The sequence below is a fragment of the Monodon monoceros genome, unplaced genomic scaffold, assembly GCF_005190385.1.
Source record: "Monodon monoceros isolate NGI ecotype Baffin Bay Population unplaced genomic scaffold, NGI_Narwhal_1 Super_Scaffold_17, whole genome shotgun sequence".
Taxonomy (NCBI): domain Eukaryota; kingdom Metazoa; phylum Chordata; class Mammalia; order Artiodactyla; family Monodontidae; genus Monodon; species Monodon monoceros.
In genome coordinates, this window is record NW_021703773.1 from 8,458,118 (window position 1) to 8,530,206 (window position 72,089).

Here is a 72,089-nt window from a genome sequence, read left to right on the forward strand (position 1 = left end):
AAGCTCAGAGAAGGAAATTAATGTCTTTGGAAATCAGAATATATCTGAAGAATTTTAATAAGGATAAATGATAGCTGCTGAAACTTAAAGGGTATATTTATAAGGGAAATTAAAAATATGATTGATAGAGATTTTGAGGCATGGGAAAAAATAACATGAACTGGGCAGAGTAGCAGAAGAGTTTAAAGCATGAATCCATCACAATTTGGTAGGAATAGAGACTTTGTAAAACATAGTAGTGGGAGATAAAAGTCACAGGGAAGCTTAGGGTGAGATAGTATTTAGATCCTACTTAAGGATTTGAGGTTTTCTCCTACAGGTAACACAGAACAATGACTGGAAGGGAGAAATAGAAATGTAGTATTTTAAAGTCCTCATATCATGGATGTAATAGTGTAACAATATTTGAAGGTAGATTGCAATAAATTAAAGCTATATACCATAGTCATTCAAGCAATCACTAAAAAACAAAAAATGAAAAAATAATAGAGCTAATAAACCTACAATAGAGGTTAAAAAATGGAAAACTAAGATTTTGGTCTAAAAAAGATAAAAAGTTAAAAAAAGAAAGAGCACATGAGACTAATAGAAAACAAATAACAATATGAAAGTTTTAAATGCAATTGTGCCAATAAACACACTAAAATAAATTGAATACACATACCTATTAAAAGACACAAATAATCATATTGGATGTAAAACATCCATTTATATACTGTCAACAAGAAGTCAACTTAATTACAAAGTTACAGATAGAGTTAAAGGAAAAGTATAGATAAAAGGAAGGCTATACCATGCTTACAATTATCAAAGAAAACTGGAGTGGCTATATTAATATCAGAAAAAGTAGATTTCATAACAAAGAAGTTTACAAGGAATAAAGAGAATCATTTCATAGTAATAAGGAATTGATTCATAAAGAGAATATAATGATCTTAAATATTTATGCAGCTAATCATATCATTTCAATATATATAATACAAAATCTGATAGAACATCAAGGAGAAATAGATGAAGATTCTACACTTCTTTGTCAGTAGTTAATAGAACACTACTGACCACCTTGACCTAATCAACATTTATGGAACTCTTCACCTCAAAACAGCAGAATATATATTTTCTTTAAGTGTACATGGCACATTTACCAAAATAGATCATATATTTGAAGATATAATACATGTCCTTACACATTTAAAAGGGTTGAAATCATATAAAATGTATTTTCTGAGTACAAAAAATTAAATTAAAAATGAAAAACACAAAAGTATCTGGAAAATCTTTAGATTTTTGGGAATTATAAACACATCTTGAAATAATTTATGCATCAAAGATAAATCATAAAGAAAATTGGAAGGTTTTGAACTGATGGGAAATTAAAACATGGCATATCAAATATATATATACACATACATATGATAGCTACAAAGTGTCAAGATGATTCAATGGTGGAGTAGTAATCTTTTTTTTTTTTTTTTTTTTTGCGGTAGGCGGGCCTCTCACTGTTGTGGCCTCTCCCGTTGCGGAGCACAGGCTCCGGACGCGCAGGCTCAGCGGCCATGGCTCACGGGCCCAGCCGCTCCGCGGCATGTGGGATCTTCCCGGAGCGGGGCACGACCCCGTGTCCCCTGCACTGGCAGGTGGACTCCCGACCACTGCGCCACCAGGGAAGCCCGCAAAGTTTTCTTAAATAGGAAATAAGAACCAGGAGCTATAGAAGGAAAATTTATAAACTGAACTTCAACAAAATTTAAAACTCACTATTCCAAAGACAATGTGAAGAAACTGAAAGCGCACACCAAAGATGCAGAGAACATATTTGCAAGAATGCTGAAGTTGGACTTGTGTCTTGAATGTAAACTCTATCAACTCAATCTTAAAACTGGACCGTAGATTTTAAATGACACTTAACCAAGAAGATGGAAGCATCACAAACTCGCACATGAAAAATTGTTCAAAATTATTAGCCATGGGGGAAATGCAAATCAAAACCACAGTGATACTATCATACATTTTTTTTTGATTGGCTAAAATTAAAAAGATTGGCCATAGTCGTTATTGTTAAGGGTGCAGAGATACCAGAGCTCTTATGTACTGCTGTTGGGAATTTAAACTGGTGTACAACCATTTTGGAAAACGGTCTGGCAAATTCTCAATAAATAACACCAATTATATGACCCAGCCATTCCATTCCTAGGTATTTATCCAAGATAAATAAAAATACATTTCCACACAAAGATGTGTACACCAGTGTTTATAGTAGCTTTATTTCTAATTGTCCCAAACTGGAAATAGTACAGATATAACGCACTGGCAAATGGATAAATCGTGTTACTTTCTTACAGTGGAATACTACTCAGAAATAAAAGAATAAGATATTGATATACACAACGAAATGAATGATTCAAAATTATTATTCCGGGTGATAGAACTAGCTTTCTTGTACAAAGAAAAAAGGGTAAAACATAATGTATAATTAATTTTAGAAAATGCAAACTGCAGTGGTTCCTTAGAAATGAAGGTGGAGAGGAGAGATTACAAAGGGCATGAGAAGCTCTTAGTGGTGATAGAAATGTCTGTTATCTTGATTATACTAGTGGTTTTATAAATAGACATATTTCAAACTGCATCAAATTATATGCATGAAATATGTGCAGTTTATTGTATATCAAGTGGATCTCCATAAACAGTTAACATAAAATAAAAATTCAAGTCAATGTTTTTTTTTTTTTTTTGCGGTACGTGGGCCTCTCACTGCCATGGCTTCTCCCACTGCGGAGCACAGGCTCAGCGGCCGTGGCTCACGGGCCCAGCCGCTCCGCGGTATGTGGGATCCTCCCGGACCAGGGCACGAACCTGCGTCCCCTGCATCGGCAGGTGGACTCTCAACCACTGCACCACCAGGGAAGCCCCAAGTCAATGTTTTTTATCCTCTCTACAGCAAAGAAGAGGAATAGTTGAGATACACAAAAACTCTTAGGGCAATGACAGTGCCAGATTTTTGGAGATAGTAGTGCAAACTCTCTGGATATTCAGATACATGAGAAGAAATTCCTCACCACTATGGTGCCCTTGGACAGGGGACATGCATAATACAGCATCATGATACTCAACAAAGACACCACTCCGAATCCCTCCAGTTCACACTGTGAGCCAAAAGGAGAAATTTCTTTCGCTACGTTTTATTAAAAGATACATGTTGGGTTTCCCTGGGGGCGCAGTGGTTGAGAGTCCGCCTGCCGATGCAGGGAACACGGGTTTGTGTCCCGGTCCGGGAAGATCCCACATGCCGCGGAGCGGCTGGGCCCGTGAGCCATGGCCGCTGAGCCTGCGCGTCCGGAGCCTGTGCTCCGCAACGGGAGAGGCCACAACAGTGAGAGGCCCGCATACTGCAAAAAAAAAAAAAGTTAGAGTTAGATACTTAAGTTTGAATCCAAATTCCATAAATTACCATGTAAACTTGGCAAAACGTTAAACTCTATGTTATATATGCTAGATATATTTATAGGTACCTAATATAAACATTGTATATATTTTATAAATACAATATATAGTATATATGTTATATAGACCCATAGTAAGTTTTATATTATATATACAATATATGTTACACAATCTACAATATATAAAATATATACAATGTATATCTTATATAATATATTATAAATATATTATAGATATTATATAAAGCATATCATAGGTATAAGTATTATATGTTATATAATATATGCATTGTACAAATATATTAAAGTATTAGTTAATATATGATACATTATACATGTATAGTATCTTTGTCATGAATGCAATCATTAGATTGCATTAGATGATCTTGTGAAAGTTCTTTTAAAGCATAGGTTTTCATATAAATTTAAAGTGATAGTAGTCAAACTCTTCTTTTTACATTCTTCAAAGGTATGTTAATTAGTGGTATTTTCTAAGAGGAATGTAGCTGAATATTTGGAGGTAGTTGTCAAATGTTATCATTTTTTTATTTTTCATTTTTTTTTTTTGCGGTAAGCGGGCCTCTCACTGCTGTGGCCTCTCCCGTTGCGGAGCACAGACTCCGGACGCACAGGCTCAGCGGCCATGGCTCACGGGCTCAGCCGCTCCACGGCATGTGGGATCTTCCCGGACCGGGGCACGAACCCGTGTCCCCTGCATCGGCAGGCGGACTCTCAACCACTGCCCCACCAGGGAAGCCCAAATGTTATCATTTTTGATTATCTTTTTTTTAATGGTCTTGTTGCCTGAATCTTATTTATTCTGTTCCACTACAATGAGAAAAACCCTTGCCCTTCCACTGATATAGCTGAAGTAATTCATATTTAGGTTGGTATATTTCAATTGACTTTCCTCCCTGATGGACCATTCTGATAGTCCGTTTCTATCTGTTTTATCTGTTCTGGTAATACTGCCCTCTTTATTACTTTGCTTGGACTACAACTCTAGTACTGTTGCAAGGGATTTCTAACACTTTCTTTCCCTCCCTGCCATCCAGCCCCTATCTGTCCTCTATTCCCAGTGTTGTTTCTTGTCTTTTGGTCTACTAAAATCCTTTATTTTTCTATTATACTTAAAGAAAGAGATATATAATCTTTATTATTCAATTAGACATTTACTTTTAATGAAGATATTAAACACTCATTTTTATGATTAGAAGGCCACAAAGCAACTCCCATGACTCCTGGGACAATCAAATTTACACTCATCATTCAGCATACCCTCCAAGAATAGAGAAGTGACAAATCCCTGCATTTGATGACACATTGCCAGCTGTCTTCATTCAATAAGACCTGCTGTCCCCACTTAAGCCTCTTGCTGTCCTTAGCATCAGGGAGCTTTTTTTTTTTTTTTCCATTTGGAGGTTTACATTTGTCAATTGTAGGGGTTCATGACCCGACTCTACTCTCCTCTGATTATTATTGGCAGGCTACTTGTCTCTAGTGGTTGCTCTGACAACGGATGAAAAACAATGGATTAACTGCTTTCTAGGAATATTTCTCTGACATAATTAATGCCTGACTTTGGTTTTTACACCTCATGTATCAATGCCATTTCTTCCTGCTAAATTTCTATTCTAACAGACTTGGAAAGAACCCTCAGTTCACCTTTCTATTTCAGTACAACTAAATTACATACTTCTTTGCAACCAGAAAAGTGTTTTCCTGTTACTCTTTTCTTCAAATGGATTTTTTGAATAATAAAAAAAAAATCAAACTATAGACACTATTTGGATCTCAATGTATTAGGATATGGAGTTCATTAACTCATTGTCTATCTCAGGAAAGGCATTTCAATAAATCAAGAATAACAGTATCCCCATGAATAAGGGAGAAAACTAGAATTCTCTCCTGTGAGAGTAAATCATAGATATAATTACTTTTGGTTCGATATCTGTATTAGCCAGGAGTTTGCTAACTTCTGTAATAAACAACCCTAAAATCTCAGCAGTTTAATAAAAAACAAGTTGACTCACTTACAGTGCAGTGGAGATGCCTGTGTTTGAGGGGATCTCCTAGGAGATTCTGTTCTAAATGTGGGGGGATCTAGAATCCAGCCTGCCACCCATCTCATGCAATCCCATCCCTTCAAGGACTTGAGAACCTCTTCCTTATTCTCCGCATTTGATCAGCTGATGAGCAAAGAAAAGTGGAGCATCTGAAGGGTGAAATTTCGTGTAGCCCTCCAGTGGCATTCAAACCTTTCTCCACATTCCATTGGCACTAACTAGTTCTTGGCTCCAAATGATGCAAGTGGGCTAGGAAATCTGTCTTCCTGCATGCCCATGGTGTTCATGGACATTGTCTCTGCCACAATCACGTATCATTTTTCACCACTATACACATGCCATTATAGCTTTGTGGGCCGAGGCCTGGCTTCTCATTTCCCTGCTCCACTGACTAGATCGGAGAATTTTAAGTTCTAGAACTATGTGAGTCCCAATTTTCTTTAAGGAAGTGGAGGTAGAAATAACAGTCCTAAAGAGGGGCTGTGAGGATCAAACACAGCAATGATTAGGGAAGTTCTTCAGATGCAAGAGCTAAGGATATAGTGGACTGCTAGTAAGGTGTGTTGCCAGTTCATCAATTTTTGTGGCGGAAGGAAAGTGGAGATCAAATAATGCTCAAGACTCATAAAGAAGCCAATCTCCTTCTGATCAAAATATTAGAGATGTTGCTTAGATTCCCCCGATCTTTGCCATACAACGACTCTTAATGTCACTTATTATAAACATCTAATTTATACCCCAAAGTAAGAAGGCAGCAGGAAGTCACTAGACGAATTTGGGACAAGGAAATTATCTTCCATACCTTTCCTCTCATAACTCTATTATACTTAGGATTGAATACCCTCAGCAGAACAACGTACAAACATGAACTATTTCTGTTTTTTAAAAAATAATTGTCATCATCTCAGTTTTGTCAGTTCCCCACCCTTCTATGCTGTAGGGCAAAAGATATGGAGTAGAGGGAGAAAATAATAGAAAAGAGTATTAGAGCTGCCTGTGATGAGTGTTTGCTCCCTCTAAGGTTTTTTTAGTCCAGTCCAGTGATTTGTGGTCCAATCCATTTTAATGCTGCATTATTGGAGGGTAAATATTCCATCCCATTTGTATCTTATTTGCCTTCACCATAATTCTGGGAACTCAGAATGAACAGTCACACACCAGTAGTGAGACCGCAGCTGGCACATCCTACCCACGTCTTACAAAACCTAAAACCCAAGTAGGAGGTGGCAACACGATCTTACAAGACTGATCATCCTTGGTGATACTGAGTTAGTAAGCCCACCGCCTCTTGTGTAACATATTACTCCTCATCTAGCTCTTCAGATTCTGCATGCGCAGTTGGAGGACCTAAACATCACCTGGAGCAGATGACCCCATGCATCCCTCTAGGCCCTCAGAATCCCCATGAAAATTTTGAGCAGCCCACTGCCGAACACTGAGCTGCAAGCATCCTGCCTGCTTTCCTTAGACATGCTCATCTCTTTGTCTCAAAGTCAGCAGTCCCTGATCAGTATGCATACCCCTTTGTCATTTATCTCTGAAACTCTAATTCAGGCCCCGTGCAAACTCATTAACACACTTCTTTTTTAAAAATAATTTTTATCGGATTATAGTTGATTCACAATGTTGTGTTAGTTTCAGGTGTACAGCAAAATGAATCAGTTATGCGTATGCATATATCCACTCTTTTTTAGATTCTTTCCCCATATAGGGGAGTATTGAGGAGAGTTCCCTGTGCTATACAGTAGGTTCTTATTAGTTATCTATTTTATATATAGTAGTGTGTATATATTCATTAATACACTTCTCAACCATGTTGGTGCTGAGGGAAATGAAGAGGTAGATTTTGCTGGTTCTCTTCTAGCAGCACAGCTTTCCTCCCCCTACATCCCAGTGTTGCTGATGTTAATGGGACGATGATGCTGAACTAGCCAACCAGAGGGTTTATTCAAGTCTGCATGCGTTACTCAAGTCAAAGAACATATAGACCTTAATTACACAGCTATCCCAGCCCTGAAGGAGAAAATAGAGAAACAACTGCCTTCAGAACAGAAAGATGATTATGGAGATGTTAGTCAAACTCATTAAATCTAGGACTAAGAAGGATATCTTAGAACTGGCTGCCCCCCACTCCCAACTAGTAAAAAAAAAAAATAATAATATTTTAAACAAATGCCCAACCTAATATATCAGGAGTAACTGAGACTTCTTCATTTTGGGAGTAGAGAGAAATTGTGGGAGTTATTCAGACACAGCTATGTATTTAAAACTCATGCTTTCCTGGTATTTGTTTGTCAAAACATTGAACTAGCACTTGCTGCAAATCCAGGGTTTGCAAAGACATGTTATTCATTCAAACAGCCTGAGATTTGTCCTGTAGTAGGTACAGTTTGTTTAAAGTACATGCCCATGCAGTAATGATTAAAATGTAAGCAATTCTATGGATAAACATGCTTAAAATAAACAGGAAAAAAGCCGGCCGTTGCTGACAATAAAGGCAATACATATGTAAATTATTGCATAATTCTGCCCTAGTTACGACAGTGTACAACAATGATGAACAAGGCTGCTTTTTACAAACAAATGTATTACTCCTGGTTGCTCTTCTATTGCTTTCAATAAGAAATGCCAAAATAGCTGTGATTTAAAAATGCTATCAGCTGATTTGAATGCTCAATAGATTCAGTGCCTTATAATAAAACTTGCCTCTAAGTGTTGTACTTTGGAGAAAACACTGTATGGACTTAAATCCTCTGCTTTGGCTGCGCATTTCTGCTGATGTATTTTCTGCGGACCCCTGGTAGTCAGTTTTGGGTTTCTCATCTGCATATTCATAAGGCTGTCAAACGGCTCGGAGAGAGTTTTTACTTCGTTATCCCATTTTAAATATTAGGACTTGCTAATGTTCAATTTATGCAAATCTTGAGTTGAGCTCATATCATTTCTCTGACGTTGTGGGTCATAATTCCCCTGCAAGACAGCCCAGAGACCACACAACAGCTGGACCGTGGGCCTTTGTACCTGTATCTCAGGATTCCTCTAGGCATTTAAAGCTGGGGAGCTGACCCCCCTCCAAGAAAGACAGGTCAACCTGTCTTTAACCATGACCCCATTTCACTGAAAGATGAGGAAACATAGGGAGCCGCCCCAGACCGTTAAAGCAGGTAGTGCAGCTAGCTCCCTTCCCATGCACCCTTCAGACTGACTGTCTGTCTGTAATGCCAAAGCTCTCTTTAGTACACTTTTTTTAAACTGTGAAGAGCTTATGTGTGCGTGCGTGTGTGTGTGTGTGTGTGTGTGTGTGTGTGTGTAGGAGCTTCTCAATTATCGTGAAATTGTCATACTCTATTTTTGAGAGTCATACTCTGTCTTTCGAATTTGAATTCATTGCTGATTTTATAATGTCCTATGGTGGGAAGGGCAGGACTTGATACACTTCTATTTGAGAAAAATAATAGTCATCTCTGGTAACTTCCAGTTTGCCCCAAAATTCCAGGGTCAGAGGATAATAATTCAAGGTTTGGAATTGTTAGGGCAATTTGGATCACAATTGGGGTTAACGGCTAAAATGTTGATTACTCATAGGAACCAGTATTTTAAGCTATCCAGGTAAAAGGCAGTTTGGTTTTTGTGTGTGTTTACCTGCCAAGGCTATTGGTTTTCAATGATGAATGCTGTCTGATCCAAGTTAAGCTTCATATTTCAGGTCAGGATTTCTGAAATCTTTTTCTGCTCCCAAAGGTCCCCTCATTGTCCAAAGAAAATAATGTGTTATTTTCTAAGTTAGTTAAGTGTGAATTATATATGATCAACACCATCACTTCCCAAGCCATCGTTCTTTTAAATTAATATCTTTATTAACATGATTATAATCTTCCTGAGTGCAAAACTGGCTCTTCAGAGATAGAAGCCAAATGAGAAGTGCTCGGAAAAAAATAGACATCTATTTGTTGGGGTTTTTGAAGTGGAGTTTTATGCATAAGCAAAGAATTTGACAAGATGATATCTGAGGACCCTACAAATTTTTTAAAAAATTTATTTATTTATTTTTGCCTGCGTTGGGTCTTCATTGCTGCGCGTGGGCTTTCTCTAGTTGCGGCAAGCGGGGGCTACTCTTTGTTGCGGTGCACGGGCTTCTCATTGCGGTGGCTTCTCTTGTTGTGGCGCACGGGCTCTAGGCACGCGGGCTTCGGTTGTTGTGGCTCGCGGGCTGTAGAGCGCAGGCTCAGTAGTTGTGGCACACGGGCTTAGTTGCTCCGCCGCATGTGAGATTTTCCTGGACCAGGGCTCGAACCTGCGTTCCCTGCATTAGCAGGTGGATTCTTAGCCACTGCGCCACCAGGGAAGTCCCGACCCTACAAATTTTGAGATTCTACTGGACTTACAACCAGTTCAAGGAGTATGGATTAAAGAATTTTGGGAGCTAAATGTAATAGACATGATTTTTATTTCATTCTATGGGCTTCAAATAATAACCCCTTTTCTTACTTATGAATAGGCAAGATGTTCAACTGAGTGCATGATTTATATAGTAAACATGCTCGTATCTATACAAACAAAATGATCCCTTATTTAAAATTTCCTTCTAGATAACACTTAGTGTTACTAGGGAGGATTAAGTCGGTTATAGAGACTTGCAAAGAGTTCAAGGTTTCTGAGGGCTGAGTTAGATTCACATACCCAAGGGATGGGAGGAAGATGGTATAGACAGAGGTAGCCTTCAAAGAATGGTTGAACTGGGAGATAAAAGCATATAGCTGAAGAAATAGTACATTATGTAAATAGTACCATTTAGCAATGATAAGGGATTTTAAAAAGATGAATCCAAGGTCAGAAATAAGAATGAAGACAAAAGATGAACTAGTCAAAGTGGTTCAATATTAGGATCATAAAAATATGTTGGAAACTTATATAATGTGACATCAGATATGCAGTGGATGACAAGAGAGCTCAGAAACACAGAACTCTACAACACTGAGGTCAAAAAAACATGAATTTTTCCAGTGCTCTAAAGTGCCACTCTTTGACTTAATTTCTACAAAAATTTCCATGCATCAAATATTCCCTATGAAAATAGTTCCAGTCTGTAAAATGTTCCCTTTAAGACTGTGTGTTGTCTCTCAACCTCAGCTTTATTATAGTTCACTGCTATGATATCCCTTTTTGACAAAAGTATGTTAGTCCAGGACTAAAAAGAAAAGTTACAGGCTGATTTACTAGCTGCTATACTACTTTCAAGATTTTAGACAGCTGGGAATTAAAGTTACTCTCTTTGCTGCATTAATGGATGTAAAACTGAAGTGCTGTCTGAGGGTGATAAGCACATGAGTGTTGTGAAAATATTAACTGATCCTTTAGATAATTACAGAGTCCAAAGTTCCAAGGGCTACAGTGAGATGGCACTTAAGAACTCGAATGTAAAGAAAATAATGGGTTTGTTTTTTTTTTTAGATATTTGGATTATATTATCTACTGATAATGGGCCAGAACAGACATAAACATGGTCACCTTGAAGCGACCTTGACTCAGTTACATTCTTGAATGTGATACTCTATACGGATATCACAAGATGAAGAATTTTAATTTACCAGAGGTCTTCCTTCAGAACTCTGTACTAGAATTTCTCCTGAGAAATTCAGGCTGAGCAAGAGAAGAAATCCATTCCCAAGGTTCTTTGTGAACTTTGTTTGCTGCAGATGGAGGGAGACCGAGGCATGGAAAGTTGCTGGTGACTCCACCCTCTAGAAGCAAGTTGGCACAGCTGGTGGTTACGACTATAAATGTAAACAGCCCCTCTCAGGAAGCACTTGCTGCAGGATGTCATGGAAGGGGGAAAGCAAAGATCCCACGTGGGCAGGATGTTTTGGGGGCAGTTGGTGAAGAGAGCTGAAAGTAAGGAGCGAATGGGAGGTTCAAGGCACCTGCAGTTTGTGAGACAATTGAAGAGGAGAAGAAAGGGAATTCTTTCTGTGGATTCCTGCTGTGGGTTAAGAATCGGATTCTCATTAATGTTCATGGAGCACTACGAGTTAAAGCTAGAATTGTTTTTTAATTACACTTGCTAGACTGTGGTTTCTTTAAAGTGTTGCCATGTGAGAAACGGGCCATATGGGACCCCTGTTACTGTTGCACTACACTGAGAAAAAAATGACTTCAACCCTAAAACCAGAGAAAATGGAGAAGTACTTGGGCAACTATTGGCAGTGCTCATCTGAGCCCTTTCTGGTGGACGGGTAGGTCTAAGGACTCAACCTACCTGTATTACTGATATCAAGAATCTGAGCTGGATATCAGTAAAAATTAAATTATCTAACTATTTTGTTCTGATTCTATGCGATCTTCTCATTATATTCCAGCTTTTCATGTTGTGTGTCTACAGAAATGATGCATTGGAAGAAGAACTCAAGTTTCCAGTCCCTTAGTATTCTCAATTTTCAATGCACATTAATAAATGTATTTCCTGATTTTGTACCTCAGGATCTGTGACCTTGGTTAATGTGAGTTTGTCTCGGATTAAACAATGCATGTCCTGAGGTACCTGAACGTATGAGACTAAGCAATTTACACTTGACTTTGGAAAATTTTAAATTGGCCCTGTGTTGCTAAGATGTCTTCAGTCTCCCTAACTCCATTGTGACACATTTGCCTTTCCTATTCAAGCTACCCTAATGGCCTTGTCTATCTAGTTAGGGAAGAACACACACGCACACACCCACACCCCCCCACACACACAGAAAAAATGCTCACCAAATAAGAAAAAAGGGAAATGGAGAGGGACTGTTGAAGGCTTACAGGCCTGTATCACAAAGCACATTCTCATTTCCTCCCTGTCCTGACCTTATGAGTTCCCCTCCTTGGCATTATTCAAGCAAACCTGGATGGTACCCTTGCAGTAATGCTACTTTGCTTCTGTGAGATTTGTTTTACCATTTCTTTCTGAGACTGAAGTGAAAGCAATGTACGTAAAGTCTTTTGCACAATGATTAACATGTACACATTCCCTAAGCAGTTAATTTGTTACTGTTGCTGCTGGGTTTTTTGTTTGTTTGTTTCTTTTTGTCATTTTTCTGAGAGAACCAAGTATAAGATTTATGACTATAATGAATAATGTGAATACCCTTTTCAGCTTTAATATTTTATGATTCTACAAGAGTGAGTGAGATTTTGATAATGTGTAAATGAGCCAATTTATGGAATCAATTACTTGAATAAATAACATCAGTGAGTCAATAATCTGTCTATATTCTTACTACAACCTCATCCAGGTTCTTCCCTGTCTTACAAATTCCTACAGAACCCAGGCCCCTGGCACCTTTCTAACTTCATCTTACATCACTCTCCCACTAACTCACTCTCTTCAGACATGTTAGCTTCCTTGTTGCATGTTTTTGCCACAGGGTGTGTGTAATTATTCTTCCCGTTCCCACAATGATGGCCCTTTATCCACTTGCATTGCCTATTCTACCTCCTTTTAGTTTTGGTTCAGATGCTATCTTGTCAAGAAGACCTTCCTGACCTTCTATTAAAAAAAAATTACCCTTTATTTTATTGTTTTTGTCTTTACCGTCTTTATTTTGCTTCTAACACTTCAAACTTTAACACAGTATGTTGTTATGCTGTATGACATATATTTGTCTGTATCTGTCTTCCCTACTGCAGTGTAAGTTCCATGAGAGCAGGAACTTTGCTTTGGTGCCTACTGTATTCTCATCACCAGAAACAATGTTCAGCACACAGTATGCCCTGAATAGATATTTGTTAATCTCCCTTCTATTTCTCGGGGTGCTCGTTGTGCCTGGAATTCCTTCCCCAAACTCTTACAAAGTACATTGCTGGCAAATAATAGTTGATGAACAAGTAAATGGGTAAATGAGTAAACCAATCATCAAAAATGCTGTTTTATTATTATTATTATTATTGAAGTATAGTTGATTTCCAATGTTGTGCCCATCTCCAAAATGCTGTTTCTTTTCTTATTTGTGAAGTTGCTGGGCAGAAGTTTATCCTTCTCATTAGGAAAAGCCAGGATCTAGAAAATAGAATGATGTTCCTAGGAGATACGGATTTGGCCTCGGGAATAATGCAGAAATCCAACTCTCAGAGTTAGGCTGTAAGGTTAGAGCTTGCCAAGCAACAAATAAATTCATTGAAGCCACTGATGTGTTAGCTTAGAATTTCTTAAACCCCTGTTGAGGTCAGAATTGTCTCCTGAGCCTCAAGGAAACAAAATCTAGAGCCAAACAACCTGTGCTCAAATACTAGCTTAATGACCTTGTGACATTTCTTAAAGTTACTCCGTCTCTGTATTTCAGTTTCCTCACTTGTGCAATGAAATAATAGCACCTACCGTTTATGATCCTTGTGATGATTAAATGAATTATTCTATGTGAAGTCCTTAATATATTCCCTGCTCATGTAAAAGCTGTAAAATTGTTAGCTATAAGTACACTGAGCCCACAGTTGAGGGGTAAGGGACCCTGGCCATGGAAAGAGGCAAGTTTCTAATTCCTACAGTTCACTACTATCTCTGAACCAGAACCTAAAAATTAGTACTCTAGTTCAGCCAGGCGAAGAAGTGGTTCTTCATACTTATTAAATAATCATACTTTTGCTGATGATAAAAGGCAAAATCTGAGGGTTTCTGTTTCAGATGAACTTATCTACAAAACAGGGTTACAGTTATAGAAAACAAACTTATGGTAACCAAATAGTAAGGGCGGGGAGGGACATATTGGGAGACTGGGATTGACATATACACACTACTATATATAAAATAGATAACTAATAAGGACCTACTGTATAGCACAGGGAACTCTACCCAATACTCTGTAATGACCTACATGGGAAAAGGATCTAAAAAGGAGTGGATATATGTATATGTATAACTGAACCACTTTGCTGTACACCTGAAACTAACACAACATTGTAAATCAGCTATACTCCACTAAAAATATTTTTTAGAAAGTTCAAGAATTTGGGGTAATTAGAGCCATAGGATTACTTCATAAATTTTCTGGAAAATTGTCCCTATCTTCCACTTTGCTTTGACTATGGATACCAGGTCACAGAGTTCTGAGATGAGTTCGCAAAATACCCATGGAGCCCCATCAGAAAAGTGCCTCCAGTGCAGTTAAAGTTTGGGTTCTGTGGTTTCCAGGCAACAAGTCATGTACCTGGCATGATAGCTTCCTGGAAACATTAGCAGAAGCAACTCAGACATGCTTAACTCTGTAGATGTGCACAGGTCAGGCTTCTAAGTTATTTCCTGACATTAGAGCAAATTCTAATAAGAATCCTTGGAACACGCAGCCTATCAGTCATCATATGGATTTAACCTCATTCCATTCAAAAGCAACAATGGGTTGGGGGAGAAAACAAAACCCTTTAAAATAAGAAAATAAACAACGATTCCTGTTAAGAAATCACCTGCCCTTTTCCATGCTGCTTCTGACCTCTGTGTGCTAGCCTTTTTTCTTTTTTCCATTTCCCACAGTCAATCAATCAATTGATCAATCAGCAAGTCTTGTAATTCTACTATGACAGGTGTATTTTTATCAGGTGCTTAGAGGTTAAAAGTCTTGTCTGCAATACATAGTTCCTATACTCTAAAGATTTTACCATTCTCTGAGAAAGTCAAATAAGGATTCTGGAAACTTCTTTTCATTCCCTTGATGGTAATTAGGGATTTGGGGGAGGGGAGGGATGAACAGGCAGAATGTAGTTAGATATGTAGAGCAGCGAAACTTTCTGTGTGATGCTGTAATAGTGGATACATGTTATTATACATTTGTCAAAACCCGTAGAGTGTACAACACCAAGAGTGAACCCTAATGTAAATTACGGACTTTGGGTAATGATGACAAGCCAGTGTAGGTTCACTGATTTTTATAATTGCACTATTCTGGTGTGGGATGTTGGTAGTGGGAAAGGCTATAAGGTGTGAAGCAGGAGGTTTATGGGACCTCTCTTTACTTTCTACTCAATTTTGCTGTGGACCTAAAATACTCTAAAGTTTATTTTTAAAATAAATATTGATGTTATATATCTGCATCTCTGAAGAGAAGCAAACCAGGATAAGATGTACCAAGAGTGAGATGGCTGTTTCAGAGAAGGTGGTCAGGGAAAGCATCTGGGGGGGAGATGTCACAGGTGCCGACACCTGCAGGAAGTGAGTGAGCCATGGGGACACCTGAGGGAAGGACGTTCCAGGCAAAGGGAACAAGTACAATCACAAAAAACAAATAGAAAAGAAAATATCGGTGCATTTCTATTTGAGACCATTAACCAAGTAGTGGATGTAGCAACAACGGATAATAAAACACGTGAGAAAAAATAGTCTCAAATCTCAGAATACTTTATTTACTTATTTATTTTTGGCTGTGTTGGGTCTTTGCTGTTGCACGTGGGCTTTCTCTAGTTGCGGAGAGCTGGAACTACTCTTCGTTGTGGTGCGTGGGCTTCTTTTGTTGCGGAGCACGGTCATCCGGGCTTCAGTAGTTGTGGCTCGCGGGCTCTAGAGTGCAGGCTCAGTAGTTGTGGCGCACGGGCTTAGTTGCTCCGCGGCATGTGGGATCTTCCCGGACCAGGGCTCGAACCCGTGTTCCCTGAATTGGCAGGCGGATTCTTAACCACTGCGCCACCAGAGAAGCCCTCAGAATACTTTTTAAAGAACTGCCTAGCTAATCTACCTTTTATTCATTTATTTTTGCCAAAGGGTAGCTGTTAGAATCATTTGTTTTCTTTAAAGTTGTATTTCGACATATTTATTCCATTAAAATTTATGTAACGACTCCTATGTACCAGTCGCTGTCTTTCCTTGTTTAAGCATTTGTCACCACTTACCTGCTCTATTACAGTTTCTTTCTTCATGGTCATGTGGACTTTAGTCTCACCTGTACTGATACAATCTCTCTTGATCTACAGTAACTTTTCCTGCAAGAAAGATCTATCCTATGCTTGCTAAATTTAACACTAAAAATAACTGTTATCCACCAAAATGAGCCAAATTTCTGAAAGCATGGTGAATTCTATGGAATAAACATGTAATCAAATGATCCTAAATTTGGGAATAAAGCAAAACGTTGACTGTGTAAAAGTTTAATATCATACTAGAGCGCTGTCCAACATTTTATCTAAGGGCCAACTGACTCTCTTGGGGATTCTATGTTCAACATAATATTTACCATCGATTATGGCCCAAATATTTTATAACTCCATAAAAGCTAGAGGTTAACTTTTAGAATAATGGTAAAACAAGGTGATTTTATTTTTTGTAACGAGAAAAGATAACTTAAAGCCCATGATTTTATTGCAATGTAAGATATGAATATTTATTTTAAATCTACTGTAAACATCTTAGGTCAGTGTTCTACTTTATGTCGCTGATTATATAAAATCTCATTTCTTTTATATATTTTTTGAATCAGTTTTTTTCCAATCACTGGTTTCCTCTTTAATGAATTAAATTAAAATGTTGACAAATGATCACTATTTATTTACATAAGAATTACATTTTTAATATTTTGAGAATTAAGCTTTGACACATGATTGATTTTATGATATGAAATTCAACTAGCTAAGACCAGAATTAAATGTAGCTTTATTGTATAAATTCTGAATATTATCTATGTGTGAAACTGTTCCACAGATGTATTCAAACACATCTACAATCACACTTGCAAAATATCCTTTTGGGAGTTATAAATGCTTTGAAAATCAATTTTCCTTAATTTGATTTAGGATTTCCTAGCAAATACGAATTCTAAATAGGATTTCAAAGATGGAAAAGTTTGATTTAGAACATTTAAATATGGGTAACATTTCTCTGTAATATTTTGACTGCTTTGCATGAAAGCTCAGTAAAGAAACTGAGTAATGAGTACCTTTAGATACCATGAAACTAGGGGATAAAGTGTTTTTAATTATTGACACTTAAAGTGTAACCCGAAGCATTAAGTTGGTAGCAAATTTGTGCTCATAAAGTGAGAAAAGCTGTGGTCAAAACTACCTGTAGAAAATTATTTTAGACAGACCAGAAATAAGAAAACCTGGAAGTTTATCAAAAAGACTGTATAATTCCTGGAAAGCAGAGATCTTTATTATTACATGTTGTAGCATGATACTACTCACATTTCAAGATGCTTGGTAAATCCTTGAAGTTATTTATGGTGAATTGGCATCAACATAAATTAGGAATTTGCTAGTAGGAATTAAAATATAAGAATAAATCAAGATAGTACCATAAATTCTGGAAATAGCAAAGCTGCACCAATAAACTAGGTTCAGAACGGCATAGTGCTAAGTATGAATATTGGAGTTGACTTCCTGGGTTCAAATTCTAGCTTAGTCTAGTATTAGCGGCAGGACATTGAGTAAATTATTTAAGCTCTCTGAGCTTCATTTTCCTCATCAGTAAAATGAGGTTAATAATTACACCAAAAGTATAGAGTTGTAAAAATTAAACTAGTTGACAAATAAAAAGGACTTAGAAGAATTCCTAGCACAAAATATGTGCTATGTGAGTCTTAACTACCATTATTATTATAAGTATTAATTGTACATGGGAGACAAAAGAGGAGTCAAAGTAACTTCAGGGTCAAATGACATTGTTGCTTCTAATGGTTAGTAAGTTAAATAAACAAAGCTTATGAAATACACAATGCTTTCCTGGCTCAGTGACCATAAGATTTTCCTAAGGAATTGTCTATTAGATTTTTGTCTGATGAACAATTTTGAACACATTTAATCCAGATTTATAAACTCAGAACATCAAGAGAGGTTCTTTCTTTTTTCTTTTTAAATATTTATTTATTTGGTTGCACAAGGTGTTAGTTGCAGCAGGCGGGCTCCTTAGTTATGGCATGCAAACTCTTGTTTGCAGCATGCATATGGGATCTAGTTCCCTGACCAGGGATCGAACCCGGGCCTCCTGCATTGGGAGTGTGGAGTCTTATCCACTGCACCACCAGGGAAGTCCTGAGAGAAAGGATTCTTAGAAACTGTTCAGTCTTATCGATCTAGTCTTGGATTTGTATCAAAATCAGTGGTAGATTGCTTAATAATAAAGACACCTGGTTAATCTCCAAAGTCCACTGACTCAGAGATTGCACAGAAATCTCTTCTTCAGATTATTCTGATGCAATTAAAATTTGAGAAATACTCATCTATAGTCCAATTACCTTCTTTTACACATTGGGAAACTAGGTCTAGTGACATGAACTGGCTCAGACAAGCTCCTGTTCTTCATGACACCTCTGGGTTCAGAACCTTTGCCTCCTGTGTCCAGACTGGTGCACATCTCAATGAAGGGTGCAGAGTGCAAGGCAAGATTTGCCTCCACCCAACACCCTGATGAGCAGAGGGCTGATGCATCCATGTGGGCTCTGACTGAGCAGGCATGATACCTTCCTGTTCACCTGCACCTTGAAAAGAAATGTCTGATCTGTTGCTTAGCAATGGCATCGCTCTGGAGTTTCCAGATTGCAGCAAAGCAAAGAAAGAGGGGACGGGTGATTACCAAATAAGCTCCCACTCATTTTCATGCTTCTTCCAACAAAGTGATACATTTCTAACCTTTCTACCAATGAGGAGAACGCAGGAACTTGGCAAAGAGGACAGTGACACAGTACCATCTTTTATTTGCTAAAGATGATTCCTTTTCTGAGACTTGGGCTAGAAGAGATGACTGAGGTGTCAGAATACACACTGATCTTTATTTTTTCTTTCTCATCAAAAGCGTAAGACATAGCCCAGAAAATTGCTACCTTTAAGAGCTATTTCTTGCCATTACTTTAAATGTCCCCCTACCCTTTATTTTCACTGCACTTGAAATTTCCTCTGCAGGAAATTCCACTCGAGGCTCAAGGAGACTTCTGGCAGCAGTGAGGAGTGAGATATGCCTAGTGGACAGTTACTGGAAAGATGTAATAATTCCATTTTCTGTCAAACAGCCACATGCACGTTGGTAAATGTCAAGTATCTCCACCAGCAGCTGGAAAAATGAAGCCACAGGATGTCTTGTTTATTACGCCACAGCTTCTTAACCTGCACAGGAAACATACCTTTGTTTCACCATGTGGTCCAGAATATTAATAGCATCTCTATCTGGGATAGATTTATTCTCTCTTTTAACAATAAATATGTCTATTTTTCTTCCTCTCACTTGTCTTCCCACCAGCTCAACTCAAAAGTCATTGGAGGAGGATATTTGCCAAATCAGCTCTCAAACTGAGAAAAAGAGAACCCTCCTACAGTTAATTCAAGCATATACTAAGTTGTATGTTGTGTGAGGATCAACTGAGTCATATAGTGAGATCATGAAAAGTGAATAGAGTCATCATGAAAATGAGAATTTCATCATTATTATGACATGAGCATCTCTCAAATATCAGGAATCAAAATTATATGATCATTTCTTATGATATCAACATATAAGCTTTTTATTTTCTGTGTTAATGCTCTACCCAATCTGATTTTCAGCCTGTAATTTCTAGATATTGTTATTGAGGAAATACTTGAATTCCTTTCTATGGGTGCTATTTTATTTGGGGAAAACTATTTCTAGAAACCAAAGCATCATATGAAAAAGATCATATAATGAAATTTCTGTTTTATAGATTATGATATTGAGGCTAAAAAGGTTAAGGTAATCCAAGTGATAATATCAGGGTGATAGAAGCACCATGGTTTCCTGTTTCCCGGTCCATTCGGTTGAACAAATATGGTGAATGAATGAGTTCATTTAGCAGGTGCTGTGCCAGGCACTAGGCCAGAGTGAGCAAGAGAGCAGGGGAAATGGTGATTAATTTCAATGAGCGTGAGAGAAGAGCTAAGGGGAGGGTTGTTGGTGGGACAGGGATCAGATACGACTGCTTGGAATGACTGTAAGCAAAAGTGGGACCTGACTGTGAGTTAACATTTATTCTTGCTTCATCTTTTCTTGTCTGAGATGATAAAAGAATAAAGTCATGGAGTTGAAAGAGAGACAGGGAGAGATTCATGGAGTTGAAAGAGAGGTGTGTGTGTGGGTGCAGTGCAAGGCAATTCATTTAATTATGTCTGGAATGGCTGGAACACAGAGGGGGAGCCTGGGGAAATGTAAACCAGTCCCATTATACTAAGGATCTGACTTATTCTAACAACAGTTGGGAGTTGCTGAAAAGTCTTAATGGAGTAGTTACAGTGGTCATTTCATCAAACCACATGAAAATTGGGGGCTGAAGCAAGGCAAAGGTTGGCACCATGGACGCGTGGAGAGTAAGCTGAATGATTTTTTTTTTTTTTTAAGAAGATGTTGGGGGTAGGAGTTTATTAATTAATTAATTTATTTTTGCTGTGTTGGGTCTTCGTTTCTGTGCGAGGGCTTTCTCTGGTTGTGGCAAGTGGGGGCCACTCTTCATCGCGGTGTGCGGGCCTCTCACTATCGCGGCCTCTCTTGTTGCGGAGCACAGGCTCCAGACGCGCAGGCTCAGTAGTTGTGGCTCACGGGCCTAGTTGCTCCGCGGCATGTGGGATCCTCCCAGACCAGGGCTCGAACCCGTGTCCCCTGCATTAGCAGGCAGATTCTCAGCCACAGTGCCACCAGGGAAGCCCCAGCTGAATGATTTTTTAAAAAATTTATTTATGTGTTTATTTACTTTTGGCTGCCTTGAGTCTTCGTTGCTGTGCGGGCTTTTCTCTAGTTGCAGTGAGCAGGGGCTACTCTTCATCGCGGTGCACGGGCTTCTCATTGCGGTGGCTTCTCTTGTTGCCGAGCACAGGCTCTAGGTGCTCGGGCTTCAGTAGTTGTGGCACGTGGGCTCAGTAGTTGTGGCGCTCGGGCTTAGTTGCTCGGCGACATGTGGGATCTTCCCCGGACCAGGGTTCGAACCCGTGTCCCCTGCATTGGCAGGCGGATTCTTAACCACTGTGCCATGATGGAAGCCCAAGCTGAATGATTTGAGGGATCTTAAAATCAGGTCCTTCTGTCTCCAAATATATCTCCTGTCCACCTGTTACTGTTCCCAACATCCCCGACTTTACTCTCTCCATCAGTATCATCAGTGTGAAGTCTTCATGTGGAGCAGTCAATCAACAAGGAGTCAGGGGACAGACACCCACAAACATGAAGTGAGAAAGGATCTTAATGGGGACCGAGGTAGAAATGATATTCACAGTTCTCATTGAGCACTATTTAGTTTAGCTTTTTCTCATTCGTAATGAAATCCTGCTTACTAAAGGACCTTTCAAAACATCATTAAGTCCACTATGCTGGACATTAAGTCCACCCAGAGAAAGTAAGTGACTTAGAGGTGTCAGATAGCTAGGAAGTAGCCACAGTTGCACTAAGTTGCACTAAGGTTCCTGGCTTCTGATCCAATATTCTTTCCACTATGCTGTAGCCGTTTTTGAGGATGAAGTTCAACTCTTCATCATTTTACCAATCACTGACCCATCAACCGTGGCTGTCATTTATCGTGAATTCATCAAGCGTTTGTGCTGACTGCTTGTTCAGCAAGACCCTGAAACCACTGCCCTTCCTCCACAGGTTTTAATAATCCAGAGAAAGAAGCCAAGTCCATCCCTTTGGGAAGATGTAGAAAGTCATATATAAAGAGATAAAAGGAGAAAAAAGACTGTGATTAGAGACTACTGCTAAACCCTGGGCACATTGGGAACATCTCCCTACTTATTTAAGATGCCTGCCTCGGAATCCCTTCATTTAAATATTGTTAGCCAAAACTTAATTACTCTGCTGGTATCTGGGATACTACTTAGCATCCCTGCCCCCTCACACACGTTCTTCCTTTCTGGCCCAGTCACCACCTAATCCAGTAAAATAAAGTTAGTGATAAAATCCTCAGTTACCAGACGTTCTGCATGGTCCTGTCACTGCTACTAATTTGCAAGGAAAAAAAAATTTCACATACTTAGGTGCCAAATAAAACAATCAACTTCAACTAGCGTTTTAGCTTAATCAGATAGATGAAATGGATTTTATTAAGTTTTATTTTTTTCCCCTCTTAGAGCAAATGTTCATGCTGGCTCTTTGAATATTTTGTCAGCATAAATAAGTGCAATATTTTGAAGGCTTTGATTTCCAGGGAAAATTCATTCAGCTCTAAGTCTGGCCGTACCCTGGGCAGCTCTTCTCTCTGCTCCCAGGCTTCAACATTTGGCCCAAAACATCTAGCATGGAATTTGCCACAGAATGAGGACCCAGTAAATGTTAGCTAAGAGTGAATGCTTTCCTGTTCTATTTCAAGAATATATATATATATATGATTGTTCAAGTCCTCTAAGCAGGTAACCAGGGTGACTGATGCTAATCTCAAGTTAGGACAAGGCAAGCTGTCAGTGTTAAGGTTCTCACCATTCATACAATGGCAAGAAAGGGGGTGCTTCATAGTGATGAGGTGACTCAGGCTTCATAATGATCAAATTTGTTTTACTTTTCTTGAGATATTTCACAAAAAGACAGCTTCCCGCTATCTATTTCTGACTCGAATTTCCTATGAGCCAGGCTTGGGTTCCAGCCAATGGGTTGTTGATTAGTTTGGGAAGAAAAGTCTTTATTATAAGTACAAAAAGATAAAATAAACTTAAAATCTCTCCTCTGGATATGTTGTGTTTTCTTTCTCCCAGAGATAATCAGGGGGAAAGCCTAGCCAGGATTTAAAATCTGTGTTTTACTCAGAGACGCAATCAGTGCAACGTCTTTTGAGACTTTCTCTGATGATCCGTTATTCGTGAGGGAGAAATCATCATGCTCTTTGTTAAAGGCAAAACATTTTAAAAATAAAAATAAATTCTAACATCTAGCCGAGATGCTCACCCTTCGAGAAAGCAGTGCTTAATTGGAGCGAAAATTCAAGGGCAGAGCAACAGCCTTCTTATTTTCTTCAAATCTAAGGGTTTATGAGCTCGGAAACTTAGAATTTAAAAACTCAAGTTCCAAGATTTTACTGTAAATTACTCAGTTATCAAGTATTTGACTGATGTTCAGGTTAGAAGAAGAGAGGACACAAAAAACTTCTGTGAGAAATTTTAGAAAATGAAGTCTCTTCTAGGATCAGATCTTTTTATCGGCTCCTGCAGCAAAGACCCATGAGTTTTGTTAGAGAATATCTACCACGAAGGATTAACATCAACCCAAAAAGAAGACAAGGTCTGGACAGAGCCCAGGAGTAAGGGACTCCAAATTCTCTTCTGTACTCAGTTATCTACTCTTATCTTTTATGCTCCTGTCTTGATACCACAGAGGGGCAGATTCTCCATATTAGTTAGACTTCACTATAATAATCAACAGCTACAAAAATGAGGTTTCCACTGATAAGTAAATAAAACTGCTATATGACACAATTGATTTCCTGACCCAAACTTGTGAAAGGGCAGAAGAAAAAGCAAAGGATGAGAGACTCAGATAAGATAGGAACAGAAGAATACAGCGTGGGTTCGTATGCCACAGAGATCTCTGTCCTCTCTCTCAGCCTCTCTCAGATCTTTGCTCTTAAAACTCACCCCCTCACTCCCTCTCTCCTAGGGCTTACTATTCCTCCAATATGCAGTCACAACCTTGCACTGGCTCTTTCCTCTGCCGGGAGTGCTCTTCCAATGAGCTTACTGTTTAAACGTGCAAACTATACACTCCCCCATTTCAAAATTTGTATCTACTTTTCTAATTTTTGAAACATGTCTACAGTGCTTACCATCTTCTGATGTACTATGTAGTTAGTTCATTAAGATTATTGTTTATTTCTGTCCCACCCTTGCTAAAATATAAGCTCTATGAGGGAAGGGGTCTTTCGTGCCTTATTCATGAATGTATCCCAAGAGTATCTAGAACAGTCATAGACTCAGAGTAGGTATTCAACACAATTTTGTTGAGTGAATGAATGGATAAATGAATAATAAAGCAGACTAAAAGTTTGGTTAGATAAAATGGGTGAGAGTTAAGCAAAAATCATTTTCATAGGCTCATTCTAACAACTTCTTTTTCACCCATTGTTGATGAAATTCTCTAGAACCAGTTTGAAAATTAGTATCATTTTCATTTCATCACATGCAATAGACAAGAGTCAACAAATTCATTGCTCTAAAATTGTTAAGAGCATGGAGTTTGAAGCCAGAAAGCTGTATCTCTGTCATTTGAAAGCAGTGGTTGCAGGTAAGTTCATCCTATTAAGAATACATTTCTCATTAAAATGGGAATAAGAATAGCCACTTCCCAAGGTTATTGTGAGTATTAATTATGATGTTTGTAAGGTTTCTAACACAGTGCCAGGTGGAAACTCCATAAATGTGCTTATTATTATTATATGATCCTTAAGCACCTCCCTGCCCTGGCATTCTTAAAGGCCACAGATGTATAACTGTGTATAACTGAATCAGATCAGAGCTGGTATTGAGTGATTTGGCAAGTTTCCAGAGTGTACAGCTGGAATATGTACCATCAAGAGTGAATTATTACATCTCACTGGGCCTCAGTTTCTCTTTAGTAGAAGGAGAATTTCAGTTAGCATCTGTGCTCTCAATATCAAGTATCAAATGCTACATTTAACAACTGGGAAACGAAACCCTCTGGATCCTGATACAATGAATTACTTAAAACTTGTAGGTACTTTTGAGGGAAAATCAGCAAGGTGTTATCTATCTATATATTTTTGCAGCATGTACACATGTGCACACACACACAAACACACCTATAGTAAATTCTTCATAATTTGGCCCAAATGAATTCAGAATTCAAAAATCAACTATTTCAATAAATATATGGCAAGGATGCAAAATTTGGAAGGTTTGGGGGTAGAAAATACTAGGATAAAAAAGGCAGAGTCACTAACTTTAACAGATGTGTGTCTGAAACTTTGTATAGGAGAAAATGAAATAAAATAAGTGTGAAAATAGGTACCTAAAATGTCCACATTGTAAGAAAAGAAAGTATTTATAAATAGTGGGCTCAGAAAAGGCTTTACAAGGAGTTAACATTCATGTTAATCCTTGGATGAAAAGATTTTTGGTATATGCAGAGGGGTATCTTGGTAATTCTAGGATGAGGGTAATTCTAGGATATGTACAAAGTCAGGGAGGATTGAACATCTCTGCCCTGTCTAGGAATGTTAGTGATCAGCGGTGAAGGGAGTAAAAGAGTGAAAGAAGATGCTGGAGGATGATGAAGTGAGAAGCATTGGTTGGTACCATCACATGGAAGACTTTGAATATGAAGTAAAAAGACTTTGAATATGAAGTAAAAAGACTTTGAATATGAAGTAAAAAGCTTGGACTTGATTGCCCAAATCCTGAGGTCTTAGGTATTGGGGTAGGAAAAATAACATGAGCTGATTTATTCAGATAAGAACTTTGACAACCATGAAGGATGAATTGAAGAACCATTTATAGTTTGGGAGACAAATACTAGCAATTGAATAATCTCATCAATCCTCAGCAATAGGAATGGAAAAGAGAAAAATGATGTAAGAGGGATTGAGTAGGTGGAGGTTTTACTTAAAGAGTTGTGCTGCTACTGTTGACTAATCCCTCCTACTTTCCTGGTTTTCCTCTTTCCTCTTCAATTCCTTTGTCCCAGCCTTCCTCATGAGCTCCTTCCTCTGTCTACTCCGTATCATTCAGGAGTTCTGACTTTGGCCATCTTCTTGGGTTGAATAACTTAGTGAATGATTAGATATATAAAACAGATAAAAAGCTGGGGTTAAGTTTACAGTCTGAGTGACTGGGAGATTGCTTAAATGATCCCCAAATGCAGGTCAAATCTAATCCATTCTCCGCATGTTCAATGGCTGTACCTATTCAGCTGAAGATGGCTGGAGAAAAATATGTGACATATTGATTGGATTTGTTTCAATTTTATTACCTCAAATCTCAAGTGGTTCCTCCATGCTGCCTGGCAATTCCACCACATTTTGCTAAACAATTCACTCTCCCACCTTCCCAGGTCACTATGTCATATCTTATTCCCTAACTCAAAATTTTAGCACATCTTCTGCTGATGATCTTGTTTCTTATTTCACTGGGAATAGACATGCAAAAGAAAACATCCATATTCCTTACCTCTTTTCCACACTTCCTACTTATCTCACTCTTTAACTTATTTCTTTCCAGAGTACTTATAAATTAGAACATTTATAATTATTTATTTTGTTTTGACTTTTGTCAATCTGCCCTTCACCCCATTAGAATGCAAGCTCTATGAAGGCAGGGTTGCTTCTGTGGTTTTTTTGTTTTCAGTTCTGCACCCCATGCTCTAGGATAGTAGCTGGCATATAGAAGTCAATCAGTAAATATATAGAGAAGAAAATATTTAAGACTCCCACAAATAGATCTCCCCATCTCTCTCTAACAGTCCCAATGTACTGTGTTGTACCGTTGATTTTATTCTAATGGATCAACTGTTCTTTCTCCTAAGACCTGCTTTCATCCTCATGATCTGGACACAGAGTCACCATGTATCATCATGTAATTTACTCACTGTACCTCAGGGCCTGTCTGAGTGGGCAAGTGGGAGCTGAAAGTCATCTGCCTAGAAAAAAGTTTTTTGTGTGTTTATTTTTTTTGCAAATATTTACTGAATAGCAACAGTCCTAACTACATTCTATAACATTTTACCTATTCAAAAACTTTTATGCAAAAATGTCATAACAACTCCCATCTTGTAGAAAAATAACCACCCTTGACTCTACGTTCTCTGCTATCCTTTATAGCAAAACTTCCTGAAATAACCATCATAACACTAGAGGTAGTCAATAATATTGTAATATCTTTGTATGGTGACAGAAAGTAACTAGACTTATCGTAGTGATCATTTTGTAATGTATAAAAATATGGAATCACTATGCTGTATACCTAAAACTAATATACTGTTGAAAGTCAGTTATATCTCAATTAAAAAATAAACACACAAATAAGTAATGTACAAAATTTGACACATTTTAATATATATGGGTATGTGTATGTACATATACCTGTGGAGCAATCACAATCAAGATATTGAACATATTCATTACCCTCTAAAATATCTTTATGGCTTTGGTAATCCTTCTCATCAGACCATCCTTGTGCCCACTTCTAAATAGACTAGTTAGAGCTTCTAGAATTTTAAACAATTTGAACCATACAAAATATGATTTTTGTGTGTCTTCTCTAACTCCACTTAATTATTTTGAGATCCATCCATGATGTCACATATATGAAGAGTTTATTCCCTTATATTGCTGAGTAACATTCTGTTGTATGTATATGACACATTAGTTTACCTATTTCAATATTGCTGGATACTTTGGTTGTTTCCAGTTTTGGATTATTACGAATAACACTGCTATAAACATTCATGTACAGTTCTTTGGATGAACATGTGCTTTACTTTCTCAGGGGTAAACACCTATGCATGTAATGGTTGAGTATCTTGGTAGGTATGTATTTAACTGTTTGGGACAGTGTCAAAGTTTCCAAAGTGGTTGTCATTGAACACCTGCTAAGAAATCATGTAGATCCAGAATAAAAATGATGCAAAAATTTTGCCAGTAATTATTTTGTGACTTTGATTAAAGTTCACTCATTATAATGTAGGAGTACAGGTGGCATCTAAGAAATAAAATATCTTGTTAAATGAAATACAAGATAATAAAATGCTTCAGAAAGGACGGAGCAGTCAACTATGTTAAATGGTGAGAACAAGTGGAATATAGCACAGAGTTAATAGAATGGCAGAGAACCAAACACTGGAATGTGAAAACGGAAATTGTGGGTGATGGTCAGGTGAACTATTTCAGAAAATAGTGTTCCCCTAAAAATTCATATGTTGAAGTCTCAATCCCCAATGTGACTGTGTTTGGAGATTGGATCTTTATGTTGGAAATTATGGTTAAACGAGGCAATAAGGGCGGGACCCTAATCCAATAGAACTGATGTCCTTATAAGAAGAAGAAGGAACACAAAAGCTCACCTACTCTCTCTCTCCTCTCTCTCTTTTTCTCTCTTCAAACACAGAGGAAAGGCCATATGAGGACACAGCAAGAAGGTACCTGTTTATAAGCCAGGAAACAAACTCTCACCAGAAACCAAATTTTCTAGCAACTTGATCATGGACTTCTAGCCTCCAGAACAGTGAGAAGAAATGTCTGTCGTTTAAGCCACCCAGTCTGTGGTATTTTGTTATGACAGCCCCAGCAGATATTATAAGTTGTGAAAGACAGAGGCCTGATTAGAGTAGGTTGAGGAGACAGTGGGTAGTAAGCAAGTGATGACTCAAAGATGATTCTTCCAAGTTTTGCTAAGTAAAGGAGCAAAGAAATTGAATGGTAGCTGAGCAGGTATATGAGACAAGGGAAGACATGGTTTTCTTAATATGGGCTTTATCTCCATAATGGTATGCTTTGGAGAATGATCCAATAAACAGGGAAAATGTCGCCACAGCAAAAGAGGAGATAATTCTTGTATGGTCTGCTTTATGCAGGGGAGTATGGGATCCAGAGCAAAAGTAGAGGGATCACATGAGGTAGGAGAAGGCAGAGTGTATAGGACTAAACGGCCACCTGGGACAATGGTTATATTAAATGCAGGAGAATAAAACGGTTTGAGATGGATTACCAGCATAACTGGTCCCAGGTGACTTAAAAAGCATTTAACTGAAGTTATGCCATAAAACACATTTTAAGGTCTGCATCAAGTAGCAGAATAAGAGAAAATGGGCCACAGATTTTTGTTTTAGGATGGAAGTAGGTGGGGGTGAGAGCAGAAAGAGATCAACTGGGCATCAGTGAAACTTAGTTGAGTGTGTAGACCAAGTTGTGAGACATCAGGAGAGCACATACAGCCTCATTTGGTTGGTAGCCTAAGTTAATGGGCTAACTGTAAACCATTTGATTAATGTTAACCCTTTTAGTAAGGATAGTATTCGAAATATATTAATAAGTTAGGATATGTTTGATATGTTTCATGTGTTTTGGTCTATGGGCACAAATAATGTGCAGTAAGATCAAAGGAAAGGCATGAATGGGTGTATCAAATACATTAAGAACGAGTAGAGGGGATCATCAAATTATGAGGTGTAGATACACCTATTTTTTTTTTACTGTATTATAATTTTTATACCTATTCTCACTACAAATTAACTACTTGTTTAATATCCCAGGGAGACTCTCTGAGTAGCATTGAAGAATATTTATAAGCTTGAGTTTGGGCACTTTTTTTATATTTAAAGGAAAATGAAATCTTTTTACCATGAAATCGAGCTAATTTACTGTGCAGCAAGCATATTCAATTAATACAGTTTGGGTTCCCTAAATGCAATGTGAAAAGTGCGTGTGTACTATGAATTCATTTCATGGTTTCCACCCACCTCCTCTTATTAGAGAGCATTGGCAACACAACAGCCTCCCGTACAGCTCAGAGGAGCTATGTCCTTGGCAAGAGTGAACGTGTGGCTTTAACTTCCAAGTGGCTAGATTTTGCAACATCAAGGACCTTTCTGGCCTGGATGATGAGTACAAAGTGTTCATAGTGAGTGTTTCACCATTAGGCTAGCTAAATCCTCCCATGGTACTGGTGTGCCCAGGGAAGGGAGATTTGAATTTCTACGAAATTACTCCCTTTTGATCCTGTAGCTTAGAGCCTGAAAGATAAAAATGACATCAGCACTCCCCAAATTTCACCTATGAAGCTTGCATAATTTTATTCTTCAGAAAACTTCAATAAAGTCCTACTATTTTAAAAAGATCACTTACTCTATCACATGGTATTTCCAGTCTTTGATCACTGTAGATGGAAGAGCTGGCGTGCTGCCAGAAGCAGAGAACTAGCAGGTTTTGGTCCTTTTCTAGCTATTAAAATATTCTCATGCATAAAAGGAAAAAGAACAATGCTCCAGACAAGGTACTCCTGTACCATGTAAACAACGTTGTGATTTAATTTGCTAATTTTCAAATTTGCCTTGAAAAATAAAAGACTACCTGTAAGCTGCCAGCCTGGAGATAAATCTTATTGTTAGTAGGCAAGACTGTTAGCACACTTTTAAAAAATTCTTTATTTATTTTTGGCTGCGTTGGGTCTTGATTGCTGCGCACGGGCCTTCTCTAGTTGCGGTGAGCGGGGGCTACTCTTCATTGCGGTCGGTGGCTTCTCTTGTTGCGGAGCACAGGCTCTAGGCGTGCGGGCTTCAGTAGTTGTGGCTCGCGGGCTTAGTTGCTCCGCGGCATGTGGAATCTTCCCAGACCAGGGCTCAAACCCATGTCCCCTGCATTGGCAGGCAGATTCTTAACCCACTGTGCCACCAGGGAAGTCCCGAGCACATTTTTAAGATTAGATCTGCTCATTACATGTGAACATGTCCTCTGAATCTTCCATGAGCAAAGGAAGCAAGAATGTGGCTTTGATGAACAATGGTCCAGCATGATTTCCATGTGAGGGAATCATCTAACAGGGTTATTTCCTTAAAACTAAGCAGAATCTCTTATGTCTGCTTAATGAGTTGAATCCTTCATGACATTCACTCTCTAAGTAAGGTCAGGAATACCACGAGAGACTTTCTGAAAATGGACATGGTGAGAATAGGGATAGGCTCCCACCTTTGTGAAACAAGCATATTGTATTTGGAGGATGAAGAGCCAATACCAGCAAGCATTGCCTTTCAGTAGAGAAAAATCCGCAAGTTTGTGTTTTGGTTTGGCCTTCCAGCTCCAAGGCTAATATCTGGATGCACTTTACTAAGGCCGTGTACAGGTAATGGAAAAAATTATGAGTGTCCCCACTAAAACATTTTTTGGAGCAAAGTGGGTTATAAATAATGTTTAAAGTGCATTTTAAATCATTTTATCTTTCCCATTTGGTTTGAAAGTTCTTGAGTAAAATCGTACTGATCGGTACTACTCCCTGTGGGTTTTTCCATCTATCCTTCTGTACAAACAAACTTGAATCATGTCTTTGCCCACAGACATTTGCCCTTATATCATTTCTTCTTGCCAACAAGATCCCATCATCACCTTTTTTCAGCCCAATGATGTCATCAACATCATCATGATCAGTATCATCAAACATTTCTCGAGAGCTTTCAGCTGTAATGGTATTATTTATTCACAGTCATCATTCTACTAATATTTATTTATAGTCATTTATTGTTTTACTAATCATTTACTTGTAGTCATCATTTTACTAGTCCACTTTATAAGTTCTAAGGGTAAAACCTATAAAATATCAATTTGTGTGTGTGTAAAAACACAGTTTGGCTCCCTTGTGGAGGTTGAAACATCCTCCCCGCTACCATAAATATCTCTTTAGAGCTATTGTCATGTATGAAAACTGGGAGAAGAGAGATCATTTCTGAAAGTATAAGGGACTAGGTGCCCACAAGGAGCTTCTTATGCATAAACATAGAAAAAGCTGGGTAAATATGGACAACATATTTTTACAATACATGAACGAACAGTTAGCTAAATAAAGTAAAAACATCCAAAGAAGGAAATCATGAAAAAGTGGAAATACAGGTATTTGTAGTGAATACCCTAAGAAGCCATTATTCACTCTGGGACATTTGCTGATCATAGAGGCTAGAGCTGACTCTTAATTAACTACATGACGAAAATGCAGGAGACAAAACTAGGGCATGAGCAAGAAGTGGGGTTAGATTAGAGACCACTAAATACAGCTAAAATCTCCCCCATCCCATCCCAGCAAGAAAAATAAGAAACTCTTTACCAGAGTGGTAAGTAACGACAACAACAAAAACTCTTCCTGCAGAGGGAGACAAAAATGAGGATTGCCTGCCAGTCTCGATTTGGGGGGAACGAGGTGATGAGAAGGGAGAAAAAAGTGTGTCATAAGAATTCCTGTCACAAACTCACCCATACTTATTTCTGGTGATAAAATTCATACTATCCATTTACTTCCACCAACACCAAAATCAAATAACCTTAAATTGAATGCTTAACCCAAAGCATGGCCCTGGGTTGCTGGAGTCCTCAGATACCAGACAGAAGCAAATTCAAATCACCTTTGGAAAAACACATATCAGATATAGAAACTCAGGCAACAGAGAAAAAGTTACAGGGTAAATAGGTCCGTATAAATACTAATAATCACAAAACGTACAAACAAATAAAGCACTGCTAATTGAGAGCAGGACAAAAGATTGCAGAATCAGATTCTCAGAAAGTTGTCAGAATCTGATTATAAAATATGAAGGCCTAAGATATTGGGTAGGCCAAAAAGTTCGTTTGTTTAATGAATACATTGTTCAATAAAGTTCTTGGAAAATGAAAAATGTGTCTTATTTTTACTTAAACCTGAACTAAATTTTTGGCTAACCCAATATTTAAGAAAAACTTTTTCAAGGTATATGGAAATATAGGAAGGAAATAAAAAAATGACCAGGAAAAAGTTTAATATAATAAATCTTTTAGAAACAAATAATATGGTAACTTTTATTAGTAGAATATATATATGTAAAGAGATATTTAGTGAAAGGACAGATAGATGGAGAAAATATCTAGGATTCAGTGTAGCCAAAGAAAAGGTACATATGAAAAAGAGATTAAGAGAAATGTAAGTTAAAGTCATAAAGTCTAGCTTGTCCTCCATATTTCTGAAGTTGAGGACTTAGAGAAGAAAGAAATTGGAGTGTGTTAGTTGGAGTAATGCTAGTTGTTCTTACAGATATACCCCCACTGTCTCAGTAGGTTATTAGAAAGCAAGTTTACTACTCTATCATGTGATGTGTCAAGCAAGTGCTCTCAATCTGTAGGTTACTTACTCCATGGCCAGAGACTGGGACACCTTCTAGCATCTTCTAACAGTGTCCGCAAATGTGGTTGTGTTTGCCAGCATCATGTGAAAGCGAAAAGAGCGCGGAGGATCACCCACGGAAGGACCTTCTGGTACAGGTCTGGAAATGATGTTTATTACCTTTTGCTCAACATCCATAGCTAGAACTTCCTTGATGGTCAAACCTAATTGTTAGGGAGGTCAGAAAATGTAGCCTAGCTGAGTGCTGGGAAGAATAGGAAGTGGATCTGATGATCAGGCAGCAGGTTCTGTCACAGCCGACACTTCTGATCATCAGATGTGCATTTCACCCTCCTCCAAATACATTAGACACACTCAAGCCCTCCTCGGTGGAACCAATCTAAAGTCCAAACCTTTTACCGTTCCCACCTGGAAATCCAGGATTCTGTTGATGTCCATTACTCTCCATTAAAAAATATATATATGGATTCTCATATTCTGGCAAATTATTACCTGAAAGAGACAAGTTATACCTATCACCTCTTTGCCACCACTAAAGTACAACAATGAAAAAGGGGCAGGGAAACCACAATAGATGTTCTCATTCAGAGTAGGAGGGAAAAGGAGACACATGGCCATTACTGATAGCAAAACAAGACGAAGACAGTACAATATATGAAAACTGGAGGCCAAGATCACTCACGAATATAGATGAATACCTCTTGAACGAAATGCTGGCAAATCAAATTCAACAATCTAGAAAAAGGGTGACACCTAATGACCAAATTGCTTTTTCCAGTTATACAAGGTTGATTTATCATTTGATACCCAATATGGTTATATTGTTAATAAAAAGCAGTCAAAATATAGCGCCAAGTTTCTCAGATATTATTCAAAACATCTGATGAGGGCCAAGGTCATGCGTCTATGGGTTCCATTCTTGAATTAAATTTGTGCAGTGCTCCAAAGCACCTGACCTGTAGGGCAAGCCTATCACATTCTTAGCCTGTGGTCTTCTGATCTGGCACCTTAGAATGAGTGAAGAGACTTGAACAGAAGCCACTTGGTTTTCCTAGATTGCGATGCATTTGGTTGATTATGAGTTGACACAGCACTCAATAGCTTTGCCTAGTGTTCAAAGCTCCAGTGGCTGAGACATTATAGTCGTGTTTAATTGCATAAAATAACTACAGCTAGAAATTCACTTACTGGAGCACTCAAGAGCACAAAGGCTAATTAAAGGTGGGAAAATGCTTCTGCAATGATGATTTCAACAAAATGCCCTGACATTTATTCCTCTCCTTTCTATTAAGTCATTCTAAGTTGGTTCTCTTATTTTAGCTTCCTTAAAAACAAAGATTTTCTCTATGGTTCAACCTGTTTACCAGGCACGTTCTGTAGACTTATTATTATATTTTAAAATTACCTTCTCCTCTCTCACTTTCAAATGGATTGAAAAGCAAAAAGCAACATCCATCAGATGAGGTCATCTCAACAGGAAGTCCAATTAACTCAAAATAAAGTCTCAAATGGTAGATGAACCAGAACTCATAATAAGCCTCCCCTGGGGTACCATGACCAATTTGAGCATTAAAACGTTTTAACGTGATCTTTCCCCATCCTTTCCAGGCTTGTTGCCTCTTTTACCAATATATTATTATTTTTAATGTATAAACTATTAGGTAAATGCATATATACATATATATATATATATATATATATATATATATATATATATAATTGACTGTGCTCTTTTTTCCAGTTCTTTTTTTTTTTTTTTTGCCGTACGCGGGCCTCTCACTGTTGTGGCCTCTCCCGTCGCGGAGCACAGGCTCCGGACGCGTAGGCTCAGCGGCCATGGCTCACGGGCCCAGCCACTCTGCGGCATGTGGGATCTTCCCGGACCGGGGCACGAACCCGTGTCCCCTGCACCGGCAGGCGGACTCTCAACCACTGCGCCACCAGGGAAGCCCTCCAGTTCTTTATGAATGGTTTGCTTACAGTTACCTGGACAGAAACATTTGCTTTTGTCCCTTTGCAGAGAGTAAAGATTACTGGGCTTTTTGGAAAATTTGTCATTTCACAGTTATTTACTGGGATGTTGGGAAAGTGGGCTGAGGAGGACAGGAGAGGAGAGAGAGAGAGAAAGAATCTAATTATGTAGCAGATGTTGGGAGTGGTATTTATTCACCAAAACCACATGGGTCATTCATTAAAATCTCAGTTTTAATTAGCAAACACCTGTTTTCTGTTTGATTTTACACTGATATCTACTGTCTGCAATTTGCTTTCTTCAGTACAAGCAATTAGATAGCCCTGACAGTAACAGTTAATCTAATTATTCCAGAGGTGCTCTGGGAAGCAACTACTGTCTTGAAGAAATTACAGATACAGCAATCACAGCTTCATTCACCTGATTGGATAAGATTTGTGCCCAATTATTATTGGGTGTCATCTTTCCCCTGGCCCTTCCTTTTCAACTTGGATTTAACAGTGAAAGTGAACCAATGGAAAATTTTGAGTGTTTACTGTGTGCCAGTCACCCTACTAGGTTCAGAAAGTAGAAAGATGCAACTGTTTCAGCTCCTAGCCTAGAGGAGATTATGCTCTGATGAACGAGACAGATACATAAACAGATTATTGTATACACGAGGGATTTGGGAGCCGGGAGAAGGTGAGATGAATCCATGCACTTGTAAGCAAGTATTAAGATACTTCTCTAATAAACTCTGGTTGCTGCTGAAAAAACAAGATAATAACATCGGCTTTTTTTTTCAAACTGTGAAAGTTGTGCTTGTTTTCAAATGGGCAGAAATTCATTTATAACCTTGTAATCTGAGTGACACTACCAGCAGTTATCACGAAACTTAACAATGCCACCTGATCTCTTTTTATAGATTATGGCATGTGAGATGTTCTCTTTCCTGGTAACCATAAGTTTGTTTTCTACATCTGTGACTCTACTTCTGTTTTGTAAATGAGTTCATTTGTACCCCCTTTTGTTCTTAGATTCCACATATAAGCGATATCATATGATATTTGTCTTTATGGTTACCAGGGGATAAGAGGGGGAGTGATAAATTGGGAGGTTGGGATTGACATATACATACTACTATATATAAAATAGATAATTAATAAGACCTGATATATAGCACAGGGAACTCTGCTCAATACTCTGTAATAGCCTATGTAGGAAAAGAATCTAAAAAAAGAGTGGATATAGGTATATGTATAACTGATTCACTTTGCTATACACCCGAGACTAACACAACATTGTAAATCAACTACACTCGAGTAAAAATTAAAAAGAAAAGAAGAAGAAAATAAAATAAAATAAATAAAAATTGGGGAAAAAAAAGATGTTCTCTTTCCTAATTCTGAAATTTGGGGAAAGCAACTCTTCATTAAGTCCTAAGGTTTAGGAAATACATGTCAAAGAGGAGGCAGTCATCAGTCCTAATTCCATGCACACATTTCAGAAATGGTGTAATTAGATATAGAGTGAATATGTCCACAAGTAGAGATCAAAAAATGATGCTGATAAAGATGTCTGGCAAAGCTTTTCTTCCTCGGCTCCAGTCTCAGTTTAATTTACTTGTTTGAAAAGATGAGAGCCCTGGGCTTCACTTGACTCAATTCAGAAACTGGGTCCAGAAGGAGAAAACCAATCTATCTCTCAAGCACACACAAGTGATGTTCCGGCGGTTTAAAGAGGCGTCTTCTATGCATTACACAACTTAATGGAAACAGCCTCTGAGTGTGAGCCATCACATTAAGCTAAATGTCGTGAAAGAGGGATGGCGGGCAGACTTTTCATAGTCCTGCAAAAAGCCAAGTTATGCTCTGCCTAAAACTTCCCAAAGGTTTTTCCTGGAAGACATTTGTCTGCTGGTGTGTTGATAGTGGTAATTATTGATTTAATTAATTAATTGACTGGAATTGATTTCTTCTTTATAGAACAGAAATACACCTAAAGTGAGCTGGATTTGGACTTTCTCGAAGAGAGTAGTAACCAATAGATTGAAAGATCATCACTTTGAAAAGCTTCTTGTCCATGGAAATTCCATTTGTGATGATACGGATGATGGTTGTGTTGAGGTGATGGAGAGTCACACCATTAGGTAGTTTGGTCTATACAAAGCTTCTATTATGTTGAAGACTAGGGAGAGGAATTAATATTTGTCAAGCATCTATGATACACCAACAACAGTGCTGGTTAGAAGCTCCATAGATAATATCTCATTGCAATTCTCATGTTAACTCTGTGAGCTAGGATTTGTATACTTATAAATTAACGTGGAAGCAGGCTCAACACGGTTACATGAGAAGTGGCAAATCGTTTTGACCAAGGTCCCTCTGATATTTTATACTATCTGACTATCTCCAATACATCTAATAAATATGGATATTCATATCATGCTCTGCATTTTGCGGCATGCTTTTAACAGTTATATGTGAGATTCCTGCCTAGGAGAGCGGCTGGCATTTGTGTTCTGTCATGTGATTCTCACAATAATCTCAAAAGATTGTTGGGACATGTGATTCTCACAATTATCTCCAGAGATTCTTGGGACATGTAGTATTTCCATTCTATTAGAGGAGAAGAAATCAGGAGGTAGCAAGTCTAGAAACCGTCAGGACTTTGTTAGACATGACCAAATACTGGATCCATAAAAATGTCACACACTTTTCTATCTGTAAGGAACTCACCAGGTCACGGGTAAGAGGAACATAGGGAAATAGATCAATAGCCACAATAAGAGATTCGATAGAGGCAAGCGCAACGATTGGGGGGAATGTGAAATAGCATTTTGCCCTTCAGAGCAATAGCATGTATTGCCATTTGTAACTAACCTCTGACTCATTCAGTATTTACCTTCCTGTGTCACATTCCTTCTGAAAAAACTAACCCAGGTGAGAGTGTTCATGGTAGCTTTAGGCATGTTACTCATGATCGATCAGCCATAGTCGCTGGTATGCTTTTAAATGTTTAACAACGGCACTCCAGGCAAAAGAAAGAAAAGAAGACCTTATTGGTAGTATTTGCCAATTTCCGTGGTGTAGATACCTGCGCAATTTCAAACTACCACCACGATGCAACTGAATGTAGAGTTGGAGAGAGACGTTCGCAATCAGCCTGCAAGAGCTGCCGGGAGCTGACCACACCACACCCCAGGCATACTGATGCTAGAGCGCGGAACATGTTTCCTTAGCAACCCCGCTCCTTGGCGGTACTCATTCCTCCCTCCATGATACCTCATCCTCATCCACATATGTATCCTGGTGCTCTCCCATCCTCTCTTTCTTGGGGACAACATTTCTATCAGGAAAAAAAATAAATCAATTAGTCACCTCACCCAGAGACTTTTGTGCTTTACTAATTAGGGGAAAATAATGGCAAGAATAAGCAGGAGGGGAATGTATTGTAAAGTCAGAGTCCCATCCCAGGGTTCCTGTAATCACTGAACAGTCAAGTGGTTGCCAGCATTAGCTAGACTTGAAGGGAAACCTAGCAGTATTAGCTCTTGTCTCTGACAAGGAAGGCACTTTTTTGTAGCAGTATTTTAGCAGAATCAATGCACTAACTCAAAGGGGCAGCTATCAAGCAGGAAGCCAGGTGACTGAGATAATAGAGATAAGTAAGTCACTGTGTTGTCATTCTCATCAAAGGCCACCGATGTGGCCAAGGCTTGGGAGTAATCTCACGAGGAGTAATGCGGCTGGTTTCGTAATTGTGTCCCCTTCGTTATTTTACTGTTGAATCTGTACCTCAGTAAGACTTCCATTTCTCTCTTTCCCTTCAGCCCAGACCACTTTGTTTTATTTCTAGACACGGTCAGGAAGCAGAACTTAAATACTCAGAGTGTTGTTAGTCTGCTGAGGGATATTGAGAGGACACACAACTGACTCAAGTTACTTCTCGGTACAGAGCTGTGATGAGTTATGCCAGTTTTTCCCCTCTAGTCTTGTTTGTAAGACAGAAAAACAACCCTGGCTACTGTCTCATTCATATTCAGTGACTTGATTTGAGTATTGTTTTAATACTTCATCAGAAAAATTATCATTCTCTTTTTTCCTTTCCTCATGTAATTTTAAAAGGTTTGCTGAATTTTAAAAAGTCTTTTTGTCATGTCTTCAGGCTTGTATTTTTTTTCATGAAAAAACACACCTCCAATTTGATAATAGAGGTCACAAAGTGATTCCTTTTGAAATGTACTCTTCAGTAAGTTATTTATTTCATAATAATAGCAGCAAACACACATAGCACTTGCTACGTCATTGTACAAAACGCTTTATGTATGCTAACTCACCCATGCCTCAAAACAACCTACTAGTAGGTACTGCCATTCCTCCAATTTTATAAATAACGAGGTTGAGGCACAAAAAGTCATACAAATAGTAAATGATGGAGCTGACATTTGAGCCAAGCCTAGCTGGCTCTAGAATATATGATTTTTAACTTCTACCCTGTATTTTGATTAAAAACAAAAATCATGATCTATGACTTAGCCTATCAAACTGGGAGCACTAAAGCTATCAAGGGTTTTCAATTTTTAAGATTAGCTACCGTCATTTTTCTAATGGAAGCACAAAATACCTAGCTAGCAGTATAAAACCTGTTCTATTCTCAGGAAAAGAAAAAAACTTACATATATATATATATATATATATATATATATATACATACATACATACATACATATGTATTCCAGATCAGAAGAGAATCTCAGAAAGCACAGTGATATTTGTGGTAGATGGGTGATTCAAATAATGGAAAAATTAGATTCTTTGTGAAATGCTTATATCATTTCTTGGCTTCTTTTACAGCAGCATGCCATGCTTTCCTAACACCAAGAGGACAATTGCTCACTGTACAGGCACATCTCAAAAGTAGCTGCATCTCCAAAGACTGAGACTCATAGTGCTTCCTAGATGTTTGTTGAGTGAGTGATATGAATATAAATGGAATAGTTTGCTGCTGCTTATGGAGGCTTGATCCCCTACAGTTAGAAACAGAAAGTGGTTTTTCTGAGTTGCAGAATATATGATCACTTATTAAAATGTCAAGTTCTTTAGGAAGGTTGATGCATTATAATACTTTCTTTAGCATGAATGCGTATACTGATGGCAGTTGGAATATATATGTTATATATGCTCTCTCTATGTATTCTATATTCCTCTATCTATCTATTCATCTATCTATCTATCTATTCTTCTATCATCTATCTATCTATCTATCCATCTATCTAATTTATCTAATCTTCTAGAGTGAATAGGTTCTCAGTGAACACCTGCAAGCAAGTGATAAGATTGAGAGTATGACTGGGATGGGATACATCTTATAAAAATCAATTCTGAGGACCAGAAGAATGGTTGATAGGATGAAAGAGAGTCCTGCATAGCTTAATTTTGAAAAAAAGAATGACTGAAGCAAATTACTAAAAAAAAAACCATGTAAGTAGGTAGGGACAGAAGTTATCTAGAAAACCACTTAACCCCAGTAAGTAAATGTAAAAGGATAGGCTCTGAAGTCAAGACCTGTACCCATGGGTTAGAGTTGAAAGTCAAGGACGGACAAAGATGGTGTGTGGGGAAAGGTCAGTCCCCCAAACATAGAGCTCATCAGGAACAGGGTCAGAGAGCTGGTAAAGATGGAGAAACACTGCCATGCAGTGAGGTAAGGTGTGCTCTCCCAGCCCAGCCAGAGTTCTGTCTGACAGACACCTGTGTGGGACAGCTGTGAATTAATGTCAGCCTCAGTTTTAAAAAGACAAAACGTTTGTTTGAGAAGTTAAGTGACTCTATGGAGAGAGAGGAACATCACCTTTTAGAAGTACACCAGATGCCCTGAAAAGATATTTCACTGACTATTAACATTGGAAAGGACAGCTAAAAAGAAGCCAACAGCATACCATGGGTAATGTGTTGGTATTGAGAGTTATTATAAAGGTATTTGGTGTGTGTGTGTGTGTGTGTGTGTGTGTGTGTGTGATTTAGTGAATGAGTATAGTGTAGAGATGTTCCAGTTTTGTCCCAATGGGCATAAAATTATACACACTATAATAAAATTATTTAGGGTCCTCCATTACATCCAGGAACTCTTTAGATAGAAATACAGAGAAGTGTATCTGACATAAAAGTGCATGTTCCTAATCACTGCAGTGTGCAGGTAGTTGATGTAATCCTTTTTTAAGTGCTTCAGTCTGGACAGTCAGTTTTCTCCTCTCATTTTTGCCCCCGTACAATGGTTATTCTTGAGCAGGCGCCTTTTCTTCCTGCATGTGGAGTGTGCTGTATGACTCACAAATTTAAAGATCCCAGGTTGGGTATGAATGAGATTTTAGGGTCATACTAAATCAGACGTTAAATCAGTTAAGTCTCTGATTTAACACCCTGCAGAGGAAAGTCTTGTCAGGATTATTTTTTCTGGAATTTTGGTTTTGTTACTTTTTCTAGGCTATCTTCACTGTGATTCTATCCTTTTAGAATGGTGACACTCATCAACGTCCAGAGCTGTTAAGTTTTAGCTTCTTATATTCCTGCTTATGTCCTGTTTCTATGTTGTAATGCCAAAGTATTTGTTAAAATATTAGAAGAGATGATAATTGTTAGAAAATGAACATCTGTATTACAAGTATGCTTCTCTAATGAGAAACATAGAAGATGGAATGAGCTTACTCTTATTAATTATTTGACAAATAAGACTCTCATTTCTGATTGGCTTATGGGAGGAGAGTGATAGATATTTGGAACATAAAGCCCATGTGTCAATCACCTTCTTTCAGCTCTAAAACAGTTCTGATCAAATTTGAAACAATCGTAGCTTGCCTTTCCTTCTGTGCTACATTGCGATGTGGAATGTTTAATGAATATGAACACGGACTTTTGAATCAGACAGGCCTATGTCTTTCCCCAGCTTTTTCACACCTAGCTGTAGACCTTGGGCATGTTATGCAACATTTTAAACATCAATCATTCATAAAATGAGAATAATACTATGTACCTCAGAGAATCAGTGTAATTAACTTAGCATAGATCCTGGCACATATGCAAATGTTCCATAAATGTTAGTACATATTATTAGTTATGTATACTTAACTATACTCTAGGTCCACTTCTTTCTGGACCCATTAGGCTACCACATCTCGTACATAGAACTAGCAGCATGTATAAATTAAATGTCAGCCCTGAATCTTATGCTTTTAGCCAAGTGTAGCGTTTAGTATTGTGTCATGCCTTAAACAACTCCTGGTACCCTGGACTACCTCATCTTCCTATCTTTCATGTCAAATTCACACTGGATGCTTGGATTCCTTTCACAGCTTAATGATGACAATAGTGACCTGATCAAAGCCAAGTAGTGGCTAGATGACAGAGCCATACACAGTCTTAACCAGGTCTGCTGTGTTGACCATTATCCTTTATTATTTAAATGCTGCTTATATTATCCCATATTATCTACATTTACTCAGGGCATAAGCATTCCCCTATGGTTGGTCTGCTTTGGCTCCTGGATGCCGTTTTTGACAAACCCAAAGGAATTTGAATGTCAAGCCCACCTAACTGGCAAAGAAGGAGCTTAAAGCCACTACCAAAGTACTAGGAAAAGGTGCACTTTGGCAAACTGGAAGCATGGATCACACAGCTAATTGTTGGGCACAAGGTGAAAATTTAATCTTGCAGCTCTAGTCACTGACTTAAACTCCACCAGCACCGCTAATGCTTTGGACAGAATGTTCCTAGGGTTCCTTGTGCAAAATATTTTTGTCAATCAAACATCCCAGGTTTTAGGTGGTAGAATTAGGGAAATTTTTGGTAACCTGCCTGATGTATGAGACAAAATATGTCTTCTCTCATATGCAGTCTTTCAGCCTCCTCCAAAAGGCTTTCTACCAAAGTTACAGTGGATTTGCACTCTCTGTGTACATTGGAGGCCAACCACCGTGCTACTGGGTTTCAGTTGTTGGTGTGAGGCTTTTTTCAGGAATGGTGCCATTCTTCCCACTTAATTCCAAAATGGGGTTGCGTAGCTCTCTCATTATTAAAGGACACACAAGCTGTCCTAATGCTGGAATTCATAAAAGCAGGTCCTGGGTACCCTCTCATCATTCCTGTTCCAGGTAGGAATTGCCTGCCCAAACTTTTCTGTGTCTCATTATCCATTGGAACTCTCTCTCCTTGTTTTTCCATTTATACCTTCACTCCAAAGACTTGGAACGTCCCATCATTTTCCTGCCTATTATCACAGCTATTTTCTGTGATCACAGTTCAGATTTTACTCCCTGGCTATGTAATCTCCGATAATTCTGGATAAACATTCTATCTAATGTGATTCAGTCTCTGAAGCTTAGTTGAGCAGAGCTTCCTTTCCCCTTTCAGCCCAGCCCATCTGCCAGGTTCACTCAGTCTTCACCAAGTGAGACCTCTCCATGGCATCCATGCCTCTCTTGCTCTTTCTTCCTGTTTATTCTAACATTCAGATGTGGTCCCTGGATGCTCCAAACACAGACATAGGGAGTTCTTCACAGATAGATCTCGCTCGCTTGACAATTTCTGTGTTAAACGTGCAGTAGTTGAGGGACTAGGTAAAAGATTTTGGTGACATTAGTTAGTTTCATAACCCACACGCATAATTTCTCCCTGGACAGAAGAAGAAGAACATTTGGATTTGTTAATTAAGTTGTGTAGCCTGGGAAAGTGGAGCAGTGCAATTCATCAAACCCGACCTCTTACAGGGCCTCCTGAGGCTTCGGGTGGAATTTTTTTTGGGTGGGGTGGGGTGGGGGGCGGAGGAATTTGATGAGAGGAACTGAAGTGACTCCAGTTTCCCTGATTCTAAGCAGGTGAAATAGAACCTGACTGAGCAGGGCAAGGAGACCCATAAAGGACCCTGAGCCCAATATGATTACGATAGTTGTCTTTGCCTGGCAGAAGCCCTGAGTTAATGCACATTAAAGTCTAAGATCATTTTTTAAGTCGTCACCCAATGCTGACTCTCTTCTGCTATATCAACTCAACAAACTTTGAAATCGGGGCTACGAAAGAAAACCCTTGGAAATGTCTTCATTTATTTGACAATTATCTAGATAGTATCTGCTATGTGACAGTATCTAGATAGTATCTCCTACGTGACAGATGCAGTTCTAGGTGCTGGGGATATAGTAGTGAATAAAATAGACAAGATTTCCTGCCTTTGTGGGGCTTACAGTCCAGTACTGGAAAAACAGCTGTAAACAAGATAAATAAGTAAATATATACCAGTTAGAAAGCAATTAATGTATAGGAGAGGGCATAAAATTCCATGAGTTGGATTGTGCAGGAGGGCGGTATAAAATTTCAAGTAGGGTAGAATTTTGAGTTAAGGCGTGAAGGAAGGGGTCACTAGCCAAGAAGGTATCTGAGGGTCTGTCATCCTAGGAACAGGAAAGAGCAAATTTCAAAGGCCTGAGACAGGACGTCCTCTGGAAAATTTGAAAAATATCAAGGAAGATGGTAGAACCGGAGTGAAATGAGGTAAGAGGTATATGTGTGTGTCTGGGGAGTGGGATTTATGGGCACAATAAGAACTTTGACTTTTACTTGGAGATGGAAGCTATCTGTGAGTTTTGAGCAGAGGAGAGACAAGATCTGATATGACTGATTGAACAGATCATCTGGCTGCTCTGTTGAACACAGATTTTAGGGAGCAAAGGAAGAAGCTAGGAGGCCAGGTAGGAGACTAATGTAGCAATCCAGGTGGGAATTGATGGTGTTTTGGACTGAGTGGCAGGGGGCTTATTAAATTAGAGATCTATTTTGAAGGTAAAATCTAAGACTTTTTTTTTTACAACTTTATTGGAGTATAATTGCTTTACAATGTTGCGTTAGCTTCTACTGTAAAACAAAGTGAATCAGCTATATGTATACATATATCTCCACATCCCCTCCCTCTTGAGACTTCCTCCCACCCTCCCTATTCCACCCCTCTAGGTGGTCACAAAGCATTGAGTTGATCTCCCTGTGCTATGCGGCAGCTTCCCACTAGCTATCTATTTTACATTTGGTAGTGTATATATGTCCATGCCACTCTCTCACTTCATCCCAGCTTCCCCTTGATGTTGAGCATTCTTTCATGTGTTTGTTGGCAGTCTGTATATCTTCTTTGGAGAAATGTCTATTTAGGTCTTCTGCCCATTTTTGGATTGGGTTGTTTGTTTTTTTGATATGGAGCTACATGAGCTGCTTGTAAATTTTGGAGATTAGTCCTTTGTCAGTTGCTTCATTTGCAAATATTTTCTCCCATTCTGAGGGTTGTCTTTTCATCTCGTTTATGTTTTCCTTTGCTGTGCAAAAGCTTTGAAGTTTCATTAGGTCCCATTTGTTTATTTTTGCTTTTATTTCCATTTCTCTAGGAGGTGGGTCAAGAAGGATCTTGCTGTGATTTATGTCATAGAGTGTTCTGCCTATGTTTTCCTCTAAGAGTTTTAGATTGTCTGGCCTTACATTTAGGTCTTTAATCCATTTTGAGTTTATTTTTGTGTATGGTGTTAGGAAGTATTCTAATTTTATTGTTTTACATGTAGCTGTCCAGTTTTCCCAGCACCACTTATTGAAGAGGGTGTCTGTTATCCATTGTATATTCTTGCCTCCTTTGTCAAAGATAATGTGACCATATGTGCGTGGGTTTATCTCTGGGCTTTCTATCCTTTTCCATTGATCTATATTTCTGTTTTTGTGCCAGTACCATACTGTCTTGATTACTGTACCTTTGTCATATAGTCTGAAGTCAGGGAGCCTGATTCCTCCAGCTCTGTTTTTCTTTCTGAAGATTGCTTTGGCTATTCAGGGTCTTTTGTTTCCAGACAAATTGTAAAATTTCTTGCTCTAGTTCTGTGAAAAATGCCATTGGTAATTTGATAGGAATTACACTGAATCTGTAGATTGCTTTGGGTAGTACAGTCATTTTCACAATGTTGATTCTTCCAATCCAAGAACATGGTATATCTCTCCATCTGTTTGTATTGTCTTTTATTTCTTTCATCAGTGTCTTATAGTTTTCTGCATAGAGGTCTTTTGCCTCCTTAGGTAAGTTTTTTCCTAGGTATTTTATTCTTTTTGTTGCACTAGTAAATGGGAGTGCTTCCTTAACTTCTCTTTCTGATTTTTTGTTGTTAGTGTATGACTTTTATAATAAACTCACTAAAGAATAGGAAAGAAAAATCAAGATGCAAAGCAAGGATTTTGGCTGCATCAGCTAGAAGAATAGTTATCATTGACAGGTATGTGGAACATGGCCAAAAGAGTAAGTTTAGGAGGCAGAAAGTAAAGAGCTCAGTTTTTAGTATGTTTATGGAGATGCTCTTTACACATCCCATCAGAGATGTCAAGTAGGCAGTTTGACATCAGAGTTTTCTTGTTTTCACATTTTTATTCATAGTCTTTTTCAAAAGGAAAGGAAAACATGAGGTAGGATCAGAAGCCTTAGGTTCCTCCAACTTTCTGTGTTTCTAAATGGCTCTTGGCTCATGGAAGGACAGCAATGTTTATGGTGGTAAGAGATGATGAAGCTCTTAAAGCACAGAAATGCCTACACTTTCCTGAAATGGCAGCTTTACTACAATGGATTTTTTTTTTTTTTTTTTTTTTGCGGTACGCGGGCCTCTCACTGTTGTGGTCTCTCCCGTTGTGGAGCACAGGCTCGGGACGCGCAGGCCCACCGGCCATGGCTCACGGGCCCAGTTGCTCCGCGGCATGTGGGATCTTCCCGGACCAGGGCACGAACCCGTGTCCCCTGCATCGGCAGGCAGACTCTCAACCACTGCGCCACCAGGGAAGCCCTACAATTGATTTTTAAAGCTGTTAGTAGTCTGTGTTGTATTAGCTTCTAAAATTTTAGTTCTATATCACAGTCCAAACATTAGTATAAGGATTTTATCTTTCAATCCTGATCATCAATAAATTTCACTTGCAAAAGTTAAGACTCACCAAGACTCATGCTGTGACTTGCTGAGTAGGAAACTCAAGCCAAGTAGATTTCAACATTTATCTCTTCATTCAATGTCTCCAAATCAATGGCAAGAATAAAAGGAGGCCAGAGGACATTCTGGTAGAATGTCATGACTTCCTCTCTAAGAAGAATGGAGTACACACTGAGATCTCATGACTCAAAGGCACATGTCTGCCTCTTGCTCATGTCTGACCCAGTCAACACTGACCAGGGATGTCTATGGCCCTGATTCAGCCCCTAAGAGTCAAATAGCAGCTTATTCACCGAAAACATTGTGCACCAGGACATTCTGCCATCAGTGTTCTGGGAGAAAGCTCCCATAGTCCTCTGCATAATCCAATTCTGAAAGCATCCCATTTTTAACAATATGCAGGCTCCCATGAATAGGCAGCTTTTCATCAATGCTAACAAATGGAAATTATTTCCCCTCCAGCACAAACTTTTTTCCCATTTATTGCCTACCTAAGTGACCTTGAGGCTGCATTCACCATTTATAGTTTTTAATTGCATTTTATTTAATTTTAAAACTTGAACAAGATGAATATTTTGTTTGGTCATATTTTCCCTGTTATACTACAGCAGTGTTTCTCAACCTTTTATTTATTATTGAGGGAAGAACAGAAACCTATAGACATTTTTTGCCTTATTATGCCCCAACTATATCATATTAATACACAGTTGTACTGTATATCTGTTTATGTATGGTCGGTCCTTGGAGCAATATGTAAGCTCCTTCCCCTCTAAAGAACCAGTTTTTACCCCTTTGGGGGCAAGGTTGCCCCTGTTGAAAAATTCATGTTCTGCAGTGTTTCAATGTCAGGACTGAGGACAAAGGTACAAGGGAAAAAGAGGAAGCATGTAGTTTCTGCTGCTGACATGATTACCACTTTCCCTTTCTTCAGGGATGAGACGAGACACTCTTAAAAGTTAACATTGATAAGATGTGCATTTTTGTGTGCCAAGTGGCTCATTTACATCAGGCAGCCTAATGTCCTCTGAGACAAATACACCTGTTACTCTGAATCGGACAGCTGCCATGTGTGCTTTCTGTATTCATAGATGGTTTTCTAGTTTTGCCATCTAATAAAATTTCCTCATAGAATTAATTCTGCTTATAGGATTAAAAACCAACTGGGAACTTTGCAGAAGTAGTGGTACTTCAATCCATTCTTTGTGGTCTTTCCAGGAATGCATTTAAATTCAGGTCAAGATAGATGAAAGGTCATAATTAGGGTGACAAGGAATGGAGCTGGGGCTGAATGGCTGATTTTGTTATATCAACAAAATATGGCCTTACTAAGGATTTCCTACTTAAAAGCTGTGCAGGTGAACTTGAATTTGTAAGATATGTGGGTAGGTGCCATGCTTGGCTACATGCTAGTACATTGGCCTTTATGACATCTGTTATGTTTTCTTCTAAAAAATTCTTTTATAGGCTCCATGTTTACTATTTGAATAACAATTTTTAGATAGAAAGTTTACAATTGTGACTATATTACAAAAATGTTACACATCCAATATGAATAATAGTCGAAGAGAATACATTACATGCCTGTTATATTATAGTTTTGTATAAAGATAACTCCATATTGAAGTTAAAGCTTAAAATTGTATTTATTAGTAGCATTTTAGGTAATTTTACATGTGGAAAATATATTCAAGATGTGAAACAGAAGCACCTGCATATAATTTGTCCTTTCCCTGCTAAGCTTCAACTTTCAGCATCACTTACTGTATTATTTTTAAGATAGAAGAAAATGATTTTTATTTTTTATTCTATTTTTTTTTTAATTTCCAGAAGACTCAGTTCTAGCTTTGATATTGGAGTTGCCTGGCATCAAAAGCCCTTTCACTAGTTTTTAGTGACCCACATATTTACAGCTCATAATAAAAAATGATTAAAGCTTTTTAAAAAAAATATTGGCTTTTCCAATTGGCCTCCTTGCTCATGCTGATCTCTGATTTTCTCACTCTTAGTGCGTAAGGAAAGCACTTTATTAATTTAAATGTCTGTTTTATGTAAGTTTTTTAAAGGTAAAAGAAGAATTTTTTTCCTGTTCCACCTGGATGTGGAGGCCTAATAATTTTCAGTATTGATGTTTCATAATTAGAAGAGTCCTTTAGACAGTGACGCCCTATTTTTTAACTAATTCATAAGTAACTGTCTTACTTGATACTTACTCTCATCTTTATTGGATACTAATGAATATTTTTGGCACTGAATGAACAAACTTCCATTCATTTTGTGGTTTTGACTATTTGGAATCATACCTTTTAGAATACATCAGATCAGACCACAGAAAACATGCAGTTTCAATAGTGAAGTGCAGTTATTTACATAGGTGTCATGCCATCATCATTACCAAGGGAATTTTATACCCAAATTTCTCTTTCATATAGTTCTGTAAAGGCAGAGAGTATTCTTCCTATTTGACAAAACAAAAAAATGAAAAAACAACCTCAGAATTTTCTCATTTGTGTAAGGTACCAAGTCTGTGGTAGAGATGAGAATAAAATCCGAACTCTTTGGCCCTTCCACAGGAATACATTTTCTTTGGGAAATAACCATAGGTAGTTAAAAAGGGACCTTTATAAAAAAAAATGTGATGTATGTGAACTCCAAGGCACCTGATGCAGTTCAGTAAACATTCACAGAGTGTTCTCTGTATTTCTCAAATATTGAGGAACTCTGTTTCCTCCAACTCTGTTTTCCAGGTACCCACTGTGTGATATGTAGCCCCTTAAACAACAGGAAATGGTCTTCTTTTCTCTATTTCCAGATTGTAAAACAAATGCTGTTTATATGCCTTTACCTGACAATCTAATGCAGTTACCATGCACACATAGCACAGTAGAAGAGTGGCAATTTGTAAGGTGGGTATTTTACATTCACCTCATTTGTTAGCCTAATGCACCAGTAAGGAGCATTATTTCACGCTGGGTTGATTTTCTCTTTTCAGGCTCTGCCTAGGGGATTCGGAACTTCCTAGCCTTTGAACAAAGAAGTAATTTAAAGGCATGAGACCACCTAAACCCCAGAAAGACTTGCATTATTCCTTCTACTGGTAGAGTTCTACTTATTAAATGAATGTAATTTTGAAAGGTTGCTTGAAATGTTAAGTATATTTAAAGCAGCTGTTCTACCACCATGTTAAAGGAAACACTATAATATAACATAAATATGACTCATAATTTAAAATCTCAGCTCTAGTTGTAACTTTTCTCCTTCTTGTTTTGAGATCTTTGGCATAATATTTGGAGAGACTCGCTTTCCACTTGTATATCATTACAACGATCCTAGGAGATATTGAGGAAAACAACAAAGGCAGAATTTTGAGCTAATAAATAGCCCACTCACTTTATCTTATGTTCAACCTCCAAATCTTCTATAAAAATACTCAAGAACATAGATGAAAAGGAAACTGAACAGAATTATAAACTAACAATAGGAAGAATCCGCATAGTGAGGTCCAGAGAAATTTCCAACAACTGTTAAGATGTACTCTTGTTTTATATTACAGTCGATCCAACTTCTGAACTAGGACAGTGGATTGCCATGAAAACAGGAGGGACGGGGTTTTACTCTCCTTACCAATTGTCCTGAAACCTCAAATGCAGATGCTACACGAACCAAAACAATAGACAGTTGATCTCACAGGTGTTTGGAAACAATTTCTGAACAAGTACGAGCCATTGCCTCTTTCCTCTCATGTTCCCCATTATCATTAACATCAGACAGCTACTTATGCTGAGATTCAACAGCCTCCCTTGCTCCTGCTGGAGCCTCAGATGTAACAGTGAGATCTTGTTCCACAACTATCCTCAGCTCTGAAAAAGGAAGGAAATGAAATAGTTCATGTGAATTGGGTTGAGTTAGGTATCTGCAGCCAACATTTTTGTCCCTTCTGACTGACACTAATTTTGACAACTTGTATTTTCCCAGAATTTGCCCATTTTATCTAAGTTGTTATGTTTGTTTGCATAAAGTTGTTCATCGTGTTCTCTTATTGTTCTTTTAATATCTGTAAGATCTGTAGTGATAACTTTGTTATCACTCTTGTCAATAGTAATTTGTGTTCTTTCTCTTTAGTTTCAGAAAATCTAGCTAGGCATTTTATTGATCTCATCAAAGAACTAGCTTTGGACACTGCTAATTTTCTTTACTAATTGTATTGTTAATTTTTCTATTTTATTTATTTCCCTCTTGTTTTTACTATTTCTTTCATCCTATTTACTTTGGTTTTACTTTGTTCCTTTTTTTTTTTTTGCTTCTTAAGTTGGAACCTCAGGTTATTGCTTTTAGATTTACCTTTTGTAATGTACACACTTTAAGCTATAAATTTCTCTTAGTCTTTCTTTGGCTGCATCACATAAATTTTGATGTTTTCCCCTTATCATTTAACATCATACTTTTAGTCCTAGCCACAGCAGTCAGACAAGAAAAAGAAATAAAGGCATCTAAATTGGAAGGGAAGAGGTAAAACTCTCTCTATGTGTAGATGACATGATCTTTATGTGAAACAGATAATATTCACTAAAGTTATATTAGTATTTCTTAGTGAAATTCAGAATTTTATGTCCCACTTCTCTTTAGCCCCCTTTCCCTTGAAAAAAGTTTCCTGAAGAATATTCAGACATTCATTAAATCCCCAATAGTTAAGGAAACCTCAAGTATCACTTTATGGCAATTCTTATCCTGATACGTCCAATCAAGAATACCTGATCTCAAAAAAATATATATATATATGTGGAGGCAGTGAAATGAGATAGGTAGCTGAGCATTCATTCTCTTACAATAGAAAAAAAAAATGATACCTGATCTCACAAGGTTAACTTTTCCAAAATAGTCTTCAACACCATTCTTTCATAACAAGGCCCTGACATTGTCTTCCAAAATCTACTTTTGAAAGAATAATTCCTGATGAATCTTGGAGAAGAAAAAATAACTATCTGACCATTAGGGTAGCATCTGAAGTCTGAAATCATTTCCTAGATAAGGCCTATTAACTGGAGGCAAGATTAATGAGTAACCACATCTTCCTACTTAGCGTACTTCTAAATAGTTGAGTTGCTTACACCAGCAAATCATCTTTATAAATAGGATTTGGCTCTAGAACAACCTAAATGTTCAAACAGAAATGTTGACATTCTTTCTGAAAATATACCCCAAAGTCATAGAACCATTGACACAGGGAATGATTCTCTACCTTGAAATCATTGGCTCTGTACAAAGGACTCTGACTGTCAGTACATAAACCATTCATGTAACATTTTCAAGCTGGCTTTATTGTCAATCCAGAGTCAGACTTGTATGAATCTCCCTTCAAGATTATCTTCAAAATGAATATTCTTCCCAGTATACAGTTTTAGGATCCTGGAGTGCATATTTTCCAAAGGTGTCATGAGGCATTCCAAATAAGACATCAATAAGTGCATAATATTTTAATGAGGTCAAATGACATTTTTGGAATGAGCACAAAATAACACAATATATAGTTATCAATTTATAAACTAAATTGACTCTGAAGAACTAAAAAGCTCAAGCAAGCCCCAAGTATCCTGAGAAATATTTCCATAGAATTGATTACAACTCTTTTCCCATCTCAGGGTCATGATGCCATCCTGGACCTCATCAATTTTCTCAAACAAAATGAGATATTTTATTCTTAGTATGTACCAGAGCTGAGAGAACCATCATCTTTCTGCAAGGAATCTTCAGGTTTCACATGAAATTAGATTTGATTATTTGAGACTTTGAATTTTAATGTTCTCCTGTTTATTGTAGATCCCTTCTGAAGTTCTCTAAACCAGAAACCAGATATATATTGCTAATTAACTAAACTCTAAGAACAAAAACATATATTTTATAAAGCTTAAGATCATCTTTAAAATGTTATGCTTCATAACAGGAAGATTGGATCACCTTGCAATCCCCTGCAGTGTTCTGCTACAATAATCCAGTCCATTCTAATACCTCAAATTTCAATTTTTTTTCAGTAAATACAGCTTTTATTCCTAGTATTTCTCACCATCTGTAGCTGTCCTCCAAGTACTTAAGTCATTGAACCGTCCACTGAAGGAGAATGGGAGACAAATTTGTAAGCTGTATCCTGTTTCCCATTGGTCAAAAGCTTGTTCCATGGGATAGTAATTCCCCTATACTTCCTAGTGGCACACGCAAGGGTGCAGAGCAGCCTGTGACATCATGTGCTTCGGTATCAACAGCGAGGCCCCTGGGTAGGAAGTGAGGGGGTAGATGACAGGTATGCAGCAAAGTGCCGTTGTATTGTGCCCACATGATATTATTTGGAGTCTACATAAAGGTGATCGTGACAGTGGTATCTGGAGCTGGAAAAGATGATCAAATGACTCGAAGGTACGTGAGGACAAGATTTAAAGTGAAGTGTAAGTAGTGTCAGCTATCACAAGTGAGTTTCATCATGTGAAATGGCCAGTTTACTCTGATTCACTCACAATTACATCTGGAGAATGAGACCAATTCAGACACTTGTTAATCATTTTCCATGTCTCAAAGAATTGAGACACTCTGTGCCTATATAACTCTCCCTGCAGTGTAGCTATACGTCTGATACTGCGTTATCTCAGGGAGGGAGGGGAAAGGATATACGAGGAAGAAGTGTATTATCAAAGGTCACAAGTATTTAAAGCACTCCCAGGTGAGAGCCAAATGCAAGCTGTGGATCAAATAAAAATGCAACGACCATCACACCATGGCTATAAAGCAGAGTTAATCTGGATCAAACCACAGCAAATTGTTTCCAATGCCTAGCTTCTCTCCTGATCGCAATCCTCTTCCTTCAGCTTTGTGGTTACCCTTTCAAAGGCATTCCCTTCTGCTCATCTTGCTAACACCGTTACTCATCTATTTCACCACATTTTTGGAATGTTCTCGCATATTGACAACATTCCCATGCTCACTTCTGCCATGTTCCTTCCCCACTCTTCAACCCCAGTTTGCACTGTATTATTATTAACCAGCTGGAGGTAGAGTGTGGAAAACCATACTAAAAATGAACCAGCATATTATTTTCATGACTGGATGTATTTGCCCCTTCATCTACCACTACAAATAAAGACATACATGCTAGAGCAGCCATATGTGGCTGTCTGTGATCAAATGTGAGCAGTATAATAGCCCATGTGTGTGCCATGGTGTCTTTCCAAGATCTCTCTTAGGACTGTGAGACAGCATCATTTCTGCATATTTTTTGAATGGAATGTTTACATAATGTAAATATGGCCATTCTTTTCCTCCACTTAGGGCTGGCAGAACAAATAAGGCCCTCCAAATTTATACGCCCAATTACTTTTAGGTTAACAAGCTCTGAAGTGCTGTGGAAATACTCCCCCAGAGTTTCATTGTGGGTTAATGGAGAATCATCCAGACTTTCTTCAGGACAATTAGAATAATAAACACCAGGCAGTTTAATCAATTAGACATTTCACCAGGACCATCACTCAAGTGGACAAGTAATTCAGCCTATTCCCCAAGGAAGTCTGGGCTCAGTGATCACTGCTTTTTGCCAAAATCCCAGTGAGGGACAGTTAAGAATTATTCTTCCAAGGATACAAGGCAGGACCTGTGGGAGAGGCTCCTACAGTGCTTATCTTGGGGAAGTTGTATAAGGACGACCAGGAACAATGTCCTGATGCAGGCAGTGGGGGTCCCTACCCTCTATTCTCATAGACGAAGAAGTCATAATCAACATATAGTTTTCTTCTCTGAATGGGAAGAGAACATAGTAAAACCTCACTGTCTCAGAGTATATGTGGGTTGATGTGTATGAAGGGGGCAGATTCCAATTTGAATATGAAGAACATTAAAAAAACCCTGGATTGTAGGATACTTTCAAGGCAGTTTTGTAGCTTTCAAATATATACAGTAGATGGAAATGGAGTGGCAAATTGTTTTCTAATAGAGGTCTTCAGACACCTTTTTTTTTAACACACACATAACGATGATTTATAAGTAATATGTCAATTAATTGTTTATAAATGGCACTTCTCAAGTGCTAGAGGGCTCTTGAAAACAATTGTTTCTTTTAAGTATTTTAAATATCTTTCCAGCACACTTACTTATACTGTGAATTATTTAGGAAACCCTTCCTCTATTGTTACCATACAGATAAAATTTGGTCCAGTTCTAAGCAAAATTATCACAAACTTTTATTTGATGCTGTCTGGTAGACTGTGTTGCTGGATAACCAGTACTCTGCAAGCTTAGTTGCCATTATAAAGAAACAGCTTCTTTCACAGCCATGAACTTTTTTTTTTTTCACATCTTTATTAGATTATAATTGCTTTACAATGGTGTGTTAGTTTCTGCTTTATAACAAAATGAATCATTTATACATATACATATGTTCCCATATCTCTTCCCTCTTGCGTCTCCCTCCCTCCCACCCTCCCTATCCCACCCCTCCAGGCGGTCACTAAGCACCGAGCTGATCTCCCTGTGCTATGCGGCTGCTTCCCACTAGCTATCTACCTTACGTTTGGTAGTGTATATATGTCCATGCCTCTCTCTCGCTTTGTCACAGGTTACCCTTCCCCCTCCCCATACCCTCAAGTCCATTCTCTAGTAGGTCTGTGTCTTCATTCCTGTCTTACCCCTAGGTTCTTCATGACATTTTTTTTTCTTAAATTCCATATATATGTGTTAGCATACGGTATTTGTCTTTCTCTTTCTGACTTACTTCACTCTGTATGACAGACTCTAGGTCTATCCACCTCATTACAAATTGCTCAATTTCGTTTCTTTTTATGGCTGAGTAATATTCCATTGTATATATGTGCCACATCTTCTTTATCCATTCATCCGATGATGGACACTTAGGTTGTTTCCATCTCCGGGCTATTGTAAATAGAGCTGCAATGAACATTTTGGTACATGACTCTTTTTGAATTATGGTTTTCTCAGGGTATATGCCCAGTAGTGGGATTCCTGGGTCATATGGTAGTTCTATTTGTAGTTTCTTAAGGAACCTCCATACTGTTCTCCACAGTGGCTGTATCAATTTACATTCCCACCAACAGTGCAAGAGTGTTCCCTTTTCTCCACACCCTCTCCAGCATTTACTGTTTCTAGATTTTTTGATGATGGCCATTCTGACTGGTGTGAGATGATATCGCATTGTAGTTTTGATTTGCATTTCTCTAATGATTAATGATGTTGAGCATTCTTTCATGTGTTTGTTGGCAGTCTGTATATCTTCTTTGGAGAAATGTCTATTTAGGTCTTCTGCCCACTTTTGGATTGGGTTATTTGTTTTTTTGTTATTGAGCTGCATGGGCTGCTTATAAATTTTGGAGATTAATCCTTTGTCAGTTGCTTCATTTGCAAATATTTTCTCCCATTCTGAGCGTTGTCTTTTGGTCTTGTTTATGGTTACCTTTGCTGCGCAAAGGCTTTGAAGTTTCATTAGGTCCCATTTGTTTGTTTTTGTTTTTATTTCCATTTCTCTAGAAGATGGGTCAAAAAGGATCTTCCTGTGATTTATGTCATAGAGTGTTCTGCCTATATTTTCCTCTAAGAGTTTGATAGTTTCTGGCTTTACATCTAGGTCTTTAATCCATTTTGAGCTTATTTTTGTGTATGGTGTTAGGGAGTGATCTAATCTCATACTTTTACATGTACCTCTCCAGTTTTCCCAGCATCACTTATTGAAGAGGCTGTCCTTTCTCCACTGTACATTCCTGCCTCCTTTATCAAAGATAAGATGACCATATGTGCGTGGGTTTATCTCTGGGCTTTCTATCCTGTTCCATTGATCTATCTTTCTGTTTTTGTGCCAGTACCATACTGTCTTGATTACTGTAGCTTTGTAGTATAGTCTGAAGTCAGGGAGCCTGATTCCTCCAGCTCCGTTTTTCGTTCTCAAGATTGCTTTGGCTATTCGGGGTCTTTTGTGTTTCCATACAAATTGGGAAATTTTTTGTTCTAGTTCTGTGAAAAATACCAGTGGTAGTTTGATAGGGATTGTATTGAATCTGTAGATTGCTTTGGGTAATAGAGTCATTTTCACAATGTTGATTCTTCCTCTCCATCTATTTGTATCATCTTTAATTTCTTTCATCAGTGTCTTATAATTTTCTGCATATAGGTCTTTTGTCTCCTTAGGTAGGTTTATTCCTAGATATTTTATTCTTTTTGTTGCAGTGGTAAATGGGAGTGTTTTCTTAATTTCGCTTTCAGATTTTTCATCATTAGTGTATAGGAATGCCAGAGATTTCTGTGCATTAATTCTGTATCCTGCTACTTTACCAAATTCATTGATTAGCTCTAGTAGTTTTCTGGTAGCATCTTTAGGATTCTCTATCTATAGTATCATGTCATCTGCAAACAGTGACAGCTTTACTTCTTTTCCGATTTGGATTCCTTTTATTTCCTTTTCTTCTCTGATTGCTGTGGCTAAAACTTCCAAAACTATGTTGAATAAGAGTGGTGAGAGTGGGTAACCTTGTCTTGTTCCTGATCTTAGTGGAAATGTTTTCAATTTTTCACCATTGAGGATGATGTTGGCTGTGGGTTTGTCATATATGGCCTTTATTATGTTGAGGAAAGTTCCCTGTATGCCTACTTTCTGCAGGGTTTTTATCATAAATGGGTGTTGAATTCTGTTGAAAGCTTTCTCTGCATCTATTGAGATGATCATATGGTTTTCCTCCTTCAATTTGTTAATATGGTTTATCACATTGATTGATTTGTGTATATTAAAGAATCCTTGCATTCCTGGAATAAACCCCACTTGATCATGGTGTATGATCCTTTTAATGTGCTGTTGGATTCTGTTTGCCAGTATTTTGTTGAGGATTTTTGCATCTATGTTCATCAGTGATATTGGCCTGTAGTTTTCTTTCTTTGTGACATCCTTGTCTGGTTTTGGTATCAAGGTGATGGTGGCCTCGTAGAATGAGTTTGGGAGTGTTCCTCCCTCTGCTATATTTTGGAAGAGTTTGAGAAGGATAGGTGTTAGCTCTTCTCTAAATGTTTGATAGAATTCACCTGTGAAGCCATCTGGTCCTGGGCTTTTGTTTGTTGGAAGATTTTTAATCACAGTTTCAATTTCAGTGCTTGTGATTGGTCTGTTCATATTTTCTATTTCTTCCTGGTTCAGTCTTGGCAGGTTGTACATTTCTAAGAATTTGTCCATTTCTTCCAGGTTGTCCATTTTATTGGCATATAGTTGCTTGTAGTAATCTCTCATGATCTTTTGTATCTCTGCAGTGTCAGTTGTTACTTCTCCTTTTTCATTTCTAATTCTATAGATTTGAGTCTTCTCCCTTTTTTTCTTGATGAGTCTGGCTAACGGTTTATCAATTTTGTTTATCTTCTCAAAGAACCAGCTTTTAGTTTTATTGATCTTTGCTATTGTTTCCTTCATTTCTTTTTCATTTATTTCTGATCTGATTTTTATGATTTCTTTCCTTCTGCTAACTTAGGGTTTTTTTTGTTCTTCTTTCTCTAATTGCTTTAGGTGCAAGGTTAGGTTGTTTATTCGAGATGTTTCCTGTTTCTCAAGGTAGGATTGTATTGCTATAAACTTTCCTCTTAGAACTGCTTTTGCTGCATCCCATAGATTTTGGGTCATCGTGTCTCTATTGTCATTTGTTTCTAGGTATTTTTAAATTTCCTCTTTGATTTCTTCAGTGATCACTTCGTTATTAAGTAGTGTATTGTTTAGCCTCAATGTGTTTGTATTTTTTACAGATCTTTTCCTGTAATTCATATCTAGTCTCATAGCGTTGTGGTCAGAAAGATACTTGATACAATTTCAATTTTCTTAAATTTACCAAGGCTTGATTTGTGACCCAAGATATGATCTATCCTGGAGAATGTTCCATGAGCACTTGAGAAAAATGTGTATTCTGTTGTTTTTGGATGGAATGTCCTATAAATATCAATTAAGTCCATCTTGTTTAATGTATCATTTAAAGATTGTGTTTCCTTATTTATTTTCATTTTGGATGATCAGTCCATTGGTGAAAGTGGGGTGTTAAAGTCCCCTACTATGAATGTGTTACTGACAATTTCCCCTTTTATGGCTGTTAGTATTTGCCTTATGTATTGAGGTGCTCCTATGTTGGGTGCATAAATATTTACAATTGTTATATCTTCTTCTTGGATCGATCCCTTGATCATTATGTAGTGTCCTTCTTTGTCTCTTCTAATATTCTTTATTTTAAAGTCTATTTTGTCTGACATGAGAATTGCTACTCCAGCTTTCTTTTGCTTTCCATTTGCATGAAATACCTTTCTCCATCCCTTTACTTTCAGTCTGTATGTGTCTCTAGGTCTGAAGTGGGTCTCTTGTAGACAGCAAATATATGGGTCTTGTTTTTTTATCCATTCAGCTAATCTGTGTCTTTTGGTGGGAGCATTTAGTCCATTTACATTTAAGGTAATTATCGATATGCATGTTCCTATTCCCATTTTCTCAATTGTTTTGTGTTCGTTATTGTAGGTCTTTTCCTTCTCTTGTGTTTCCTGCCTAGAGAAGTTCCTTTAGCATTTGTTGTGAAGCTGGTTTGGTGATGTTGAATTCTCTTAGCTTTTGCTTGTCTGTAAAGGTTTTAATTTCTCCATCAAATCTGAATGAGATCCTTGCTGGGTAATATTTGTTGTAAGTTTTTCTCCTTCATCACTTTAAATATGTCCTGCCTTTCCCTTCTGGCTTGCAGAGTTTCTGCTGAAAGATCAGCTGTTAACCTTATGGGGATTCCCTTGTGTGTTATTTGTTGTTTTTCCCTTGCTGCTTTTAATATGTTTTCTTTGTATTTAATTTGTGACAGTTTGATTAATATGTGTCTTGGCGTATTTCTCCTTGTATTTATCCTGTATGGCACTCTCTGTGCTTCCTGGACTTGATTAACTATTTCCATTCCCATATTAGGGAAGTTTTCAACTATAATCTCTTCAAATATTTTCTCAGTCCCTTTCTTTTTCTCTTCTTCTTCTGGAACCCCTATAATTCGAATGTTGGTGCGTTTAATGTTGTCCCAGAGGTCTCTGAGGCTGTCCTCAGTTCTTTTCATTCTTTTTTCTTTATTCTGCTCTGCAGTAGTTATTTCCACTATTTTATCTTCCAGGTCACTTATCCATTCTTCTGCCTCAGTTATTCTGCTATTGATCCCATCTAGAGTATTTTTAATTTCATTTATTGTGTTGTTCATCATTGTTTGTTTCATCTTTAGTTCTTCTAGGTCCTTGTTAAATGTTTCTTGCATTTTGCCTATTCTATTTCCAAGATTTTGGATCATCTTTACTATCATTATTCTGAATTCTTTTTCAGGTAGACTGCCTATTTCCTCTTCATTTGTTAGGTCTGGTGGGTTTTTATCTTGCTCCCTCATCTGCTGTGTGTTTTTCTGTCTTCTCATTTTGCTTATCTTACTGTGTTTGGGGTCTCCTTTTTGCAGGCTGCAGGTTTGTAGTTCCCATTGTTTTTGGTGTCTGACCCCAGTGGCTAAGGTTGGTTCAGTGGGTTGTGTAGGCTTCCTGGTGGAGGGGACTAGTGCCTGTGTTCTGGTGGATGAGGCTGGATCTTGTCTTTCTGGTGGGCAGGCCCACGTTTGGTGGTGTGTTTTGGGGTGTCTGTGGACTTATTATGATTTTAGGCAGCCTTTCTGCTAATGGGTGGGGTTGTGTTCCTGTCTTGCTAGTTGTTTGGCATAGGATGTCCAGCACTGTAGCTTGCTGGTCGTTGAGTGAAGCTGGGTGCTAGTGTTGAGATGGAGATCTCTGGGAGATTTTAGCTGTTTGATATTATGTGGAGCTGGGAGGTCTCTTGTGGACCAGTGTCCTGAAGTTGGCTCTCCCACCTCAGAGGCACAGCACTGACTCCTGGCTGCAGCACCAAGAGCCTTTCATCCACACGGCTCAGAATAAAAGGGAGAACAAGTAGAAAGAAAGAATTAGTAGAAGTAGAAAGAAAGAAAGAAAGAAAGAAAGGAGGGAGGGAGGGAGGGAGGGAGGAAGGAAGGAAGGAAAAAAAGAAAGAAAGAAGATAAAGTAAAATAAAATAAGATAAAATATAAATTTATTAAAATAAAAAATAATTATTAAGAAAAAAATAAAAAAAATTAAAAAAACCCAAAACGGACAGATAGAACCCTAGGACAAATGGTGGAAGCAAAGCTATACAGACAAAATCTCACACGGAAGCATACACATACACACTCACAAAAAGAGGAAAAGGGGAAAAAATCATAAATCTTGCCGTCAAAGCCCACCTCTTCAATTTGGGATGATTCGTTTTCTATTCAGGTATTCCACAGATACAGGGTACATCAAGTTGATTGTGGAGCTTTAATCCGCTGCTTCTGAGGCCGCTGGGAGAGATTTCCCTTTCTCTTCTTTGTTCTCACAGCTCCCAGGGTCTCAGCTTTGGATTTGGCCCCGCCTCTGCGTGTAGGTCACCGGAGGGCGTCTGTCCTTCGCTCAGACCGGACGGGGTTAAAGGAGCCGCTGATTCGCAGGCTCTGTCTCACTCAGGCTGGGGGGAGGGAGGGGCATGGAGTGCGGGGCAGGCCTGCGGCGGCAGAGGCCGGCGTGACGTTGCCAGCCTGAGGCGCGCCGTGCATTCTCCCGGGGAAGTTGTCCCTGGATCCCGGGGCGCTGGCAGTGGCGGGCTGCACAGGCTCCCCGGAAGGGGTGTGTGGCTAGTGACCTGTGCTCGCACACAGGCTTCTTGGTGGCGGCAGCAGCAGCCTTAGCGTCTCATGCCCAGCTCTGGGGTCGGCGCTTTTAGCCGCGGCCCCCGCCCGTCTCTGGACTCCTTTAAGCAGCGCTGTTAACCCCCTCTCCTCGCGCACCAGGAAATAAAGAGGTAAGAAAAAGTCTGTTGCCTCTTTGGCAGCTCCAGACTTTTCTCCGGACTCCCTCCCGGCTCGCCGTGGCGCACTAACCCCCTGCAGGCTGTGTTCATGCCGCCGACCCCAGTCCTCTCCCTGCGCTCCGACTGAAGCCCGAGCCTCAGCTCCCAGCCCCGCCCGCCGCGGCGGGGGAGCAGACAAGCCTCTCGGCCTGGTGAGTGCCGGTCGGCACCGATCCTCTGTGCGGGAATCTCTCCGCTTTGCCCTCCGCACCCTTGTGGCTGTGCTCTCCTCCGCGAGCCCGAAGCTCCCCCCACTCCGCCTCCCGCAGTCTCCTCCCGCGAAGGGGCTTCCTAGTGTGTGGAAACTTTTCCTCCTTCACAGCTCCCTCCCACTGGTGCAGGTCCCGTCCCTATCCTTTTGTCTCTGTTTATTCTTTTTTGTTTTGCCCTACCCAGGTACGTGGGGGGTTTCTTGCCTTTTGAGAGGTCTGAGGTCTTCTGCCAGCGTTCAGTAGGTGTTCTGTAGGAGTTGTTCCACATGTAGATGTATTTCTCCACAGCAGTGAATTTTTACTTTTGAAAGACAGTAAGAAATGGGAAAACCATCCAAAATATGATGGAGTGGTTTGACATTTCCAACCCTAAAACTGAGACTTTTTTTTTTCCCCAAGTTATTATAAGGTCACGTTTTAAAATAAAGACCCGAACGTTTTGTGTGTGTGTGTTGTGTGTATTTGTGTGGACAGGCCAACTGTCTTCTTGGTTTCTCTTATAAATAACAAGGCCACTGTCCAGCCTGGATGAGAGAGGAGTCTGGGGGAGAATGGATACATGTACATGTATGGCTGAGTTACTTTGCTGTGCACCTGAAACTATCACAGCGTTGTTAATCAGTTATACTCCAATATAAAATAAAAAGTTCAAAAAATAACAAAGCTATTGTCCATTTTGCATTTTGTTAGTGAGCTAAACTTCGTAAGCAAGGGGAGTGTTGGTATAAGAGATGCACAGTTTGAATTTTTACTAACATTTCAGTTGGCCTAGTTTGATGTCTTGATGTGTGTATGAATACACACAAGCACACACATTTACACACAGTTTTTGCAACTTTCATCACTAAAAGAGATCAGGTAAGATAATGTATTTTCTCCCCTAGAGATGGGAAATAAGATAACACTCTCATTTTACTGAAGAAAAAAAGAGATTTACAATTGTTGTCCACTGCTGGCAAAGGCACTGTGATTTCAGACAAGAATTTCAAAAACTAAAGGAGAATGTTTCTAGACTTTCCAGAGAGAAGTGAGACAATTATTTATTTTTTCACTCAACAGCTGTTTATTGAGCACTTACCCTGTGCCTGACTGTTTTCTAGATACTGAGGATACATCAATGAACAAAATAAAGCCCTCGATGTTATGAAGCTTACATTCACAACCTTTTAACTTCCTAATTTCGTATAACATTTACATAACTCTTTACAGTTTGCAGTACAGTTTCACATGCATTATTCCCTTTTTTATTTTTTAGCAGTACGCGGGTCTCTCACTGCTGTGGCCTCTCCCGTTGCGGAGCATAGGCTCCGGATGCGCAGGCCCAGCGGCCATGGCTCACGGGCCCAGCCGCTCCGCGGCACGTGGGATCTTCCCAGACCGGGGCACGAACCCGTGTCCCCTGCATCGGCAGGCGGACTCTCAACCACTGCGCCACCAAGGAAGCCCCCATTATTCCCTTTTGATCATCATAAGAACGTTATAAATCAGACAATACCTCACTAGCTCCAGTGTATAGGTAAGAAAACTGAGGCTCAGTGAGGTTATGCTAGTTAAGAGGACTGCTTTTCTTTTTTTTTTTTCTTTTTGGCCGAGCGGCTTGTGGGATCTTAATTCCCCAACCAGGTATCAAACCCGGGCCCATGGCAGTGAAAGCTCCAAGTCTCAACAACTGGACCACCAGGGAATTCCCAAGGACTTGTGATTCCAATTTGACATTTCCAAATACATCAAATAGAATTTCTAATTCTTCGCAGGATTGAAGAGGGAAGCACACTAGGTGGTTTTTTGTCTTTTAATCTCACTTCCAGCCTGTAGTAGATTTTGCACTTGAACATGACAGTTTTTGATTCTATGTCCAACAATGCACCTGCTTCCCTCCAACACTACCCCTCAGCCTTCTGTCCCACGATTTCAAATATGGGACAGCTCTCCATGTCACCTTTCTATCTGGGCCCGATTTTCCCACAATAATTCCTTCCTCTTGGAATGAGTACTTGGCCATGTGGAAATGCTTTCAGTTCCAGATAATTCAGGAGGAACTCGTATAACACTAGGATGTCGGCAAGAATTCTTCCTGTCCACACTCAACGGCCCCCAATTGGTAACATCAGGTTTCCATGTTAAAAGGGACTTAAAATAATGTCTGAAGAGATTCTTTTGGGAAGATAACCTTGGGTGCTTATATTTTAAAGCTGAATTTCCACAGCAACATTGACATTATGAATACAGGATGGAGTTTTCACTTTATTGCTGAAGGCAGTTATTTGAAGCTATTCCAGGTTTAAAATATCTAGAATCCACTTCATCTCTCTGGCTTTATTATTTCCACACACTAAACCTTATCATTTATTTAGGTGGCAGGTAACATTATTCTTGCGAAGAACTAGATCCCATTCTCAAGGGTTGTAGCCACCAAGATGGCTTAAATAGTGCATTTTGGGGGCTCCTGACTTTCCCTGGCTGCTGATACATGGATGAAAAACTAGGAATCTGATCGTAACTTATATTAAATGCCATTAGTACAACTTTCTCAAAATGAGGACTTGTTGACAAGTAGAAACCAAGAAAAAAATTTTTTTTTTTTAGGAAAAAAAAATGCTGTAGAGAAAACTTACCCTTGCCCCAGTTGGAGCATTTTTTGTGTTTTCTTTTCTTCTCCCTTTAAAAATCAGTGGCAGGTTCCCTAGGGTCCCTGAAATGGGACCCAAGAGTGACACAGTTGAACAGTCCCCACTTGATTACAGCGTGTTCTTTTTATGTTAAATGGCTGACAGTGCCACTAAGCATTGTGCCTTGTGTTATGAGCACAGCTGGATCTGAAGCTAAAATCCTGGGTCCTGGTGTAGCCCAGTCATTTCTTCCTAAACCCAGGCAGCTAAACAATAACTAATAATGTGGCCATGAGTTGATCTGCCTTGAATAAAAGACTGGGGCTGTTTACTCCACAATGGAACATGCAGCAAGATTCTAACACTCTTTTCTTAACCAAATCCTCCCCTCCAGCTTACACAACTGTGGAAAAAACAAAAAACAAGGGCAAAACTTTTTTCCCAGGAGAGAGGTCTGGAAAAAATTTATTTATTTATAAAGCATGGTAACTTTTTTTTTACTTTCTTACAGATAAGATTTTTTATTTTTTATTTTATTTATTTATTTTTGGCTGCATTGTGTCTTCATTGCTGCACTGGCTTTCTCTAGTTGTGGCGAGCGGGGGCTACTCTTCGTTGAGGTGCACGGGCTTCTCACTGTGGTGGCTTCTCTTGTTGCGGAGCACAGGCTCTAGGCACGCGGGCTTCAGTAGTTGTGGCACATGGGCTCAGTAGTTGTGGCTCATGGGCTCAGTAGTTGTGGCTCGTGGGCTCTAGAGTTCAGGCCCAGTAGCTGTGGCGCATGGGCTTAGTTGCTCCACGGCATGTGGGATCCTCCCAGACCAGGGAGTGAACCTGTGTCCCCTGCATTGGCAGGTAGATTCCCATCTACTGCGCCACCAGGGAAACCCCTGAAATTTATTTTTAAATGTGGTGTGATTAGAAAAGGGAGAAACTGGATGGAGGGCAACACTAATTATCTGTCTATCAATGTGTTTGTATTTTTTATATTTTAATTTCCTGAGGTGTATATGCGTTCTATACCTCATAACATTTTTCTCTAGGAATAATAACTGTACAAGCTTACCTGGCAATAACTGTATTCCCAAGAGCTCACACTACAGGAGACAAAATTTTACCTTAGAAAGCTTGATAGCAACACTTCACTATAGCAAATCTTTTATCCAGCTTTAAGGACCAGGTGAAGAACTGGGACCTAGGAGTAGATACCATTGTCACACTTATTCATATGTTGCTTTCTTCTAGTATTCAATTAGGAAGGTCTGTTAACATGATTATTTTCATATCATGTTACATCTCAACTTTTGGCAGGGACCTAAATTTGGATTTTGTCACTGTCATCATGGGTACAATTCTGGGCAAGTACATATGAATCTGAAAGTCACAGAAGTGAGTAGCAGATGTAATAATATTTACTTTATATATAAAGCAGTTGTATAGTGTTTTAGGGGAACAGACTAAGTCTCAGACTTTGTACTCTACCGCTTATACCTGTGTCACCCTAAGCAAGTTACATTAACCCCTCTGTGTTCCAGTTTCCGCATTAGTAAAGTGAGGATAACAAAAGTCACTAAGTGATAAGGCTGTTGTGAATATTAAGTGTATTAATCTATATAAAGGACTTAGAGCAGTGTCTGGCACATAACAAAACATTGTATCAGTGTTTGCTCTTGTGGTCCTGGCTGTGGTTGTAGTTATACTTGTTATGACTATTTTGTGGTACTTTCTAGTGAAGTTTTCTTTTCAGAACTCAAGTCTTGTGTGTGTGTGTATATATGTATAAATAAATATACACACATATATATGTATATATATATATATTTATTTATTTATTGGCCACGAGGCATGTAGTATCTTAGTTCCCTGGCCAGGGATGGAATCTGTGCCCCCTGCAGTGGAAGTGTGGAGTCTTAAACACTGGACTGCTAAGGAAGTCCCTTGTATTTTTAAAAATAATCTTAACTTAGTGCCTCTATTCTGCTATTTTTTTTTTTTCTCTGTCCCTATCCTCTTTGATGGTCATAGGACTTGTGAGTAGAGGAGGAAGTCGTAAGACTTAAGAAACTGCTGGAGCAGTGTATTAGGGAAAGTAGCCAATCACTACATTTAAAAAAATTGCTGCTTATTTCCAAGATTTCCACTCAAGATAAACCTCACTGTATCTGGTAGCTGGTCCAGTAGTGTATAGGTATCTTTGAATGGCAACTGGAGAGCTCCCTAATGCCAACGATCTTCTGAGATGGAGCCAGGGAGACAGGATGCTTACAATCCCCAGGGAGGAATAGGCAGCCCACACGATCCTGAAGCATGTCCCCTTATCCCCGTAATAAAACTCTAAAACTCTCCTTGCCCCTCCCTTCATCATCTCTCTGTCTCTATCTCTGTCTCCATCTCTATCTCTGTATTTCTTCTCTTCCCCTCCTCTCCCTCCCAGCGGTCATCTGCACACCCCTCTGAGCTGATGGGAAATTCTGAATGCTACCCCGTGATACTTGGGTGCTGCAGGTAACTCAGGGCTCTGAGTGGGAGCCCTCTGCTTCTAATACCTCTCATGGCTACTTATTAGATTTCTGGAAATAATCAGTATAGCCCAGTTTTTCTCTTTTCTCATATCTCCCAACTTCAAAGGAAAGGTTTTATCAACACTCCATCCTCATCTCCCAGCTTAGACATTGTTGGGGAAGTTTGGAGACCACAAAGACAGACCTTTTGCTAAGAGTTTCAAATCCATCCAGTATAGCTCTCTCTTTCCCTTGCTTGAAGAATTCTTCTAATGTCTAGGGGATTGATGGAAGGGAAGGAGAAAGAAGTGATTTGCTGTAACAGCCGAAGCTTTTCTTTCTCTCGCATGCCTTAATCTGTACCTCTTGGATTTAGAAACCTTGAGTTTAGTAGCTTCATTGTCCAGCATTGATCTGACAATTTTTTCTCAGGTTAACATCAGCCCATGTTGTGCAGCGGGAACATGGGCAGTTGGAGGGGGAAAATATAACATGTTGGTTTAGGGAATCAAATTTTACTCTGCCACAGAAGAACTGACACAGTGAATGCAGTAGAGTAGGAAAAGGGGATTGGCACACTTTCTTAGCTGTTGCACAAGCAATTTAAACAAATGCCTTAAGTCCCCAGAAATATCTTCTTTAAACATAATTCAAATATCTTTATAAGTTACGCCCAACTTTAAAATCTTAGTAAAGATGATCATATAGCTAGAACATGGTTTTAAAATGGTAATATCAACAAAAGGGATTCTTGTGGCAAACTTTTGAGCTTTTTTTCTTCAACCCTATATGTGGGCATTAATAGTTACATTTTAAAAAAAATTTTATGGGAGAATAGTTGATTTACAGTGTTGTGTTAGTTTCAGGTGTACAGCAAAGTAATTCAGTTATACATATATATACATTCTTTTTCAGATTCTTTTCTCATATAAGGTATCACAGAATATTGAGTAGAGTTCCCTGTGCTATATAGTTGGTCCTTGTTGTTTATCTGTCTTATATATAGTAGTGTGTGTATGTTAATCCCAAGCTCTTGATTTATTCCCCCCCCACATATTTCCCCTTTGGTAACCATAAGTTTGTTTTCAATACCTGTAAGCCTGTTTCTGTTTTGTAAATAAGTTCATTGGTGGCATTTTTAAAAATTAGATTCCACATATGAGTGACGTATTTGTCTTTGTCTGATTTACTTCCCTTAGTAAGATCATCTCTAGGTCCATCATATTTCCATTTCATTGTTGGAGGAGAAAGCTCATGGTGTTGAATAATTTGCACAAGTTTACACAGCTATTGAGTAGAAGAGCCAGAATTTGAACAAAAGGTTTATTTGACTCCAGAGCTCTTTCCAAAGACACACAACCGCCTCCCATTAGGAAAGCCAGACTCTTCAACCTTAGTCAGCTGATGGAAGAAAGTCTTTGCTCTCACTCTTCTCTACCTAGGTCAAAACCAATCCCTGTGGATAATTCCACATTAGGAATAAATAAAAAACTTGCTGCCTTCATTCAGAAATCCTGTTGATAAAATGTCAGAAGGTACAAGTTATTGGAAGTTACTGGAAGGGTAGAAACCAGAAAAGTTTCTGAGGATTCAACAATTATTTTGACTCTCTTTCTGTAAACCTTTCTCACATTTTGAGTATCTTGAGCAGGTCTGCGAGAGAAGTGAGTTTTAAATTAATTTTCACCTGGCAGGTTGTGTCTGTGATAAATTGAAGAACACAAAAATCATTCCCATAGCTAGGTGTTTAATAGCTCAGTCACTTCAGTGCCCCATTTGGGGGTCACTTTCATTTTTTTTTTTCCCCTTCTATCCAGAATAACGCGGCGTCTTAACAAGACTTGGAAGGAATTTTGATACGAAAGACTAAGAGACAGCTCTGCTTTTAATAAGCTTTAATATCAGGGTACCAGTAGCACCCTTGGTGCTACGGCCGGAAATGACAGTTTTATTATCCTTTCCTTTGAAACTGATAAATTGGTTCAGGCTAAGGGCAGCCTTTTTAGCTGCCACGAAAAAAAAAAAAAAGCAAGAAAAAAGAAACTGACTATCACTGGAGTTATTCAGAGCTCTATAGAAAATTCTAAAAGACAGGAGATTTCATACTGTTGTCACTGAGTGCTGAGTCCTTGATGTTTGCCAGTTGCAAAGGGAAATTTGTGTGTGTGTGTGTTTATTTCAGAGAAAGAGAGAGAGGTGGGGGGGACATTAAGAAAGATTATTTGGGCTTGGTCTCACTTTCGAATTGGGGTTTGCATATTAAAGTCTACAAAGAGCATTTTAACAATGTCACATTATTAACAATATAGACCCAAATTCAGTATCATCTCCTCTAAGGGAATCAGTTGATAGGTTATCATTCACATTTGCCCAAATTGGTTAGGACCTCTTAAGTACAGGCTTCAGAAATGTATCTCAGATGTGCTTTGATGGTGAGTGGAAATATTCTAATTTCATAAGGGAAACCTACAGTGCCATGAATTTTCAGCATGGCATCTCTGAAGATACAGAAGCGTGGCTATCACAATTATAAACCTTGTGTGCATTGTGTGATTTCAAAATTGGAGAATTGTTTGTGAAAGATCACTGTCAGTTCCTTAGACAGGAAGCCATGTCCTTCCAGAGGCTCAAGTTCCTGGGCAGAGTCTTGTCAGATCATACTACCTGATCAGAGGACTAGGGGAAAGGTGTGCTGGTTCTTTTCTTCCCTAAAATGATGTACTCAATTCCAACTTGTGTCATCATTACAGATTGCAGATTTTTTCCAAGTATTATAATTTTATTTTTTAATTGAAGATTTTGGAACTGAAAAGACTTTTAAAAGATCTGGTTTATTGAGTTACAGACAGAGATCTAAAGCCCAGAAAGATAAAATTGCAAAGATGGGAAGAGATTGACTTAAGACCCAGGATTAGACTTTTGTTGCCTTGAACCACTTGATGCTTTTCTTGCTCTGCCATAGTGCACGTCCTAGTTAGTTAGGGAGTTTTAGTTTTTAAAAGACAGGAAAATAGCTTCAATATGACAGAGTATCCTGTATGCTGCCAAGGGATCCTATGCATTCTCCCCAGTACCACCAATTTCCGTACAATCAGTCAATTCCCTACCTGTAAAACGAGCATGTCTCAACTTGACAATTTTAGTAGATACTTACCAAATTTGAGTTGCTTAGTCCTCAGAGCACTGAGGTTAATGATCTACACTATCAAGAAATCTCGTGGAGTTGTGGCTCCAGGGCTCTTAGGTAAACCCAGCAACACCATAGTCTCTTCCCTCACCCCTGGAAGTCTTGTTATATCAGAGTGAAGCATTGCCCAACTTATTAGGGCTCCCTCATATCATCATGAGAATCAGAGTTGGCAGGACTGTGATCTTCAAAGATGAAATTCCATCATAACATTGATGACAGCAGAGTACTCCTCTCTAACTTTCACAGAGTAAAAATGGGGAAGGCTGTATAGAATAGTGACAAAGAGTACACATACAGGTTTGGAAGTAAGTTAGACACAGCTTTGAATCCAGTCTCCACTACTTTTAATGAAACTCTGAACTTATTTCCATATCTGTACAACAACAACAAAAAATAACACTACTGCATTATCAAGAGTAAAAGAGATGGTTTAGTTAAACTCTTAACACAGAATCTAGCACACATAATGCAGTTGAAAATGGCATTTGATATTATCATCACATTATTCACTTTACATAGTTCTTAAATCAATCGAGAAACAGGTATTTATATAGCACCACCCATGTTGGACTGGGTTCATGACTCCTAGACATAGTAAGTCAAGACAAAGACTTCCTCCCCTCCAAGCTTATAACATATTCCTGGGTATTGGTCAGTTTCACAAAGCAGATGAAATTATGCCAACAGAAAAAAAAAGTTCTTTATCAACCATATGAAATCCCCAATTGTCATTTTTAGTAGGTATTATTAAAATATCATTATTAGTTCTATGAAGGTGGAATTTTTGGCATGGAAAAGTTATGAACTTTGAAGTCTGACACAGCTGGGTTGCACAAGTCTCAGGGGTCTTGGGAAAATTAATTCACCTACTTGAACATATTTCTTCAACTAGGATGGGATTGCTGTAGCCTCAGCAAAGTTTTGTTCTTCTACTCCGCAAGTCCTGAAGATTCACTACGAAAGTTTTATCAGCCATTTTCCTTCCCGCTCCTCAAGGCCCATTTCATATTTGCGGCTCTGTGTTAACAATGTGGGGAACAGTGGAAATAAGGAGAACACAACCATATGTAGTATCTGTATGCCCTGCTGGCTGGCTGCACTGTGGACTGCCTGCTGGATCCCTTGTCTGGCTAGGCTGGCTTTATCAGGTGGCCCTCTGACTAATCCCACATGCCAAGACATTTAACGGAAACACTGAGATGTTGCCGTTGTTCAAGTCAACGTGAAAACTGTTAAGCCTGTGTACCCATGTGGTATTCTCAGACAAAAGCTGCGAAATCAGTGGCATATTTACAGCACTTTTTCGTTGCATGTTTTTTGTTCAAATGGAGCAAAATCCATTGCGGATGAATATTTAGAGGTGCAACGAGGTACTAAGAAGAGATTGTCAAACCCACAGAACAAATATTTGTCTCTTCTGAATATCCTCCTTTCATTGAACCTTTTGATACAGAGAGTAATTAATCAAAAACAACTGCT